Here is a 71,268-nt window from a genome sequence, read left to right on the forward strand (position 1 = left end):
TTGGTCATCATCCCAGGTCGTATGTCCTGCTTTTCCCGGTGCCAAGTAGACTTTAGCTGCATGCGCTGCGACAAGCACATAGATGCCGTCTGAGTCGGTCTTGCTGTGCCCTTACCAAAACCACCCCTAAACATAACCTGTCATTAATGCAATGTTGCCAAGTTTTACAATTGTGCCCTACCCAAAACCATTCCTAACCCTAACCTGTCAGTGGGCTATTGCAATGTTTGAGTGTTAAATTTGTACCTTGACCAAAACTTTCCCTAAACCTAACCTGTCACAGACATGTGCATGCTGCATGACCACTGCGCAGGCTTCAGAGATGACGATGATCTAAAGCAGCTTTTGGTCGGAACATTGGACTGTCGGGACAAAGGGTTTCATTTAATTGGTAAAAAGTTACCTGAGTGCTGTAGGATCAATGGGAAATGTTCGGAACATTGACGCATCGGACCAATGGGGCGTCGGAAAAACGAGCAGACCCCGTCCAGGGTGCAAGACAAACTCTACAGTGATTGTTTTTTTTTCAGTAAGAGAACTCCACACTTCAAATCCTTTTCTTTCTTCTTGTTATATTCCATGACAGACTAATGTTCCGACCACTGTGGTCTTCTCCTTACTGTAAAAAGCTCTGTACAGTGGAGCCTGTACCTGACTCTAGAACAGAATCCGTAAAGCCAAGTCTGAGTACAGAAGGAAGACTGAGTACCACCTGGGCAGCAACAACAGCTGGCAGGTGAAGCAGGGAATCCAGCATATTACCAGCTAGACCAATACTGGGGTAATGCGCTTTAATGCTAAAATATCCTTTTTAACCTGGGCATGTACTGTAATTTTAAGCACTGTAGTGATGACAATTTACTTACAAAATCAAATTCGCACGTTTTTTTTTCATGACAAGTTTGACATGCACAAGTCTAGTGATTGAAGTGATGACGTCACCAATGGAGTGGCTGTAACTGCCTCTCAAAAGGTTTCCTGTCACGTTCACTACATCACATCATAAAGGCCACTCTTCATTGACACACACCAGAACAGCTTCACACTTCAGAGAGACCAAACACAGAGAGAAAAACATGTCTGAAGACATTTATGCGAACGCTGATTTTTTAAACACTACAACACCATCTAATAGCAAAGCTGAAAACATATATACTAATGAAGTTCCTAAAGGATCTCAGCAGAGGACTGATAAGGGGGAATCCCAAGAGAACTCAGGAGGACATTACCGTAAGAATGCCTTATTTTCAACTTGAGACATTTATTACAGTAAATACCATATCCATATTGTTCAAATACCCTCTTGCACTGCTCCCCTCAGGTCGCTACAAACTGGCTGTGGTGTTGGTCTGTGTTCTCCTGTTTGCTGTTACCATCGCACTTTGCATCACAATTTGGAGGTACAAGAACCTTGCTGAAGAGAAAGATGAACTGCAGCTCCAATACAATAGCATCACACTAGACAGTGCCCAGGTAAGACAGACAACACCAACTTGAGTAGATAAAAATGTTACTTTTTAAAGGAACTGTCCACCCTTTTTTGATTTTCACATATTTGCAGTATTTCCCGGCATTATTCATGAATGTGCATATAATTTTCGTCTATGTGTTTCCATTGCCTAGTTTAACAGTATAGCCAAATTAAGCGTAGCAATGCAAGTCTATGGGGCAAACAAAACATCATCAAATGTAGCCTACTTATAAAGTACTTTAAAATTAATGTAAAATTCAGAGTGCAAAACAGCTATTTAATCGTAGCCTGTGATCATTTGTGGCTTGATGCTAATGCCTCCATTCACTTCCAGTGACTATACGTTTATTGTTAGTTAATGCTTTGCTTAAAAGTTCTATTCTATTCTATTAGAGAAATACCACTCTGACCCATCATGAATCCCTGCTAGAGACCAATGTTAGTGCTATGAATGAAGAAAGATAGATGAGATATGTGAGAATAGATGAGAAAGTTGTTATTCTATTCTGTTCTTTTCTATGCCTGTAAATCCCAGTTGGAGACCAACTTCAATGCCATGACTGTTGAGAGAGATGAACTACTGAAGAATCTCAGTGAGCAAGGTAGGCCTAGTTCATTGCCCAACAAATTGTTTGAGGTTATACCATACAAGTTGACAAAATGTCTAAAGGTGCCTATGGTGACTTTAAGACATTTTGTCAACTTGTGTATTTCACTTCATTGTATTTTCTATTGAAATGAAATGTTGTAGGTTAAATGTGGCAATCTGACTCACTGCATGTGGTTCCAGTATTGCACTAAGACCACATGATGGGGCAGTCGTGGCCTAATCATTAGGGAGGTGGTCTTAAGAACAGAGGGTTTGTTTGGAAAATCCCACCCTTATCTCTCCCTATACCTACATCCATGGCTGAAATTTCCTTGAGCAAAGCGCATGATCCCACATTACTCCAGGAAATGTAATAAACTTTTGGACAAAACACGTTTTGGATAAAAGTCTCAGCTAGTGTAATGTAATGCAATGATCCTTTGTTATTTTGTTCTATACCATATGACTGTACTAGGGGCAGACTCAGTAGAAGTTATGTAGTGCCACCCAGTGGACAAGCTGACTCACTGCATGAGGTTACATGCGAACAGCACGACACTAAGACCACTTCACATGATGATCCAGTAGCTGTAGTGGAGTCCTGAATCAGCATTAAAATGTAGTCTGAGCTTGTTGATCACCAACCTGTTACACACACAACTCCTCAGATATCAGGCATTTGGGAAGCATCAGGTCTGACAGTCCACTCTATTCTGTTGAAATTTGGCCAACACTGACATGGGTCGTTATGAATGTCCAATGAAGCAACATCTGGTACTGACAATATATTTGAAGCTTGAAAATCCACACAACACCGGAAGCAAATGTAATTCACTGCTGGGGACGGCTAATGATGATTCAGCTTGTTCCTGATTGGCTGACAAATCACCATGAAGTGCATCCTGTATGTCCTCCTATTTGTTTCACTGATTGGTTCTCAGCACATGGAGTCTGTGTTTGTCATATGGAATGCTGTGTAAATAAACATGACTTGTGTGCATAACCTTTTATACCATTCTCATCCTCAGAATCACATGACATGAAAACCATTAAACAACATGCAGGTAAGTGTGTTAGTATCTAAATATATCATCAGTATCACATGTGTTTCCCTAATTTCTACTAATTTTCATGGCGAATACCTTTGTGTGCACTTTTACCCACTTTTTAATTTGTTTTGATATGTTTAGAAGTTGCACAGTTCTCAAAAATAAATGAATAAAGAAGCACTCATCAGATTTCTTTTTGCTTTTTAATCACCTCACAAACGTTTCAGTAGCTTCAATGGCGAGATCTGAAATCTGATGAATGCTTCTTTATTTTGAGATTTGAGTTCATTCATAGACAAAGTTAAACACCAAGTGTACTTGCACAGTCAAATTGTGATTCAAATAAATAAGGTTAGATGTAGAAATTGACCTTCATTTCTACCTTGTCCACTAGTGGATGTGACCCTGGATCCTGATACAGCAGCATCCAGTCTCATCCTGTCTGCTGCTGGGAAACAAGTGAAGCATGGAGACACACGACAGAATCTTCCAGACACTCCAAAGAGGTTTATTAAGTACGGCATTGTTTTGGGAAGAGAGGGCTTCTCCTCTGGCAAATTCTACTATGAGGTTCAGGTTAAGGGGAAGACTGGGTGGTCTATAGGAGTGGCCAGGAAGGGACAGCTATACCTGAATCCTAAATATGGGCTCTGGACAATAGTGCTGACAAATGGGACCTATAAGGCTGCAGCTGATTCCCCTGTTCCCCTCTCCCTGAAGGGGACGCTCCAAAGGGTGGGGGTGTTTGTGGACTATGACGCAGGTCTGGTCTCCTTTTATGATGCAGATTGCTGGGATCTTATCTACTCATTTACCAATGTGTCACTCACTGAGAAAATCTATCCATACTTCAGTCCTGATACGAATGAGGGAGGTAAAAATTCAGCCCCTCTCATAATCTCCCCAGTCCATGTCTGCCCCATCAAGTAAATAGCACATCAAGTGTCACTTGAAGGGCTTGACATTGGCACCTGACAATCAGCCAAATGTTGGTAAAACTATATTTTCTGTCTCATAGCCATATTGGATGATATCACCATAGTCAATATTCTGTTGTTTTCTCCGTGTGCATCGACCAGATTTCAATCCTAGAGTGACATGTCTCAGGGCAAAACAGAGATAATCGGCTATACATTTTTTGGTGATTTTCTTTTCTTATTGTGCAATTGTCATGTGACATGTGATTCCCTTAGGATGCCAAGGGATCATTGTAAAGCGCAGTTTGAATATGTAGGCCTACTCTCAATATGCCCCTGCACCTACCTGCAGCCTGTTTTCATGTGTCTGGACACAACTGGTTGTATGATTTATTTTCATGTGGGAAGTTGTGGGAATTGCACTGATCTTTTTGCTTTAGTACTTAATTGTCTGAGCTTCGAATTACTGTATTATGATTATGACGATTATGTACTGTGATTATGACCTGTGCCAGAGGCGGAGCTATAGGGCAGTCAAGCAGGGGATTTGTCCCTTCGCTCTCCCATATTGTTAGCGGGGGGCCCTATTATGACCTTGTCAGACTCTATGGGGGGTGGGGGCTATCATTGCTTTGCCAAGGGGGCCCTGTGTGTAATTGTCTCCAATGGACCCTCACCCTCCATACTGCCACTCAGACGGTGAGAGGCCTATAGATGGCTGAGGAGCCAGATGAACCAAACCAGGCCAACCACCATCTTAGTCTGAGCCTGTTTTACAGATAATAAGGATAATAGCTGCACTAAGTCTGCCACTTCCACTACATCAAACAACATACGTAGGCTATAGACCTGACCTCTGACTGATCACCCTCTCACTCTTCAAGAACATCCAATACACCCCACAGAATCCCTGGCCAATCAGTCATCCTAATAGGAGTATGACGTAGGCTATATACACTTGGAAAGCATGGGGCTAAGAAGAATTGTATCTATTTTGGGGTGGTGTCGGGTGTTTGTTTTACAATCTCGTTAATATTTTGAGTTTTAAAGGCAAAATCCACTTTCATTCTCAAAACAGGGAACAGCATTTTACAGTAACTGTTCCACCTGCTTTTTGGTTTGGACTTGACTGGGAATTATTAAAGATTTGCATTCACTTTTTAATATCGCAATTTTACATTAGACTCGTCTTCCAAATCTCTCCCTCATCCCTCATTTACAAGCTTGGCATGCACAGACCTATTTCTGGTTATGTGGTTGTGACTTCCTTTTTTGAGGTTCACTACCCTTTTCACCATGAGCATAAAATAATAATAATAATACATTTTATTTTGAGCGCCTTCCAAGATACCCAAGGACACTTTACAATCAAAACAAATAGATAACAGTAGAGAAAGTATAACAAAGCTTCAATGAATTAACAATAGGAGAATAATTATAATGCTAAATAAAATAGAAATAAAAAATAAAATGCATGTTTTTAAATAAATAAAATAAGTAGAATGCATTTGAAAAAAAAAAAAATGAGAAAAAAAAATAAACTAATAAGTAAAGTGGAAGTGCCTGTCAGTGTAATTCAAAAGCAGAAGTGAAGAGGTGTGTCTTCAGCTTAGATTTAAAAAGTTGACAGAGTAGAAGAGTAGACAGAGTAGTGACGAAGAGGCCACTTCATTGACCCACCAGAACAGCTTCACACTCCACAGGGATCACAGACAGACCACAGGGACCACAGACACAAACATGTCTGAGGACGTTTATGGAAATGCAGATTCTTTTCACAATACAAAACCAGCAGGTAACACAGATGAAAACATATGTATGAATGACATTACTAAAGAATCTCAACTGCGGACCCCACATAGCTCTCGAGGACAAGACCGTAAGTGTGCAGGATTTTCAATCGGGGAGTTAGACAATAAATCTCATATAATGCTATGCTCAAATACTCTTGAACTCATTTGTCGTCATGTTCTCCCCAGGTCGCTACAAACTGGCTGTGGTGTTGGTCTGCATTCTCCTTTTGGCTATAACCATCACAATTTTGAAAACAAACGATTTACAGCTCAGGTGCAAGAGCCTTTTAGAGGAGAAAGACCAGCTACAGCACCAATACAACAACATCACAGCAGATAACGCACTGGTAAAGACACAGACAGACAACACACACTTAAGTCTGGAAAAAAAACAGACTCTAGCAGAAACAGACTTCTACAGTTTCTTTACTTTTTTGTCTACTTTTCATGTATTTGTGACATTTTTGCTTTTTTTTTTTTTTTTACTGTGAATTGTTGCTGTCTTTCTGAAAGTCAAATTCTGCTCAGACACATGTAAAGCCCCAGTTTGTTCTGTTCTGTTCTGTTCTGTTCTGTTCTGTTCTGTTCTGTTCTGTTCTCTTCTCTTCTCTTCTCTTCTATGCTAACAGTTGGAGGAGAGGAATGCCTTTCTAATCCATCATGAATCCCAGCTAGAGACAAACTTCAATGCTGTGACGGCTGAGAGAGATGAACTACAGCGACGTCTTGGTGAGATAGGTGAGTAGATGTCTTTCACTGCACTGCATTTTCTATATACATGTTACACACTGCTGTACTATTGTGGCAGACTCATCAGAAGTCCTGCAGTGCCACTCAGTGGACAAGTTGACTCACTGCATGATGTTACATGGGAAGAGCACAACACTAACACTATCAGACCACTTCACATGATGATCCAATAACTGTAGTGGAGTACTTCATAGAATCAGCATTAATATGTAGTCTGAGCTTGTTGATCACCATCCTGTTACACACACAACTCCTCAGCTATCAGGCATTTGGGAAGCATCAGCTCTGACAGTCCACTCTATTCTGTTGAAATATGGCCAACACTGACATGGGTCGTTGTAGAATATCCAATGAAGGAACATCTGGCATTGACAATTTTTTAGCCTGAAAATCTGCACACCATCGGAAGCAAAATTTTCATTACTGGGCTGACAAATCACCATGAAGTGCACCATGACTGATTTCACTGATTGGTTCTAGTACCTTACTAGCCTGTTGCATGCAGAGGTATTTGAAAAACATCCTCTTATTCTCTCAGCACATAGAGTCTGTGTTTGTCATATGGAATGCTGTGTAAATAAACGTGACTTGTGTGGATAACCTTTTCTACCATTCACATCCTCAGAATCACATCACATTAAACAACATGCAGGTAAGTGTGTAAATAATAATACCTTTAATTGTAACAGAACAGAAAACAACAAAATAAAGAACATTGGTTGATTCGAAAGAAGACTGGAAAAATTTAAGGATAAGTTATGCCGAGTGGCTGGTTGAGAATTCATGGAATAACGGTCAGAAAACAGCATAAAAATCATAGAAAAGGCATTAAATTCACAAGAATTTCTTAGACTAAAAAAGAAAAGACATAAAAGCACTAGATTCAGAGAACTGAAACAAGGCCCCTGGTGGCATTGGATTTGAGACTTTTGGGGGGCTGAAATCATCTAAATATATCATCACGAGTGTCAAGAATTAGCCTACAATAAATACAGGACATTTAGATAAATTATTATTAAGTTATTATTATTATTATTATTATTATTATTATTATTATTATTATTATTATTATTATTATTGCATGCTATTAAATATAAATATAATTGTGTGTTGGCCTATTCAATTTGAATAACTTTTATTTCTACCTCCTGCTAGTGGATGTGATCCTGGATCCTGACACAGCAGCATTGAGTCTCATCCTGTCTGCTGATGGGAAACAAGTGACGACTGGAGACACACGACAGAATCGTCCAGACAATCCAAAGAGGTTTAACAATTTCAGCAATGTGTTGGGAAGAGAGGGCTTCTCCTCTGGCAAATTCTACTATGAGGTTCAGGTTAAGGGGAAGACTAGGTGGACTATAGGAGTGGCCAAGGAGTCTGTTGACAGGAAGGGACAGCTGTACCTGAGTCCTAGATATGGGCTCTGGACAATATGGCTGAGAAATGGGACTTATGTGGCTCATGCTGATCCCTTTGTTCCCCTCTCCCTGAAGGGGACGCTCCAAACGGTGGGGGTGTTTGTGGACTATGATGCAGGTCTAGTCTCCTTTTATGAAGCATATTGCTGGGATCATATCTACTCATTTACCAATGTGTCATTCACTGAGAAAATCTATCCATTCTTCAGCCCCAATCTGAATAAGGAAGGTAAAAATTCTGCACCTCTCATAATCTCCCCAGTCCATGGCTGCCCAATAAAGTAAATAATATGAACTGTAAATATTTGTGGACAATTCCGTAAATGTTGAAATGACACACTGATTTGGGATGGATTTTTGTGCATTCTGCTTTAGTTGTCATGGCACATGGTATTTGGATTATACAGTAGGCCTACAATATTACAATATAACTTGCAGAACTAATAATGCAGAACTGTTTTCTTCAGTATTTTTTTTCAACAGGTGCAGGACAGATCTTTAAAGACATTTTATCTTACATTGCATTACTGTCAGTGATACTTTATAAGGCCTACTTGTTCCACAAAAAATGTACAGCTCCAGCAACACTGAACGGAACAACTCACTGAAATGAAATGATACTTTCACTTTTAATGAAGAGATAAGAAATGGCCCTAGATCTCATTGTCAAATGTGTTGTGTTGGCTTCCAATTCCATTTTTGTACTTGTGACTGTAACACAGCTAGACTTTTCTGACATGTACTCGTCTGCTTTTACTAATACGTAGGTAATACCTTTATATATACAAATTATAATATCTCCTTGTGTTGGCATTACATGTACTACAATAGATGCATTTTAAAAAGAATAAATGAATATGTTAGCAACTTTGGTGGAAATAGTTCTACTTGATAACACTTATGTATTTGCCAACTTGTGTCCAACTCCAACACCTATCACCAGACTGGTGTGGTCTGTTAACCACTTGATCCTCTCTGCTACTATAACATGGCTACACTGGTATTATAATTAGAACTCGTGTGTCTGGTTATCATAACATTTGCTGCAAAACCCTATTAAGACAGTATTCATATTTTCAGTACAGGCCCCTACCTATATACTTCAGAATCTACTGCAAAATGCACTCCTATGCATAGGTCAATATTACTGAAGCAGGCTGTACAGTTTCTCCAAAGCACATTTGTATGTGTGTGTGTGTGTGTGTGTGTGTGTGTGTGTGTGTGTGTGTGTGTGTGTGTGTGTGTGTGTGTCTCCATATCTTCTGAACTATGGTTATGTTGCTGCATTTGGCCTTCTTTGTTATGACGTTTTGGAAATCTGAATTCTGCCTTCTGCCACTAGATGTCATACATTAACGTTTTGTCATCAATTAACGATCTGCAGGTCTGTCAACGTCTAAAAGCCGTGTATAGGGAATTATAATGCACGTATCTGTCAACGTCTCAAAATTGCTTGGTTACACCTGTGTGTACGTTCACATGCATGTTTAATATGTTGGAGAAGACATGAGCTTTTCAAAAAGAACATTCCAATACTGATTGAAGTAGCCTGCTCTTACTTGGACCTGTATCTACCGCCAGATGGCAGCAGTTCAATCAGCTTGTGTTTTAGGTGTGATATGTCTCTTAGAATGGAAGTGGCCTTCTTTAGGCAGGTGCTGTGAAGGCCCTCCAGAGATGGAAGAGGGCAGCACGCTGTTCTCTGCTGCTTTTATGAGCCCCTAGAGCTCTGGCCTCTGTGCCACAGTGCATATGGGAACCACATACAAAAACAGTATGTCAGTTTGCTGTTCACTGAGCAGCGGTAGAAGGACACAAACATCTCACAAACACAAACAGCTCCTGACAGATGTTGTTTTCCTGAGTATTCTGAGGAAATAGTTACTGTGCCTTATCACCAGTGCAACGGTGTTGACGCCCCAGGTCAGGTCCTTCCTGATGTTAACTCCCAGAGAGCGGATGTATTGTACCACTTCTTGGCATGAAGTTACCTGCAGTTGAAGGCCTTTTCCAAGTATTTTAACACAGGAAATGCTGTGCTTCCTTTCTCGTGCTCATTAAAAGCTCTTGGCTTGTCTTGTATGCGCTATCTGCATTGGATTTAGAGAGTCTCATCAAGGCATTTTTTCCCATCTCCAAACTCCGCTCCTCTCGCAGCCTCACCACTGCAGAGACTCTCCTTCATGCTTTCATCACCTCCAGACTACTGCAATGCCTTACTCATTGGTCTCCAGGCAAATTCAATGCACATTACAATAAATCTAAAACTCTGTGTTATGTTATAGTATAGTGTGTATAGTGTAGTACTATGGTAGTTAACTTTTCAATGACTATTACAGTGTTCCACTGTTGGTACGGGGTGCATTATGGGGCTACTTACTTTACAACTGTTTTAACCATACTACTATTTTATCATTCTCTGCAGAAAAGTGTCCTTGGGTATCTTGAAATGCGCTCCAAATAAAATGTGTTTTTAGATGCGTCCCACGCATCTCTATAAGAGGCTTTGGTGTCCGTCCGTCCGTCCGTCCGTCCGTCCGTCCGTCCGCCCTCCCGTGATGCGTTTCCCTCCCGTGATGCGTTTCTGAATTGTGATTCCCTCCTGTGATTCCCTCTTGTGTCCACAAGGTGGCAGTCGCTCAGTTTTGGCCTGGAGCTCATGCGTGCAAACCAACCGTGCTCTTTGCCAGTGAGAAAAACATGGCGGCACTTCCTGTTGATTTTCACATGAAAGTTTTGCTTAATTTAAAGTCCCTAAGCGACTATAAATGTTGTGGCTTCCATATATTGATGTAAAAGTGCCCCACGAAGTAATGAAGCACAACAAAGTTACTCCACATTACCATTTGACCACTCGTTTTTCTATGCTAACAGGGTAGCTAATGTAGCATTGTAAATGATCCAGGGAGAAAGGGGGAAATGTGATTTCAGTCCGCCTGAGGCAACGATTTTCGTGGGGAAGATGACCTGCATCTCGGTGGCATTGAACCACGCCCCCGTGCCTTATTTGGCTCGCACAGCACGTGCGTCCTCAGTCCAATCGCAATGCTTTATTTTCCCCAGACGTTCAATCGCATTTAAGTGAAAGTGCCATGTATACACATCGCAAAATAACTCTTAATCCGATCTATTTAAATCGCATTTATTAAATCGGACTTAAAAACATCATGTACACGTAGCCAATGTCTCATTGATTAGTTTATGGAACTTACGGTTTGTCTGTTACGGTCCACGAAGACAATATCCACGTGAAAACGCAAACGCCTGCAAACCACTGTTTTGACAGAAATACAGTTCACCTGTCGCCTACTCTGTTTTCTTCCCAAAGCGGCATTTAAAAGTATTCCATGAAATCCAACATCAACGTCACTTCAAATAGGTGACAGCATCATGCTCACACATGAAATAACACTTCAGTGAGGGGGGGACATCACTGCTCTCATATTAAAGTGAAAAGAGAATTTCACATTTTAGTTTATTTAATGTAGGCCTATGCAAAATTGCAAATAGCCTATTCATTGAAATCTGTCCAGAAAGGGTTGTAATGTTTGCCTGTTTTTTATGTTTGTAATTAAAAAAAAAAAAAAATGTGATTAAAAAAAAAAAATAGCCTAACAAAAATAGAGATTTTATGTTAAAAAAAAATGTGATATGGGATGGACCGATGGCCCCCCTAAGCTAAATTCGCCTTAGGTCCCCACATTGCTAAATGTAGTGTAAGGGATTATTTTGAAAAGACAGTAACATGTAATCAGCAATGCATTACAGTTTTTCAGTAAATTGCCCAACACTGTTGAAATCCTATGGTACTTTTTCAAATCCAGGCTTATACAGTACATGGTAGGCTTATTGATAAATTGCCTTGACAGGTTATGAGGAGGCCAAGGGGGCGTTTGGGCAAAAAAGGTTCAGAACGGGCATAGACGGACGCATCTGTTGTCCGCCTGTCGGACTTGTTATTATTACCATAGATCTTTTTAAGATGTCAGTCCAAGTCAACACTGATGTGGTGGAGGAGAGAACCAAATGCTGTCGGATTTAAAGGCTGCAATGGCTTGTGTTTCACCACAGACCAATCTCATCCTGTCTGATGACGGGAAACAAGTGAAGCATGGAGACACAATCTCACTGACATTCCAAAAAGGTTTAATCCACCTGGCAATGTGTTGGGAAGAGAAGGGTTATCTTCAGGAATATTTTACAATGAGGTTAAGGGGGAGACTGTGGTGGTGGTGGTGTATGGGATAGTCCAGGGAGTCCAATAACAGGAAGGGGGTGATAACAGTGCATCTTAACTATAAATACTGGACAATGTGGTTATCAGAAGTCATGTTAATCACAGAGGTAAAAATCCAGCTCCTCTAGAGGTAAAAATCCAGCCCCTCTTATAACATCTCCACTCCGCTATAGAGGCCTTAGAGTACATCTTAGAGGACAGTCAAGAAGCAGACAATCATGCCAGAGAACATTTATGAAGATGAAGAGTCTTTCAACACCTCAAGACCCACTAACAAGGCTGAAACCATTTGTATGAATGAAGTTCCTAAAGGATCACAGCAGAGGACTGAGCATCGAGCAACCTCAGATAGTTCAGGAGGACATTACCGTAAGTATGCATTAGGCTAGTTCAATCTGGGACTTTCATGTTTACAGTATACCCCATTTTGTTCAAATGCTCTCTTGCACACATGTTCTCCTCAGGTCGCTACAAACTGGCTGTGGTGTTGGTCTGTGTTCTCCTCTTGGCTGTTACCGTTACACTTTGCATCACAATTCTGAAAACAAAAGATTTGCAGCTCAGGTACAAGAGCCTTGCTGAAGAGAAAGATCAACTGCCAACACATACCAACACGACAGCAGAGAGAGGACAGGTAAAGACAAAGACAAAGTTAACTCGATTGTGTTATATTTCTTTCCTGTGAATTGGTACTATGTTTCTGCAAGGGAAATTCCCCTAAGATACACATGTAAGATCTGAGATTGAAGGATGATGCAGAATGACACTGTACTCAAAGAACTATCCTAGAAACTCCCCCGCTGCAGGCTTCAAATATGTTTTCTTTGGTGTGGCCCCCATGGTGGTGTGTATTGGTGGATTTACAAAGACCAAATGCCATGCGAGTGGGCAGCTTTTGTTGTGGGATGTGGGTATTTAAGACAATCTCAGAATATGTCATTGAGTCATTCTTTAGCACACTACAGCACATGACTCCCACACACCATACTGTGTGCCAATGCTCTCTCTGGCTGTCTTGCTGTCTCTGTCTCTGTCTGTCTCTGTCTCTCTCCTAACTATTTTGGGGTTGTTTTTTTGCTAATATGTCTTTGTTTTGGCTTGTATTCATCCTGTATCACTTACAGAGTCTCCTTTTAATTCTAATGGTTAACTTGAATTTAGTCATTAAATTGTCATTTACCATTCATCAATATCCTCCCACACACTACTCTCTCTCTCCCCCCCCCTCTCTCTCTCTTATAAGATAGGCCTAATAGATGCTACACTATGACCTGTGTATTTATAGGCCTACTTTTTGTGTTATTTAATATATGCCTGCCGAGGATCCAGGGTGATCAAAACGTTGCTATTTTAATTTAGACTCACGTTTTTGGAGCTTATTCCGCAATATGCGGACCTCTTCTTGAACTGTCTGGCACTTTTGTCTGGTACCTGCAGCAAGTGACATTGGATGTGCGCACCCTACCCAAAACAACCGAAGGGAGCAGAATTAAGCACCTCCTTCCCCCATTTGGTTGGAGAAATAAGTGATATATAGTGGTTCTGGTAACACTTTATCTTAGTGGGGCTTTAATTACAGTGTACTTACACATTAGGTATAGTGGAATAACTGGTGTAATAACATGTAAGTACAACTGTAGTACATGTTATTGAATCATATATTTGATGTATTTACATACCATGATGACAATAATGACCAGAATGCCTTATGAAGTGGCTTTTTAGGCTAATACTTTGGTAAAGTGATTCTTCCAAGGAGGCAAAGGCCTGGATTGAGGCCCAAGGCACCCTTGGTATATTTACACAAAAATACACATTGTGAGTACGAACCAAGGCTGAACTGGAGGAAAGATAGGGCCCAGGCACTTTTGGCTTAAAGGGGCCCCTCATAATTAGCGGTGCAGAACTGAATCGCCAGTGGGTCCCGCACCCTTGTGGGCCCCTATTTTCAGAAATGTAAACAAACAAACAAAACAAAAAAACGAGGTTGCAGGGCCCACCGGGAAATGCCGGTATGCCAGATGGCCAGTCCAGCCCTGGTACGAACATGTACTACAGTTGTACTGATTTTAAAGAAATAATTCTATGTGTTATATTTGTGTTACCTTTAATGAGTCACAGCAGATAAAACTGGACAAGAGAGAAAAATTATTTTAGCATGTTTACATGTCACATTTTGTGACATGCTACTGGTGGAATGCAAATTTCTCTGTGGATAGGCCTGTCTCCAAAGCATTAGAGTTCACTTCTATTACTTTCTATGATCCATATCCCACTCTGTTTTATTCTAATCTACAATTCCAGTTGGACACCAAGTTCAGTGCTGAGAGAGATGAACTACAGAGGCGTCTTGGTGAACTAGGTGAGATCAGAATTCATTAACAGATTTTCTTCTGTTTGGGGAAAGTTATATTATTGACCATACAGCAGAGGTGGAAAGTAACCAAGTTGACTCAGTTAGGCTACAGGAAATGTGTACTGTGGTCAATTATTGACTAATAGATATTTTTGTAACTTGTGAATTTAGGTTAATTGCAATTTCTATAGAAATTAAATATTGTAGGTTATGCTATGTGGCAAACTCATCTGTGGTCCTGTTGTGCCACCCAGTGGACAAGCTGACTGACTACATGGGGTTCCAGCATTGTACTAAGACCACATGATGGGGCAGCCGTGGCCTTAAGGGTGGTTTATGCCTCGAGATCAGCGTCACTGCATCATGATGCAGTGAGCCGCGCAGTTAACGGAGTGAAGCCCCCCCCATCACGCAGGTACTCTGGGGCACCTCCCCGAAATTGTGTCTCGACGCAGGGAGCGACGGCGTGAAAGGGCGAAAATAGGTCTCTGATTGGTCCTCTCGACCAGCCTGCTCTGTCCTCGAGTCGAGAACAAGCGCTACTTCCTTGTTCTAACCTTCGTCGGTCTACGGACTGTGAGCTCTTCATTAAATAAGTTGCCCGTGCTTTGTTGTTTGATTTATTTACACGAACCAAAGACAACACATGCGCTTGCAAGTTACGACGCTGAAGTTATTTGGACAGTTGAACAGTGGTTCCGAGGTCGAGGAAACATTCCGCTTCGTCCTCGACAAATGAGCCACTTCTTTGTTCCAAACTACCACTGTGGCTGCCAGTGCGATCAAACATGCACGTGATATAAAGATTTAATGTTTCATTTTCATTCTCGTCGAGTCTGTGATGCTAAAAAACAACCGACACGTAGTTTACTCTTTGTATTGAAAGCAGTTTCAGCGCGGAATGACATCGCGCAGACCGTGCTTCAAAACAGGGCATAAACCAAAATTAACTGCATCATGGCTGCGACAAGCTCACTCTGTGGCACAAGTAGGAAGCATAACCCGCCCTTTAGGGAGGTGGTCTTAAGAACAGAGAGTTTGTTTGGAAAATCCCACCCTTACCTCTCCTACCTACAGCTCCATAATTGTCTGAAGTGCCCTTGAACAAGGCACCTGGCCCCACAATTCTCCAGGGACAGACAATAACTGTCAGTTGTTTTGGATAAAAGTGTCAGCTAGTGTAATGGAATGTAATAATCCTTCACTGCATTTAATATACATGTCATTATATCCTGTTGTTGAGAACTTACTGTTTGCTGCAGTGCCACTCAGTGGACAAGCTGACTCACTTCACTACAAACTGGTTGTGGATTTGGTCTGTGATCTCCGTTTGGCTGTTACAATTGGACTTTGCCTCACAGGTCTGAAAACAAAAGATTTACAGCTCAGGTACCAGAACCTTACTGAAGAGAAAGACCAACTACAGCTCCAATACAACAACATCACATCAGAGAAAGACCAGGTAGATGCAGACAACATCAACTTGATTGGGAAAAATATATTTTTTAGTGATAATTCTGTGTGATATTTTTGTACTTTTAATGTGAATCATAGCAGAGAGAATATAGGTCTTCACTAGAGGGGTAAATAATTTTGGCATGTTTACATGTCACATTTTGTGACATGCTACTGATGGAATAATGCACATTTATCTGTGGATGTCTCCAAATTATTAGATTAGGCCTACTTTCCATGATCCATATCCCACTCTGTTCTATTCTAATCTATAATTCCAGTTGGAGACCATGTTCAGTGCTGAGAGAGAGGAACTACAGAGGCGTCTTGGTGAACTAGGTGAGATCAGAATTTGTTAAATGATTTGTTCTGCTTGGGCAAAGTTATTTGCCGTTACCATTTCTAATGTGTGGGCAATTTGGTCTTGCAAAGGTGCCTATGGTGACTATGAGATATTTTGACAACTTGTGCATTTCACTTCACTGTATTTTCTATAGAAATGAAATATTGTAGGTTAAAGGGGTATGTCACTATTTTGGGGCTTAATAGTTCAAATCGTTGGCCAGGGTTTATAAAGATGGCAAAGTGTGTTATTTTTCATGTTAAGCGTTGTCTTGCTTTAAGATAAGTTAAAAGAGGGAGTATGTACAAGATACAAGATACAAGATATTTTATTGTCATATGTATATATATGAAACATATATATACAATGAAAAGCTTCCCTGCTCTGGTAGTCCCAAAAAAGGTAAAAAAAAAGAATGTTAAAAAGGCAAAAAAAGTAGGAAAAAAATATATATTTAAAAAGTTGAAAAAGTTGAAAGCTGCAAAAAATAAATAAAATATTGGCAGGTTGGAGAAAGGGGAGATGTAATGAGTGAATTCCTTCCAATGTCTGTGTTTTTGAATTTAACAGTCTGATACACTGAGGGAAGAAGCTGTCCCTGAGTCGGCTGGTGTGAGCACGTAAGCAACTGTATCTCCGGGCAGATGGTAGAAGGGTGAAGTGTGTGTAGCTGGGGTGGTGCGGATCAGCTATAATTCGTTTGGCCCTCCTCAGACACCGCTGATTGTAGAGATCCTGGATGTTGGGTAGATCTGCTTTGATTGTCCGTTGAGCAGATTTGATGACTCGCTGGAGGTCTCTCCTGTCTTGGGCAGTGGTGTTACCATACCAGGCTGTGAAATTACCAGTTAGTATGCTTTCTATTGTACAGCGATAGAAGTTGGCCAGTATCCTACTCTCCATTCCATATCTGTGCAGCCGTCTCAGAAAAAACAGTCGCTGTCTAGCCGTCTTAGTGATGCAATTGATGTGATGAGACCAGCTGAGATCCTCCTTGATGTTGACTCCTAGGAATTTATAGCTCTTAACCCTCTCCACTGCAGTATCAGCGATGTAAATTGGCTGGTGTGGCTGGTGTTGTGTCCTCCGGAAATCCACGATCAATTCCTTTGTTTTGCTGACATTCAGGAGTAGATTGTTATCCACACACCAGGTTGACAATGCCGCCACCTCAGCCCTGTAGGCTGACTCATCTCCATTTGTGATGCAGCCAATTACCGTAGTGTCGTCAGCAAACTTAATGATGGTATTGGAATTGTGAATGGCTCTGCAGTCATGTGTGAAAAGGGAATAGAGTAGGGGGCTGAGCACACATCCCTGGGGCGCGCCGGTGCTGAGGCAGAGTGTGGAGGAGGTGAACTTGCCCAGTCGCACTGCTTGAGGCCTATCGGTGAGAAAGTTTAGAATCCAGCTGCAGAGTGAAGGATTAAGATTTAGAGATTGCAACTTTAACACTAGTTTGGATGGAATAATTGTGTATGTAGCTAAGCTAGTGAAAGTCAATGGATCACTGTAGCATGTGTGATCCATTGACTCTCACTAGCTTAGATACTGACTCCCTCCTTAAAACAAGACAATGCCTAACATGAAAAATAAGACGCTCTACCGCCTTCATAAACCCAGGGCAACGTATTCAGTCCCGAAATAGTGGCATACCCCTTTAAATGTGGCAAACTCATCTGAGGTCCTGCAGTTCCACCTAGTGGACAATCTGACTCACTACATGTGGTTCCAGCATTGCACCACATGATGGGGCAGTTGTGGACCAGAGCCATACAGAGGGAGAGTTATGCGAATGGAGGACCAGGAAATAAATTGCAGCCCCGCCTTTCAACGAGATCGAGGTCGTGCCTAAAGCGGCTGTCTTTCCATACACTCAACATAGAACCACCACATAAAAAGTCAAAAATAAGGACTAACGAACTATACTGCGGGGTAATCACCACAAATATGTAAACTATCAACTGTCTCTGTAATGATAATCACAACCGTTTTACCATCTGTGATGTTTATCTGAAGATATTACTATGAATAGCGAGTCTTGTCATATTCCCTGCATTGCATCGCATTGCATTTGCTGTGTGCTACGCCCACTTCTAGGCACTAACATTCGCAACGCTAAGTTCCGAGACGCTAAAACAGCTAATTTTGCTAATGTGGAAGTCGGCCCTAGGACACAGTGGAGATTGCCCGACTCTCCCTCTGTATGGCTCTGTCGTGGCCTAATCAGGAGGTGGTCTTAAGAACAGAGGGTTTGTTTGAAAAATCCCACCCTTATCTCTCCCTACACACTCCATCAATGGCTGAAATGTCCTTGAGCAAGGCACCTGGCCCCACAATTCTCCAGGGACAGACAAAAGGCATGATCCCACATTACTCCGGGAAATGAAAATAACTTTTGGACAAAAGACGTTTTGGATAAAAACGTCAGCTAGTGTAATGTAATGCAATGATCCTTTGCTGTTTTTTTTCTATATATGCCATATTATACTCAGACTCATCAGAAATCCTGCAGTGCCACTCAGTGGACAAGCTGACTCACTGCATGGGGTTACTGGAACAGCACGACACTAAGACCACACATCACATGATGATCCAGTAGCTGTAGTGGAGTCCTTCATAGAATCAGCAATAAAATGTTGTCTGAGCTTGTTGATCACTAACATGTTACATACACAGCTCCTCAGGGAAGCATCAGCTCTAACAGTCCACTCTATTCTGTTGAAATATGGCCAACACTGACATGGGTCGTTATGAATGTCCAATGAAGCAACATCTGGTACTGACAATATATTTGTGAAGCCTGGAAATGTATGTATACACCCATTAGCAAATGTAATTCACTACTGGGGATGGCTAGTGACGATTCAGCTTGTTCCTGATTGGCTGACAAACCACCATGAAATCCACCCTGTTTGTCCTCCTGTTTCACTGATTGGTTCTAGTATTAGCCTACTGCATGATTTTAAGATAGTGTTATCTGACTTTTATACAGAGTGTGGTAACCTTTGCCATTCAGAGTTGGGGAGGTGGTCTTTCTGTTAAAACACATGACATGTGTTGGACAAAATTACACATTTAGGCTCTAAAATAACTGGTACAGATGTTAAATCGATCAGGCACATTTCTGATGAGTACACGACTACCTTAACCATAAAAATATTGGACGACTCATCTCACCCCCTTTTCTTGGAGTACTCCCCCCTACCCTCTGGCCTTAGATACAGGTTACCCTTCTTTAAGACAAGTAGAGGGTTAACATCTTTTGTTCCTAGAGGCATACAATCTTTAAAAAAGTTAAGTTCAGACAGAATGACTGTACTAATTGCATATAGGATTTATTTTTTTATTTTAATCTACTTTGTATGTTTTGTTTGTCTTTTTTAGTCTAGTCTGGTCTTTGTGTGCTATTGTAATTGTCTGTCCAAATGTTTATTGTACTCCCAAATGCAAGACAAATTCCCTTTGGGGCAATAAAGGAATATTCATTCATATTCATGCAGAGGTATTTGAAAAACATCCTCTTATTCTCTCAGCAAATGGAGTCTGTGTTTGTCATGTGGAATGCTGTGTTAATAAACATGACTTGTGTGGATAACCTTTTCTACCATTCTCATCCTCAGAACCACATGACATGAAAACAATTAAACAACATGCAGGTAAGTGTGTTAGTATCTAAATAAATCATAACCAGTATCACATGTGTTTCCCTATAAAACAGAATTACAACACAACGAAGGTTGAATGAGAATATTATGCAGGATTGCCTACTATATGACTATACAACTCAAACACTAATTTACATTGCAAGTACAAGTAAAAGTACAAGCACATTTGCCTCCTTATAAAAAATGCTTTGCTATGTTCAGGAGTTGCACAGTAAAACTTGTGATTCAAATAAATAATGTTAGATATAGAAATTGAACTTCATTTCTACCTTGCCCACTAGTGGATGTGACCCTGGATCCTGATACAGCACATCCCAAGCTCATTCTATCTGCTGATGGGAAACAAGTGAAGCATGGAGACACACGGCAGAATCTCCCAGATACCCCAAAGAGGTTTATTAAGTTCATCTTTGTTTTGGGAAGAGAGGGCTTCTCCTCTGGCAAATTCTACTTTGAGGTTCAGGTTAAGGGGAAGACTGGGTGGACTATAGGAGTGGCCAAGGAGTCTGTTGATAGGAAGGAACAGGTATACATGGACCCTACATATGGATTCTGGACAATATGGCTGAGAAATGGCACATATCAGGCTCTAGCTGGTCCCCCTGTTCCCCTCTCCCTGAAGGGGACGCTCCAAAGGGTGGGGGTGTTTGTGGACTATGACACAGGTCTGGTCTCCTTTTATAATGCATGTTGCGGGGATCATATCTACTCATTTACCAATGTCTCCTTTACTGAGAAAATGTATCCATATTTCAGCCCCGGTCTTAATGGGGGAGGTACAAATTCTTCCCCTCTTGTGATCTCCCCAGTCCATGTCTGCCCCATCAAGTAAATAGCACATCAAGTGTCACTTGTAGGGCTTGACACTGGCACCTGACAATCAGCCAAATGTTGGTAAAACTGTATTTTCAGTGTCGTTGGCATATTGGATGACATCACCTTAGTCAATATTCTGTTGTTTTCTCCTTGTGCATCAACCAGATTTCATTGCCAAGGGATCATTGTAAAGCGTAGTTTGAATATGTAGGCCTACTCTCAATATGCCCCTGGGCCTACCTGCAGCCTGTTTTCATGTGGACACAATTGGTTATATTTAAGTTGAAGAAGACACGTATTTGCACTCACTGATTTATTTTCATGTGGGAAGCTGTGTTAATAGCACTGATCTTTTTGCTTTAGTACTTAATCTTCTGTACTTCGAATTACTGTACTGTGATTTGCTACATTGATGATTGCTCAGACTTGTGCCATAAATGCCTGACTGTGTCAAATGCCTGGTGCCAGTGAGTTTGATACAAGTACAATACTTCCATCTTTGTTTGGGTCATCCACCATACCAGGTCACCCTTTCTGAGATATTCTTGTTTGCCCCATGTTGTACCAGTTTGAGTTTTCTGTTGCAGTATTCCTTCAAAGCAATAAACATTTTTCATCATTTTCAACATCGTTTTCTCGGGCTGTCATTGTCCTCTGGACTGTGCATTCACCCCAGTGAAATGTCAAATGAGGTCAAACAGAGCAAAAATAATTTGCATTGCTCAAGCACAAATAGGCCCGCCTCCCATCTGTGATTTTCCACACTTCAGTGTACTGACACTTTGGAGAAAATAATGAACACCAGACATCTTAACGCAGCAAAAGTTGTGCTTCCTCTTTTTTACTCATCTCCCGAATAGCTTGTTTAGCTCTTGCTTAGTTAGCTCTTGCTACTTTTACTTTTCTGAGGAGTGATGATTGGTGTTTTTCTAGTCGTTAACTTTGCGGTTTACATGACAGCCTAATGAAGGCATAGTATATAGGCCTATATGCTGTTATGCCTATACGATGAGAAGTTCACGAGCAGAATAAAGCGAATACAATACAAAAGCCCTATCAACTATTGTCCTGGCTACTCCCCTTCCCAGACCAATCTTCAATGGACCCTCACCCTCCATACTGCAACTAAGATGGTGAGAGGCTTTCAGATGGCTGAGGAGCCAGATCACTGACTTGTATAGTGAGCTAGATGAACCAAATGAGTCAGGCTAACCAACATCCTAATGTGAGGATGTTAATAACCTTGCAGAGCAGCTGCACTGAGTCTGCACTTCCACTACACTGAGTCTGAGTCCATCACTTCCACTACATCAAACAATATATTGACCCTGAACTCTGACTGATCACCCTCTCAAAACTCTTCAAGAATATATAATAGACATCACAGAATCCCTGCTGGCCAATCAGTCTTCCTAGTGTGTGACCTATATACACTTGGAAAGCATGGGGATAAGAATCGTATCTGCTTTAGGGGGGCATACAGTGCCCTCCATTATTATTGGCACCCCTGGTTGAGATGTGTTTTTTAGCTTCCAATTATTATTATTTTTCTCTAAATAATATGGGACCTTAATGGAAAAAAGAGAAAAATCCAACCTTCAATACAAGTGCATTTATTCAGTGGGGAAAAAATCCCACATAAAGAAATAATTATTTGACATCAAATGATGTGTGTCACGATTATTAGCACCCCTGTTGTTAATATTTTGTACAACCCCCTTTTGCCAACAAAACAGCACCTAATCTTCTCCTATAATGTTTCACAAGATGGGAAAAGACAGAAAGAGGGATCTTCAGCCATTCCTCTTTGCAGAATCTCTCTAAATCATCCAGAGACCTGGGTCCTCTCCTCTGTACTCTCCTCTTCAGCTCACCCCACAGGTTCTCAATGGGGTTGAGGTCTGGGGACTGAGATGGCCATGGGAGGAGCTTGATTTTGTGTCTGGTTAACCATTTCTGTGTAGATTTGGCCATATGTTTAGGGTCATTGTCTTGCTGAAAGACCCAGTGACGACCCATCTTCAGCTTTTTGGCAGAGGGCAACAGATTTTGATTTAAAATGTCCTGGTATTTCAAAGCATTCATGATGCCATGCACCCTAACAAGCTTCCCAGGGCCTTTGGAAGCGAAACAGCCCCACAGCATCACTGACCCACCCCCATACTTCACAGTGGGTATGAGGTGCTTTTCAGCATGCGCATCTTTCGTGGCACGCCAGACCCACTTAGAGTGTTTGTTGCCAAAAAGCTCAATCTTGGTCTCATCTGACCAAAGCACACGGTCCCAGTTGAAGCCCCAATACCGCTGGGCGAACTCCAGACGTTTGCGTTTATGATTGTGGGTGAGGAAAGGTTTTCTCCGTGCATGCCTCCCAAACAGCTTGTTGGCGTGTAGACAGCGCCTGATGGTTGATTTGGAGACTTTGTGACCCCAGGATGCTACCATTTGTTGTAATTCTGTAACAGTGAGCTTTGGAGATATTTTGATTTCTCTTACCATCCTCCTCACTGTGCGTGGTGGCAAAATAAACTTGGGTCCTAGTCCAGGCTTGTTTACCACTGTTCCAGTTGTTTTGAACTTCTTAATTATTCCTCTCACAGTAGATATGGGCAGCTGCAGTTGAGTGGCAATCTTCTTGTAGCCTCTGCCTGACCTGTGAAGGTCGACGCACATCTGCCTCACTTGTATGCTGTGTTCCTTTGTCTTTCCCATGTTTAAGAGTGGATAAGAGAAATGGCCTCGGTGTCACGTCATATTTATACCCCAGGGAAACAGGAAGTGATGAATTACTAATTAAATGTTCCTACATACTCTGGTAAACTTTGTAAACTACTGTAGAAATGACAGAAATGCTTCAATTATATTTATTTCCTGGGAATTGTTAAGGGTGCCAATAATTGTGGAACAGGTGATTTAATGAAAAATAATTATTTTTTAGTCAGGGATTTGAGTTGAAGGCTACATTTTCCTAAAATTTTCAGTGTGACAGCATTCTTCTGCAATAAACACTGAATTTATTTTAGGGCTTTTAACACATCTCAACCAGGGGTGCCAATAATTATGGAGGGCACTGTAGGTGATCTCGTTAATACAGTATTTGAATTTTAGGCAAAATCCACTTCAATTCCCAAATCAGACCAGGGAATAGTTTTACAGTCACTGAGTTCCACCTGCTCTTGGAATTTGGGTCGGACTTTGTTGGGAATTAATGAAAGATAGATTCTGTTTAACTTTAATTAATATTGCAATTATAAATTAGTCTCATGTTCAAAGTCTCTGGGCTGGAACATTTCATACCACATATGTTTCCCTCATTTACAAGTTTTGCATGCACAGACCTATTCCTGATAATGTGTCTGTGACTTCCTCTTTAGAGGTTCACTATCATTTTCACTATGAGCATATGGCAGAGGCCACTTCACTGACCCACCAGAACAGCTTCACACTCCACATGGACCAGATAACACGAGACAAACATGTCTGAGGATATTTGTGAAAATGCAGATTCTTTTCACATTACAAATGCAGCATATAACACAGATGAAAACATTTATATGATTGAAGTTACTGATCTCAACAGTGGACCCCACATAGCTCTGGAGGAGAACGTAAGTGTGCAGGATTTTCAGTCATGGACATGGATATTTAGAGTAAAGCCCATAACGTACTGTATGTTCAAATACACTTGAACTAATTTGTAGTCATGTTCTCCTCAGGTCGCTACAAACTGGTTGTGGTGTTGGTCTGCATTCTCCTCTTGGCTGTTACCATCGCACTTTGCATCACAAGTCTGAAAACAAAAGATTTACAGCTGCAGTACAAGAACCTTGCTGAGGAGAAAGCCCAGGTAGAAGCAGACAAAATAACTGTACTGTATATCTGTGATTTTAATTTATTTGCTGCTTGAAAACATAGCCTGCCTATTTTTGGACACCAGATGGAAATTAGCATTTGTGCTATAATCTGGCGCATTTACATATATGTTCTGTATGTAGGTATGTTCATTAATGTGCAATGCCCTGAAAAATAAATTAAGTAAAGTAAAGTAAGTAACTTGGTTAGAATTTTATTTTATTTTATGTTTGATATTTTTGCTATTTTTTTGTTTTAATATGCAAATATATCATCACCAGTATCACACGTGTTGCCCTGCAAAACAGCATTGCAATACAATGCAGGTTGAATTACAATGAAATGCAGGTTGAACTATAATATAATGATGACTATACAACTTAAAACACTTTAAAACACATACTTTGCATGAGAAGTGCATTTACCTACTTTTTAACCTGTTATAACACTGTGTTAAAAATGTGTTGTTACCATAATGGCAATGGCCGAGTTGTAGTGAATAACTTGAGTCCCTGTGTTATGTCATACTAGTAGAGTGGTACTATGGTAATTAACCTTTCAATGACAATTATAGCTTGCTTCAGATGGTGCGGTGTGCATTATGGGGCTAATTTGTTTTGGTTGTAGGAGTTGCACAGTCAAATTGATTGAAGTGAATAAGGTTATAGAAATTGACCTTCATTTATATCTTGTCAACTAGTGGATGTGACCCTGGATCCTGACACAGCAAACCCCCATCTCCCCGTCTGCTGATGCGAAACAAGTGAAGATTGGCGCATGGAAGAATCTCCCAGATACTCCAAAGAGGTTTAGTCATGCTGCCAGTGTGTTGGGAAGAGAGGGCTTCTCCTCTGGAAAATTCTACTATGAGGTTCAGGTTAAGGGGAAGACTAAGTGGGATATAGGAGTGGTCAAGGAGTCCATTAACAGAAAGGGAGACATAACACTGAGTCCTACATATGGATACTGGACAGTAGGGCTTAAAGATGGGACCTATGGGGCTCTAGCTAGGCCATCTGTCCCCCTCTCCCTGAAGGGGAAGCTCCAAAGTGTGGGGGTGTTTGTGGACTATGGTGCAGGTCTGGTCTCCTTTTATGATACAGATTGCTGGAATCAAATCTACTCATTTACCAATGTCTCCTTTACTGAGAACATCTATCCATTCTTCAGCCCCGATAATAATGATGACGGTACAAATTCAGCCCCTCTCACAATCACCCCAGTCAATGCCTGACTGATCAAGTAAAAGTGCATGTCACGTTGGGGTGGGTGGGTTTGTTCTCTAATTCTATATTAGAAATGACATTGCTCTATGTGTGCTTTATATTAGGTGACGGGCATGAGAGATTCTTATTATATGAGGATTATTATGAGGACTGCAGATTGCTGGACTCATATCTACTCATTTATCCATGTCTAATTTACTGAGGTATCCACGCTTTGAACGCTCTCGTACTCCCCACCCATAGCCTCAGCAGTCTTCGTATATACTCAGCCGCATAGCTCTCACCGTCTGTGTACTCTATATCTGCCTCATAATCAATGATCCAGTGAATGACAGTGTGGGATGATTGGGAGAATTTCTGTCCACAGTTTGTTTAAACTTGTTATTATGCTCAATTTTGTTAATAGTGCTGGCATATGTTATACGGTTTTCATCTGAAATCATTGGTTTAGGACTAATTTAGCTTAATGTCTTAAGTGTGTTCTATATGTGGGTGGGAGACGTGACACCTTGTTTTTTCGTAACATTGGTTAAAAACCTACAAAACTGTTATTTTCCTTTAAAAAACAAATGTCAATGAAAGAAGATGTGGTACATGATGTTTCATATTAGTCTTAGATGAGAAGAAACATTTTTGTTAAGATTCATGTAAAGGTTTATATGTCAAATTTCCTGCGGTGTGACCGTAACATTAATGAAACAATATATAATAATATATATATAAATTAACCAACAACATTTTGAATAATGTATGAAGCATTTGGCATGATTGCATAAATCTTAACTTTAGATTAAGATATGTGAATGTGGAAAAAACTCAAGACAGTAATATTAACTACAAGTTCAATTTCGTAACACAAATTGCGTCCTGTGGGGTGACATGTATGTCAATGTTTGTGAATGGGCTGCTGCAAGGCCAACTACAAGGGTCTTAAAGACTGGCTCCTAGCCAGTCAGTACCTCAGTTATTGGAGAGTGCTGTGGAAGTTTAAGGTGACTCTTAACCTCTTAATATGTCTTTATATTGCAATCTTTCTGTCACACAATGCTTAGGTTCATTTTATGGTGTCCTGTGGTGTGACTGCTCTTATAGGAGGAAAAAAAGTTTTTTTCATTAATGAAAACACATATTAAGATTAAACACAATATCATTATCAAGTTATCATGAGCTCAGATGTTAGTCATATATACAAAAGGATTAAAATGGCCATAATGCAGTGAATTCCCTGTAGTTTGACTCCATTTTCCTGCGGTGTGACATGCCTATGCTATGTGCTGATGCAGGACACATTTTCCCAAAAATGGCAAAAATAAGGTGAAATTCCACAGACCACTAAGTGCTTTATTTTTTTCTATTTTTTTTCCAATTTTTATCCATCATTTTTTTCAGGAATTTGAAAAACTTTTTTTTTTTTGCGTTACGCCCTTAAATGTCAACCACCCATGTATCAACCTACTGAAAGTAATGTGTTTGTAAGTCATATTTTTTTTCATCATTACTGCCGAATTGAATGAATTGTTCATTTTCAGTGTATGAAATGTTGAATTGCTGTATAGGCTCCATAAAGCCAAGTGTGTCATCTCATTTAAGTGGAGGCTACAGTGCAGTAAATGACTGAGAGAGTCCATTTTTGAGTTTCATTGTAAATGTCCAGTTTTACAGCTACAATCTAGCTGATCTTGTCTGATATTCAATGATTCTACACTGCTTTGGTACTGAGGACAAATCAAGTTGTTTAAGTGGAGTTACTACTGAGGTGCTTTTGTTGTGTAAGGTCGGTGTCAACCTGCACGTGTGCTGTAATGTTGTGGGATAAAGTCACGAGTTGTGGCCGATGGACTGACACTAGCCTAGCCAGCAGAGTAGGCCCCTACCTAATGTTTCCTAATGTCCTACCTAATGTCAGTTGCATTGACAGTGCAACTTTTCCTATCCGTCATTGCGAAAATAGTAGGGTAAAGTCTATGTGTGACAACAAGCAGGAACGACACACACACCATATATGATTATATGATTTCCTGAAAGTTGTCCCTATTGGTGCTTCCTCATACAGAATTATTAGGTGAAACTTGTATGAATAAAGTACAAAATGGACATGGCATTCACAGACAATGTGTATGATGAAAATTCTGACTGAAGTAGGCCTACTTAAGTAAAGGTGGGGTTGCAGGTTAACCATTTCAAGAAAATGTACTATTATGACATCACGTTGGGGGTTCCGCAGGCTCATAGGAGTCTATGTAGAACCTTAGAATACTGGGGGAGTTCCCCCAACGTGATGTCATACCTGCAACCCCACCTTTAATATGGATTAATAGAGGACTCATCTTTTATAGCGATAAAATGTAACTCACCTTTACCACTGAGCACCAAAACACAATTTAGAAAAATAGCCTAATGCTACATGAAGGGTCCACATTATTGAAGCCTCGCTACGGTTCATATGATATAAGCCCAATTTATCTCATTATAGTGTAATCACTACAGCAGTGGTCTCTAATAATTTCACCCCAAGAGCCAAATTATGTTGCATATGTTTTTTTTTTTTTTTAAGATAATTTTTAGCTCTGCTTTGACCTACCCTGCCCAACATTCTCCCCAATGACCATGACTTAGAGGAAGATGACGGCCTACATCAGCCTGCTCCATGGCAGTCAAGAATCTAGGTGAGGCAGGATCTCATCCGACGAAGATTTACCCTATAGGAACAGTAGCAACTTACAATCTTTGTAAATAACATTGATTCTCTTTAAACTAAACCTGCCTTTGAGAACCAGGTATGGACTAGGACAATAAATCCAATATTACATTACATTACATTACATTGCACTTAGCTGACGCTTTCATTTTGTTCAAAGCGACTTACAACTATTATTTTTCAGGGTATTGGTTACAGTCCCTGGAGCAATGTGGGGTTAGGTGCCTTGCTCAAGGGCACTTCAGCCATGGATGGAGGTGTAGGGAGAGGTCAGGGGGGATTCGAACCGGCAACCCCTAGATTGAAAGACCAACTCTCTAACCACTAGGCCACGGCTGCCTAATAGGCCTCAATCAATATGTGTATCATTAAAATGTTTATTTTATTATTCTTTGTTTTTATTCAAACTTTGCTGTGACTATTTTTTTTCTTTCCCCACCTCTAAAAGTTGCTCCTCCACTCTGGGTATTGTGAGTCCTTTCAGGATTTGCCTGCAGTGTAACCATCTCTTCTGACCTTCCGGGTAGGTCACATCAGGCAAAAGGCCTCGTCCTGAAAGGGACATGAGACATCCAGGCTGTAACAATATCTAAAAGAAACTTCTAAAGGATAATGTGTTAAAGAAAACAATTCACATAATAACACCAGTCAGATGTGAAATGCAGTGGTTGCAACTTACCACTTGAGAACTTACTGTACTTCTTTGCAGACTCTGAGTTGGGCCCAGGGACTGGTGGACAGAATAATTATAAAATAGCCACAGCAATACACGGACAATTTGCCATATTAATATCCCCTTCACTTTCCAAGCCAAAGCTATCCGCTTGCAGGCCTACTGCAGTTCTTAATGTGGGGGTAGACTTTGTTCTTGCTGAAAGCTGATTGGGTCATGACACAGACATGCCAGTAAAGTGCAGTGTCAATAGACTGTAGGCTATAACAGAGCCTAGCTAGAGGTAAACTTCAGTTCAGTTCAGTGTGTGCGCGCGCGTTTCAGTGTTGTAAGACAGTGAGGAGAAACGACCTCTTTATTACCTATACAGCAAGTCATCGATGAACACGCCACAAGTTTCATCCACTGAGTGCCCCCTGACGCGTAGGCTGAGACAGAGTGGTCGTGTTTAGCATGGCAGTCCTCAGTCTCACCTCTCCTTCCACGGATCTCTCCTCAATAAGCAAAAGCATATTTTTTCGAGGGGCTCAAGGTGTATGGCACTGACCCACCCCACTCCCAAGCCCCGGTCTTCCTTGGCTCCCGGCTTGTAGTTTTATCCGCCCACTTCGCGGCGAAGCTCGCCCACAGCCGACACCGATTGGGCGACACTCGCCCACCCCTCTTCTTCTTTACACAGTGGTCAATCACCCCAGGGACTTCACCGTCAAATGTTCTAGGAGTTCTTTCCTCCCTGAAACCTCCAATTCTTGCTTGCTGATTTTTTTTTAACCGTTTTTCCTCCATCTTTCTGGTGTCGTTTTTGCCGTAGGCAAACCGTTGGTCTTTGGTCTTGTGTAAGTTTTCCCCCAACACAGAACATTCTTCTATGAAAATCCTTATAAAAGTGTTAAGTGTAAGAGATGGCATTGTTCTAACAAAAATGTTGAGAGATTTAGTTTTTCCCTAATCTACATGATGTGACAAAACCAGGAGACGTCACTGTCAGCTTTATTGAGCCAATAGCAGAAATTGTTTTCATATGACTTAGACTATAGGCCTAATGACACCAGAGGGAGTGTTCTTTTCTTACATAACATTAATGTGACAACTTCAAATATGAACAACCGTATATCGGGCCATCAGTGAATTCCTTAAGAGAAAAACAGAAAAAAATCAACTGTAAGCCTCGTGGTGCCGTTACGAATAGCCTCGTTTCTCGTGGTTGGGTGACGAAAGGGGGAATTGACAATTGGGGTAGTTTGGTTCTGGGGGGAAGAATAATGCGGACGGACGTCAACAATCAAGTGTGAGTGAAGGCTAACTGGAAACGACGGTAATCAAACATTTCAAACAAGTGTTAAGTTTAGGGTTAAGGTTAGGGTTAAGGTTAGGGAAAATGTCTGAGGAAGGGAGAGATGGCATGAAACCACGAAAACGAGGCTATATCGTAATGGCACCACTGTTACGACCCCCTGTGCTCCCCCTCCAGGCCATTCCTTGCCAGTGCACGGGTAGGGATAGGTGTGGCTCTACTACAGGTCTCCTCTGCCAGAGCACAGGTGGGGTGGGCAGTAGTGTAGTCTACGTAGAACGCGGGTATACGGAGTATACCCACTTCTAAATTTCTGGGGCCTCATTTATCATCCGTTCGTAGAATGTCTTCTAAATTGTGTCTTACGAGTGAAATTTAGAATGTTCGCAAGTACAAAAAAATTGGGATTTATCAAAAATTGGCTGCTCCTACGCACACGTCTGCATGATAAATCCCACACCTTCCCAATCGCTGTGCACGCGCGCATTCGGGGTAATTTGCATCCCGAAACACCTCCAAGTAACCATATATGGTGTTAAAATATATTCAAATGCCATGTTAATTCGAAGGCGCCACCCTGTTTGGAAACACATGAACACACGCGGACAAACGCGCCAGTCGAAGCGCTGGCGGGAAATGCGGTGATAGAAACATTTCCGCGGCAGAAGTGGAGATGCTTTCGACAGGAGGACAGTGTTTCAAAGTAAGTAAAAGAAGGAGACACACATGGACGAAAAAACTGTAAAATAGCACACTGTCATACGCCATTGTCATTCAAAGCAAACCTTGCACGGTCAATATTATTAGCAATTTCGTGTTTCTTCCACTCGCACACATGTTCTGAGGTGTGCGTAGATTTAGGCACATTTCTACGTTCAAGTACATGTTCATAAATCCCACACTTTGCTCAGGAATGATCGCACGCACGCTTTACGCACAGATCTGTGCCTAAGAACGCTTGATAAATGAGGCCCCTGGGATTTCAGTATACCCACTTAAAATTGATTGATCCATTGTTTTGAATAGCACAAGTATATACAGTATACCCACTTGCTCAATGCTCAAATATACAGTATACCCACCATAAAAAAGTAGACTACACCACTGGGGGTGGGGCCTGATTAGTCTAATTGAGTGCACCTGGGGCCTCATTTATCATCGGGTCGTAGAATGTCTTCTAAATTGTGTCTTACGAGTGAAATTTAGAATGTACGCAAGTACAGAAAAAACGGGATTTATCAAACGTGCGTTGGCTGCTCCTACGCACACCTCTGCATGATAAATCCCACACCTTCCAAATCACTGTGCACGCGCGCATTTGGGGTAATTTGCATCCCGAAACGCCTCCAAGTAGCCATATATGGCATTAAAATATATTCAAATGACATGTTAATTCGAAGGCACCACCCTGTTTGGACACACATGAACACACACGGACACACGCGCCAGTCGAAGCACTGGCGGGAAGAGCGGAGATAGAAACATTTCCGCGGCAGAAGTGGAGGTGCTTTCGGCAGGAGGAGGACAGTGTTTCAAAATAAGTAAAAGAAGGAGACACACATGGACGAAAACACTGTAAAATAGCACACTGTCATACTCCATCGTCATTCAAAGCAAACTGTACCTTGCACGGTCAATATTATTTGCAATTTCATGTTTCTTCCACTCGCACGCATGGTCTGAGGTGTGCGTAGATTTAGGCACATTTCTACGTTTAAGTACATGTCCACTCTTTGCTCAGGAATGATCGCACGCACGCTTTACGCACAGATCTGTGCCTAAGAACGCTTGATAAATGAGGCCCCTGGACTCTGGTGGTGGGTATTTAAGAAGCTAGCTTCAGATCCTTTGTTAGGCACTTTTGGGTAGGGACTGGAGGCATTTGGTTTGGCTTTGTAGGTCTGGTTTATTTAGGTTTTGGTTAGGCACATAGGGTTTTCGTACAGGTTACTTTGAATCTCTCGCTTACTTTTGCTCTTGCTTTCTCTCACTCTCCTGCTCTCTGTTGCTCTCTCTTCTCTTGTTTTTAGGAACTGACTGATTACTGACACATACTTTGCATGCACAAATGCTTGGCATCATCCAACCCCTAGACATTTGGCCATTGATGACATTTGAAAATAAATATTTGAAAACTGTATTTTGGTTGTAATGTCCCTCTTTTATGTTTCGACCCTTGTAATGAGCCAGGGTCGTAACAACCACAAGGCATACAGTTGATTTTTTCGCGAGACTGGGCTCATATGAAATAAACCCCTCCACCCCAACATTGCGATAACATGCACACGACACATAACTTCCACAGTACATTCCCAAACACAGCTTGAAGTCATTAACAGTAACAATAACACACTCCCACACACTCCCAGGAAGTAACAGGCACACAGCCCTGTTACAGTAGGCTATGAAGTTGTGTGAATCCGTCCCTCGCTATGTGGGATAGGAGTGGCTAAGGAGTCAATTTACAGGAAGAGGGTAACACTGGCTCTAAATATGGATAGGTCTTTGAATCTCCAGTCTGCATAGAGCACATCTTAGAGGCCACTCAGACAGTCAAGAAGCAGAAAATCATGCCAGAGAACGAAGAGTCTTTCAACACCTCAAGACCCGCTAACAAGGCTGAAACTATTTCTATGAATGAAGTTCCTAAAGGATCACAGCAGAGGACTGAGCATGGCAAAATCACAGATAGCTCTGCAGGACATTACCGTAAGTATGCATTACTGTATGTTCAATCTGGGACTTTCATGTTTACAGTATTCCACATGTTGTTCAAATGCTCTCTTGCACACATGCTCTCCTCAGGTCGCTACAAACTGGCTGTGGTGTTGGTCTGTGTTCTCCTCTTGGCTGTTACCGTCACACTTGGCATCACAATTCTGAGCACAAAAGATTTGCAGCTCAGGTACAAGAACCTTGCTGAAGAGAAAGATCAACTGCAGCTCAAATATACCAACATGACAGCTGAGACATCACAGGTAAAGATACTTGGATACTGGACTGGATTTTTTTTTTTTTTAAATTAAAGTAAAATGAGTGAAAAAAAAACTCTTGCGCCCATGACGATCCAACCCTTTTTTTTTTTACCCTGAACCCATATGCTTACACTAACAGTGTTTGCATATCTAATCAGTTATGACTGTGCATGCAGAAATCAAGGCCGTCCGTCTTTATTAGGTTACTTGGGTTACTTGGGTTCGTCCTTCGTCCCACCTGGCTAGAACATCTACTCACACATACAGACTCACAATGGGGCAATAAGACACCACACAATACAGCCTTCGAGCCTTCCTAACTTCATGCGGGGCCTGCTACACACAATCACACACAGAGTGATATTCAGTAAGGGCCACCAGCGTCTCATCTAGAACTACACCAAGCAGATCCAGCAGCATGGCTTCTAGAATCAAGTTTAGGTTAGGGCCTATATTAACAATAACAATTCAATACAATATGTATTTATATAGCGGAATATTGCAACTAACCAATTGGGAAACACACACACACACACACACACACACACACACACACACACACACACACACACACACACACACACACACACACACACACACACACACACACACACACACACACATTAATATTCCTAGAAAAATATCACTCAGAGAGTGTTCCTAACATAGCATCTTAATTCCATAACATCAAGACCTAGCCCAGGCTACTAGTGCAGTGTAATTTTACTTATCTGAAAAGCCGTTGCAAGGGACAAGACACTGGTAGCTCTTCGCCAAAAAGGAACTCCTTCCCACCATCCACCTATAATATTAAGCAAATTAATCTATGATTCTTATGATCCCAAGACTGAGTTTCCTTTACCTAGAGCAGGGGTGGGCAATTATTTTGGACCAAGGGCCACATTGGGTGGAGAATATTGACCAAAGGGTCAGATCTTGCAGGCAATTTGCCCAGTATCAATAATAATAATAATAGTGTATGGTGACATAACTCATCAGCTTTGCCATTCCTGTGCATATGTAAATGTATTTCGATATAGCCCATGTAACTTTAAATTCACAAGACCACTGTTTTATGAGTCATTTTAAGAATGTTGAGTGACCATATGAATTTGGATTAAAAAAATGTATGTCTTGTAAATGCTCTGTTGGCCGCATGAAATGGCTCAGCGCGCCGCATGTGGCCCCCGGCCTGATTTTGCCCACCTCTGACCTAGAGGGAATATTGGGCCTACAGAACTCAAATGATCTTATACACTTTAATTATGTCAAAATAAAACCATTGGCATTTTGGCTGGATCACGCCATGACACCTTCCAATCTGACACAGTTTTAGGTTAATTATCTAATCTCCATGCCATTCTGTCCATAACACAAATTAAGTGAAATAGGCTGCTATAGTTATTTAGTGACCCAAACAAGTTCTCACATATACATACACTAACACATGCAAAAGAATGGAAGCGAAATGACTTCATTTGAACACACAAACTCCCCAAAACAACCAGATATATGAAAATAGAAAGAAAATGCAACACAGTTATTGTCTCCTATGAAACTTGGGTCAACATCATTATTATTATTATCATTATTTCATAGTTTGCAACTCATATACCTCAGTTTCTGAAAGGGAAATGCCCCTAAGATACATGAGTAAGATCTGAGATGGAGGAATGATGCAGAATAACACTGTAGCCGTTATCTCAAAGATCTGTCCTAGAGAAACTCCAAGTATCTGCGTTCCCTCCTACAGGACGCCTCAGACTGGGAGTTAAGAGTGGATTTGAAAAAGAAATTAGCCTTTCCACAACAGACTGCCGTGACCTCGCTCCGTCCTGATATGGTGATGTTTAGACCATATTACTGTAGTTGAGGAACTCACTGCGCCGTGGGAAGACAGGCTTGTACCAACAGAAGGCAGCAAAATACCAGGGGCCTCATTTATCAAGCGTTCTTAGGCACAGATCTGTGCGTAAAGCGTGCGTGCGATCATTCCTGAGCAAAGTGTGGGATTTATGAACATGTACTTGAACGTAGAAATGTGCCTAAATCTACGCACACCTCAGACCATGCGTGCGAGTCGAAGAAGCACGAAATTGCAAATAATATTGACCGTGCAAGGTACAGTTTGCTTTGAATGACAATGGAGTATGACAGTGTGCTATTTTTTACAGTGTTTTCCTTCATGTGTGTCTCCTTCTTTTACTTATTTTGAAACATGGTCCTCCTCCTGTCGAGAGAACCTCCACTTCACAGAAATGGTTCTATCTCCACACTTCCCGCCAGCGCTTCGACTGGCAGTGCGGTAAAGTTAGTTTGATATTGGACATTCATTTGACATTCAAAATAAAAACTTGATGGATCTGAAAAATAAGTCTTGTGGTACATGAGGGACTTCTGTCCCTATGTTAAAAATATGGTTTGATGACTCAAGGTCAAAAGGTCAAGGAGCCTAATTAGTTTATATCAACATATTAAGTATTTTTATTATTTGTAGAATTACTTGAGTGCTAAATCTAAAAAACAAGTCTTGTGGTAAATGAGGTATATTTATCTCTGTTTTATAAAATTGGTGTGGTGATCAGAGGTCAAAAGGTCAAGGAGCCTAATTCATTTACAACACATTTTTTATGATTTTAATTTTTTCTGAATTGACAGAATGAAGAATGACAAATTGAACCCTTGTGGCATATCAGGGACACATGCCTCTGTGTTACAAAACTGGTTAACCGACTCAAGGTCAAAAGGTCGCGGAGCCTAATTCATTTATATCACTCATTTTTGTAATATTATTATTAAAATACCAACCAATGTGTTGAATCTGTAAAACAAGTCTTGTGGCAAATGAGGGACATGTCTGTGTGATAGACCTGGTGTGGTGAGCCAAGGTCAAAAGGTCAAGGAGCCTAATTCATTTATACCACCATTTTAAATATTTTTTATTATTTATAGAATTATTTGAGTGCTAAATCTAAAAAACAAGTCTTGTGGTAAATGAGGTATATGTATCTCTGTTTTATAAAACTGGTGTGGTAATCAGAGGTCAAAAGGTCAAGGAGCCTAATTCATTTAAAACACATTTTTTATGATTTTATTTTTTTCTGAATTGACAGAATGAAGAATGACAAAATGAACTCTTGTGGCATATGAGGCACACATGCCTCTGTATTACAAAACTGGTCAACAGACTCAAGGTCAAAAGGTCGCGGAGCCTAATTCATTTATATCACTCATTTTTGTAATATTAATATTAAAATACCAACCAATGTGATGAATCTGTAAAACAAGTCTTGTGGCAAATGAGGGACATTTATGTCTGTGTGGTAGACCTGGTGTGGTGAGCCAAGGTCAAAAGGTCAAGGAGCCTAATTCATTTATACCACCATTTTAAATATTTTTATTATTTATAGAATTATTTGAGTGCTAAATCTAAAAAACAAGTCTTGTGGTAAATGAGGTATATTTATCTCTGTTTTATAAAACTGGTGTGGTGATCAGAGGTCAAAAGGTCAAGGAGCCTAATTCATTTACAACACATTTTTTACGATTTTATTTTTTTCTGAATTGACAGAATGAAGAATGACAAAATGAACTCTTGTGGCATATGAGGCACACATGCCTCTGTGTTACAAAACTGGTTAACAGACTCAAGGTCAAAAGGTCGCGGAGCCTAATTCATTTATATCACTCATTTTTGTAATATTATTATTAAAATACCCACCAAAGTGATTCATCTGTAAAACAAGTCTTGTGGAAAATGATGGACATTTATGTCTGTGTGATAGACCTGGTGTGATGAGCCAAGGTCAAAAGGTCAAGGAGCCTAATTCATTTATACCACCATTTTAAATATTTTTATTATTTATAGAATTATTTGAGTGCTAAATCTAAAAAACAAGTCTTGTGGTAAATGAGGTATATGTATCTCTGTTTTATAAAACTGGTGTGGTGATCAGAGGTCAAAAGGTCAAGGAGCCTAATTCATTTACAACACATTTTTTATGATTTTATTTTTTTCTGAATTGACAGAATGAAGAATGACAAAATGAACTCTTGTGGCATATGAGGCACACATGCCTCTGTGTTACAAAACTGGTTAACAGACTCAAGGTCAAAAGGTCGCGGAGCCTAATTCATTTATATCACTCATTTTTGTAATATTATTATTAAAATACCCACCAAAGTGATTCATCTGTAAAACAAGTCTTGTGGCAAATGATGGACATTTATGTCTGTGTGATAGACCTGGTGTGATGAGCCAAGGTCAAAAGGTCAAGGAGCCTAATTCATTTATTCCACCATTTTAAATATTTTGATTATTTATAGAATTACTTGAGTGCTAAATCTAAAAAACAAGTCTTGTGGTAAATGAGGTATATGTATCTCTGTTTTATAAAACTGGTGTGGTGATCAGAGGTCAAAAGGTCAAGGAGCCTAATTCATTTACAACACATTTTTTATGATTTTATTTTTTTCTGAATTGACAGAATGAAGAATGACAAAATGAACTCTTGTGGCATATGAGGCAAACATGCCTCTGTGTTACAAAACTGCTTAACCGACTCAAGGTGAAAAGGTCGCTGAGCTTAATTCATTTATATCACTCTTTTTTGTAATATTATTATTAAAACCAATGTGATGAATCTGTAAAACAAGTCTTGTGGCAAATGATGGACATTTATGTCTGTGTGATAGACCTGGTGTGGTGAGCCAAGGTCAAAAGGTCAAGGAGCCTAATTCATTTATACCACCATTTTAAATATTTTTATTATTTATAGATTTATTTGAGTGCTAAGTTGGGAAAAAATGAAATAATAAAAATTGTGTTGTAAATGAATTAGGCCCCTTGATTTTTTTTATCTTGGATCACCAAAACAGTTTTATAAAACAGAGATGAATATACCTCATTTACCACAAGACTTGTTTTTTAGATTTAGCACTCAAATAATTGTATAAATAATAAAAATATTTAAAATGGTGGTATAAATGAATTAGGCTCACATGACTTGTTTTACAGATTCATCACATTGGTTGGTATTTTAATAATAATATTACAAAAAAGAGTGATATAAATGAATTAAGCTCCGCGACCTTTTGACCTTGAGTCTGTTAACCAGTTTTGTAACACAGAAGCATGTGTGCCTCATATGCCACAAGCGTTCATTTTGTCATTCTTCATTCTGTCAATTCAGAAAAAAATAAAATCATAAAAAATGTGTTGTAAATGAATTAGGCTTCTTGACCTTTTGACCTCTGATCACCACACCAGTTTTATAAAACAGAGATAAATATACCTCATTTACCGCAAGACTTGTTTTTTAGATTTAGCACTCAAGTAATTCTATAAATAATCAAAATATTTAAAATGGTGGAATAAATGAATTAGGCTCCTTGACCTTTTGACCTTGGCTCACCACACCAGGTCTACCACACAGACATAAATGTCCCTCATTTGCCACAAGACTTGTTTTACAGATTCAACACATTGGTTGGTATTTTAATAATAATATTACAAAAATGAGTGATATAAATGAATTAGGCTCCGCGACCTTTTGACCTTGAGTCGGTTAACCAGTTTTGTAACACAGAGGCATGTGTGCATCATATGCCACAAGAGTTCATTTTGTCATTCTTCATTCTGTCAATTCAGAAAAAAATAAAATCATAAAAAATGTGTTGTAAATGAATTAGGCTCCTTGACCTTTTGACCTCTGATCACCACAGCAGTTTTATAAAACAGAGATACATATACCTCATTTACCACAAGACTTGTTTTTTAGATTTAGCACTCAAATAATTCTATAAATAATAAAAATATTTAAAATGGTGGTATAAATGAATTAGGCTCCTTGACCTTTTGACCTTGGCTCATCACACCAGGTCTATCACACATACATAAATGTCCATCATTTGCCACAAGACTTGTTTTACAGATGAATCACTTTGGTGGGTATTTTAATAATAATATTACAAAAATGAGTGATATAAATGAATTAGGCTCCGCGACCTTTTGACCTTGAGTCTGTTAACCAGTTTTGTAACACAGAGGCATGTGTGCCTCATATGCCACAAGAGTTCATTTTGTCATTCTTCATTCTGTCAATTCAGAAAAAAATAAAATCATAAAAAATGTGTTGTAAATGAATTAGGCTCCTTGACCTTTTGACCTCTGATCACCACACCAGTTTTATAAAACAGAGATACATATACCTCATTTACCACAAGACTTGTTTTTTAGATTTAGCACTCAAATAATTCTATAAATAATAAAAAATATTTAAAATGGTGGTATAAATGAATTAGGCTCCTTGACCTTTTGACCTTGGCTCACCACACCAGGTCTATCACACAGACATAAATGTCCCTCATTTGCCACAAGACTTGTTTTACAGATTCAACACATTGGTTGGTATTTTAATAATAATATTACAAAAATGAGTGATATAAATGAATTAGGCTCCGCGACCTTTTGACCTTGAGTCGGTTAACCAGTTTTGTAACACAGAGGCATGTGTCCCTGATATGCCACAAGGGTTCAATTTGTCATTCTTCATTCTGTCAATTCAGAAAAAATTAAAATCATAAAAAATGTGTTGTAAATGAATTAGGCTCCTTGACCTTTTGACCTCTGATCACCACACCAATTTTATAAAACAGAGATAAATATACCTCATTTACCACAAGACTTGTTTTTTAGATTTAGCACTCAAGTAATTCTACAAATAATAAAAATACTTAATATGTTGATATAAACTAATTAGGCTCCTTGACCTTTTGACCTTGAGTCATCAAACCATATTTTTAACATAGGGACAGAAGTCCCTCATGTACCACAAGACTTATTTTTCAGATCCATCAAGTTTTTATTTTGAATGTCAAATGAATGTCCAATATCAAACTAACTTTACCGCACTTCGACTGGCGCGTGTGTCCGCGTGTGTTCATGTGTGTCCGAACAGGGTGGCGCCTTCGAATTAACATGGCATTTGAATATATTTTAATACCATATATGGTTACTTGGAGGCGTTTCGGGATGCTAATTACCCCGAATGCGCGCGTGCACAGTGATTTGGAAGGTGTGGGATTTATCATGCAGACATGTGCGTAGGAGCAGCCAATGCACGTTTGATAAATCACGATTTTTCTGTAGGCTACTTGCGAACATTCTAAATTTCACTCCTAAGACACAATTTAGAAGACATTCTACGAACTAATGATAAATGAGGACGGCACGCCAGCATTTTTCCTATTGAAGTAGGGTGCGGAGGCTTCCCAGCTACATCAGTGCATTATTTCTTCCAGAAGCTTGGCCTGGAACCAAAGCAACTGAAGAAGGCTATTTAGGAAATACTGTAGGCCAGGTGGCTGAGACTAGCACAAGATGGCTGCGATTAAGGAGATCCCAGAGTTGGAATCCTTCTGCAGGCGAAGGCTAACCTCTGCTGCCCCACTCAGGTGAAGCGTACACGTTGAGGGGCGAAACGCTAGTGAATCTGAGCAACCTGCTGACAAATTGCAACTGCTAACCAATTGCAGGTTAACTTGAATTTGGTCATTAAATTGTCCATTTACTGTTCATTCTTATCTCATGTGTCATGCCATTCACATGTCCTTCGTTATTATTACTTCTGTCTAGAATTAACCACTGCCTTCCCTCATTGGTTGGAGAAATAAGTGTAAAGTGGTTCTTTACATATGTATTCTATTCTTTTCTATTTTGTTATTTTCTTTTCTATTCTATTCCACACAATCCCATTCTTTTCTTTTAAACAGTTGGATGAGAGAAGTGCCATTCTAATCCATCATGAATCCCAGCTAGAGACCAACTTCAAGGCAGTGACAGCTGAGAGAGATCAACTGCAGAAACGTCTTCGTAGCATAGGTGAGACGATGTCTTTCACTTCACTGCATTTTCTATACAAATGTCATACTGTTGTACTATTGTGGCAGACTCATCTGAAGTCCTGCAGTGCCACTCAGTGGACAAGCTGACGCACTACACTACAATCTGGTTGAGGTTTTGGTCTGTGTTCTAATTTTTGGCGGTTACCATTGGACTTTGCATCACAGGTCGCAGCACAAGAGATTTACAGCTAAGTTACAAGAGCCTTGCTGAAGAGAAAAATCAACTACAACTTCAATACAACATCACCACAGCAGAGAAAGTCCAGGTAGATGCAGACATGAACTTGATTAGAAGAAAAATATTCTGTGGGATTTTTTTTGTTACTTTTAATATGCATCACAGCAGAGAAAGTACAGGTAAAGACTCCAAACAGCAACTTGGCAAGAGGGAAAATATAATTTTAGCATGTTAATTTTGTGACATGGCACTGGTGGGATGCACATTTCTCTGTGAATACATCTCCAATGCATTAGTTAAGCAATAAGCCACGAGAGGCCGTGGGTTATGCTCGAAAAAGAAAAACACACATCGCAGAAAACAGAAAACACACTTTGCTACAAAAACTCAGCAAGAGGCGATAAACACAGCAGGAATGAAATGTCTTTGCAATCACACTGATACCCCAACCACAGATGCGCTGGGTCTAACTTAAACGCGCATAGAATCTTCAGGTGGAAGGTGTAGGTTTACGCTCGATTGACCACAGCTATCAGCCAATCAGAATCGAGAACCGGACCGCACAGTGTTAGATAACCGGGTGAATAGACCAAGCGTGACGCGATTGAAGCGACAGAGAATCACTTCTGTGCAATAAGAGCGATACGAGCAATTGAAGCGACTAGATTATATCCGTTACAAGCAGAAGGCAAAGCATTCCAACATTCTCATTGGCTGGGGTCACTGACCTCTATACAGTCATTGGCTGTCGCAGCTGATCGCCGAACCACTTCATAGCTCATTAGCATAAAATAGACAGGAGTTCAACTACAAACTGTCGCTCTCGTCGTGCGAATCGCCTCTTGTCTCTACAATCGCTCTTGTCGCGCGACTCAATACAAAGTCAATTACTTCCGTCGCTCGCCTCGCTTGGTCTATTCGCCCGGTAATTCTATTTTGTATTCTATTCTATTCAGTGATCCATATCCCACTCTGTTCTATTCTAATCTACCATTCCAGTTGGAGACCAAGTTCAGTGCTGAGAGAGATGAACTACAGAGGCGTCTTTGTGAACGAGGTGAGATCAGAATTCAAACAATATTTGTTATGTTTATGGGCAAAGTTATAGTCCTTACCATTTCTAATGTGTGGTGTGGCATCACGAGAGGCTGCGCCTTGGAGGGCCGATATACTCCACGTAAATGGCTCCAAACGCAAATAGCTTTGGCTCCATCTGGTGGTGGAGTTGGGAACTTCACCCCTCAACACACCATGCTGCAACACAGCTGAGGCCGATGAGGGCCTAATGAGCTAGAAGGCTTTTTGTGAGCTAGAACCTCTCAGTATGTGTGGGGCATAGAGCTTGAAAGTCCCGCCCCTTAGTTCCGCGTTTCACGGGACCTAAGCTAACCATCTAACAACATGGTAGCGAGTAAATATCTTCTGATCTCAGTCATGATATGCGCTGGGCTACAAATATGCGGTTTAAGAGGCTAGATAAAGATTATTCATGCAGAAGTATCAATGTTTTGTTCCGAGGCCGTCGGCATGAAAAATGTGAAGAAACACAGCTTTTTAAAAAGTTTGGGGGTTCGTACGAAAAATTAAGCAAAAATATCAGAAACAACATATATGGAGCTCGTGGCACAACTCGAAGGGGATCGAAATATCATTTTAATACCGCCATTGGAATACATGCTACGATTTTCGGCTAAAAACGTTGTTGAGGTCCCATGAAATCGGGGGAAGTGACGTCACTTTCAAGCTCCATTGGAGAGAACTCATGGCTCAATTCGAAACAGGAAGGCAGCTGTCCTTCCAGTGAGCTAACTGGACATCGAGTCATGAAGTGTGGATCGAAACGAAAAATTGCTTTATTTCCTCCCTCGGCAGTTGACTGCATTTGTGGGCCTAACGGGAATATTTGAGGTCAGCATCAGATGCTGACTTCGCTGCCTTGGTACCCAACATGCTGTGCGCCACCTCCCTCTCAACCGGAAACCTGAAAAAACAAACATGGCTACTACCCAAGCTACTACCTTATCATACTATTTATTCTGACACTTATGTATGTAGATATTGAAAATCGAATGGATAAATCAACATTGTAATATCTAAATATGCGGTCGCTAGATCTATTTATAGCCTATTTCACGATTCCGCAGTCTGACGATCATTCACCGTTCAAATAGCATGCGTAAGCTAAGCGCTAACGTGATGAACATAACTCCTGCCATAGAATCGCCGTAACATCAAATGCGCAAGGCAGCGCACTCGTTAGTGCCGTTCGTAACGGCTGCCTCATCAGCTTCACCTATCTGATCAGTGACCTGTTTATGTAGGAGGAGAGTCATCGAGTCACTGCCTCCCGTTTCGAATTGAGCCCATGTTTGCACATTCTCTCCCAAGAAGTGAGTTCCTTGGGAGGACTAACTTGCTGAACAATTCCTCAAAGCCAAACAGACTATTTGTGAATATGATTTCCCATGGACTTTTGTGTTGACTTTTCACCATTGGATTGCTGTACCTGCTACTTCTTCCTGGAACGACAGTAAGATTGAAGATTTCAGTTGACTTTGAAGAGGATACTTCGGAAGAGGAAAATTTGCCATTGAGTGACTGTTAAAGAGCCGTGGGCCTATGTTTGATTATTGAGAAGAAGCCTCATTTGATTTTTTGAACTTTGAAAACCACTTTTTGTTAAGTCCTCAAAATAACATTAAATCATACTTTATTTGAAACTTGTGTCCTTGCACTGATTGAAATACCCTGCTTAAAATGAGTCAACCTCTCATGATGTCACAGTGGGCAATTTGGTATTGACCAATAGCAGAGGTGGAAAGTAACCAATTACTTTGGCTCAGTTACAGGTACTGTGTATTTCAGTCAATTATTGACTATTAGGCACTTTGAGAACCTTGTATTTCTCTTCATTGTATTTTCTCTATGAAATGAAATATTGCAGGTTATAATATGTGGCAAACTCATCAGAAGTCCTGTAGTGTCACTCAGTGGACAAACTGACTCACTGCATGGGGTTATGGATCTTAAGCACATACCTGCCGAATTTCACGCTTGTATCATAATTTGCATAATTTTTCTTGTAGCTGCTCCACTAATGCGAACAGCATTGCACTAAGGAGTAGATTCTGAATCATCAAAACATCCTTGCCAGAGGATGGTCACACAACCTCACATTATGACCCGACTAAACCCCTAGTTAAAGAATGTCTGAACTTAGCAGAGACTGTACTTCCTCAGAGTTTTACGGGCTAACCATCTACCCCAAAGTCTACTGGTGGCCTTCTACCGGAGCTCCATAGAGAGCATCCTAACATACTGCCTATGTGTGTGGTATTCCAGCTGCACAACAGCGGACAGAAGAGCTCTTCAGAGGGTGATCAGCACAGCACAGAAGATCATCAGCTGTCCCCTGCCCTCTTTGGAGGAGTTGTTCTCTTGTCGCTGTCTGAAGAAAGCCAAGCAAATCATCAGAAACCCCTATCATCCTGGACATAAACTGTTTGATCTGCTGCCATCAGGCAGGCGTTACAGGCAAAGGTGTAGGTTTGGCTCGAAAAGTGGTGGGGACATTTCAATGGCAAATTGTCAGGGTATGCTGTTTTCGCATTGTATTTGTGAAAAAGTGGTGGGGACAAGCTAGGTTTACCTCAAAAGTGGTATGGACATGTCCCCACCATCCCCCCCCAAAATTACGCCCATGGTTACAGGGCTGTGGGTACAAAAAACTAACAGGCTAAAAGACAGTTTTTATCCAAAAGCAATCTGCACACTTAATTTTGCACAGCTGACTTTTTAAAATCTTAATTCTTTTTTTTATATACACTACTGTTCAAAAGTTTGGGGTCACCTTCATTTTTCCAGTTATTTGTATGCAATTCAAGTCACAGACATCTTTTAAATAGCTTGAAATGGAATAATGGAAAGTACTGAACAGCCACAAGTGAACAAATGTTTGTTTACCCATAAGAGTGAAATCTAACCAAGCTTTTTCACCCATTTATTACATAGAAATACATGTTTTAGTCCATTTTTCTACAGACATGTCTTTGGTTTATCAGAGAATGCATGGAACAATTGGAAAGCTCAGTGTCTGCCCTTTCCAATGGTAGGTGTATGACATTTGTTGAGTTGCCACCTCGTCCACAAATTCAAGTCAAAGTAGCTGCATGATTTTCTAGCCATCAGAATGAACCTACTTATGAAAGCACGATCCATTGTCTCAGTCATGTTTTAGTGTACAAGCCAGTGCCATACATTGTTGTAAAGTGTAGATTCTCCTCTTTCAAATGATATGTATATCATCCGGCATTGTATGGATCGACAGGAGCAGACGTCAACTTTTGCATGCATGGGGCTCATAGAGTTCATTGGGCAATTCTGGACCTCATCTCACCCCGGGAATGAATTTGTAGAACCGCAACTTGCTATTATTAATGCCAAAGGTGTCACTTCGATTAGTACACCTGACTAGACACTATATCAGTAAAGGTACACTTTGATTAGTCAAAAGTTAGTGATACATTTTGGTCTATTTTATGCATCGTATATCCATTCAACAGTTACTTTTTCCAATATCAAAATTGCTTATTTGTTGCATGCATTCATTACAGGGAACAATAACTCTATACACTGAACACGCTAAACTGTCAGAAAGAAGTATTGTGGGAGGAAAGTGTGGTGACCCCAAACTTTTGACCGGTAGTGTATATAGTTTTTTTTGTTTGTTGATTTTTCAAGCACCGTGAGCATCTGCACTTTACCAATTTCGTTGTACCTGTACTGTACAATGACAATAAAGTTTCACTCATTCATTCATTCATTCATTCATTCATTCCTTATTGATCAACTGATAATCAACTCTATTTTGTTGAAATATGGTCAATCAACACTGCCATGGGCCGTTATTGTTAGGGTCGGGTTGGGACTGAGTCCCTGGTCACTGGCCTAATGCAGTGAACACCCACTAGGCAAAACAGAGAAATTAGTCAAATGCAGAGGACTGACAACAAGGATCAAGTTCAAAAAGGTTTAATTTGGCAAAGTCCAGGAAAAATCCACAGCATGCAAAAAGATGTCATTCAAGGCAATCAATCCAAATCCAAAAAATAAAGTAAAATCCAAACGCACAGAGGATCCAAATAATTCCGAACAAAAAGCTTCAGTGGCCAGTTCCAGGAAAACGTTCAACCAAAGTAGATTTCAAAGTCCAAATATCCAAGGCGAAGATTCAAGAAAACAAAAAGTAATTCCAAAGATTTGTTCAGTGACTCACCCTCAACCCGCACAAAGACTCAGTGACAAGAACAAAACACAGGGCGGAATAAATAACCAAGGTAATTGGCAATTAAGAATTGGAGGGAAAGTTAACCAAAAACAGGTGGGGCAAAAATCACATGACCATCAAAACAAAGAAGCACATGGCTGTCAAAACAAACACAAATCAAGCTGTCAAAACAAACATGGAAAGGATGCAAGAGTGACCCCTAGTGGCCAAGCAAAGTCACAAAACCTAACAGTTATAGAATGTCCAATGAAAGAACATCTGGCACGGACAATATACAGTATTTTCGAAGCCTAGAACGCCTATACACCACTGGAAGCAAATGTAACTCACTACTGGGGACGGCTAAAGATGATTCAGCTTGTTCCGAATTGGCTGATAAATCACCATAAAGTGCATCCTGTATGTCCTCCTATTTGTTTCACTGACTGGTTATAGTACCACCCTATTGACCCCTTTACTGTTTGTAAACAGATATGACGTAATTTGGCTGCGTGCACATCGTTGGAACAGAATCAACCATGCAACGTTCATTTGTACAGAAACACGACAGGTGTTTTTTTCCGAAATAAGATAACGGATGGTCACGCTAACTTCAGATATGCAGTGGGCACCACACACTGGCATTCCTGATGTCCTAAGTCCAGTCAGTAGTTTAATGTCTTGCAACAAAAAACATCTCCTATGCTTCTGGAACAGTATTTTACCTCTCAAAATAGCATAACAAGTGTACTTTTCAGAATTTCCATTTTTTATCAACGTACACCCTTCAGGACAGCAGGTTTTCTCTCTTTAGGGTCTGCACTGTCAGTTTTACATACAGCCTCCCCTCTCTGTCGCCCCCAATCTCAGAAAAAGAACCGAAACCACCGATAACCACTCCATTGGAGTAGGGTTTGTTCCAAGTTCTAGTCACGTCATCCAGGCAGTCCTTAAACGGTGGGACTGAAGCCTTGGGTGCCGGTGCGAGCGGGGGCAGGAAATTACCGTCGAGCCTGTTGCTAGCCCGGACCAGTGGCGATTGTGGCGCATTGGCAGGTTTCCAGGAATAATTTTCCCGCTGACGTTTGCTGTTCGGCAGACGTTGGCTCCTCGCAGACCGAAGTGGCGACGGAGGCAGGGGGGGGTGACTTGGGTGAAGGGGAGAAGCGATTCGCCGTCCCCGCACTCCATATTAGTCTCTCCTTCTGTGAAGGAGCAGTCCTCCACATCAGCAACCGACCCGGGGGCGGGGGGCAGTAGGCTCCCGTGACCCGTTGTCTCGTCACCAGACCAGCTAAGCAGTTGTGCCTCGTAGTCCTCGCTCATCACCAGCTCGGAGAGTAGGGGGTCCGAGTGTGGTTGGGGCTCCAGTGTTAGCCCAAAGCATTCAAAGCGCTGCTGTAGTGTTCTCAGCGAGAACCGAGAACAGTCCGTGCATCCCCATGGGTTCTCCAGGGCCTTGCGGGCATGCTGGAGACCCAGGCAGTTAACACAGGCCGGGTGGTGGTCCTTGGAGTCGATGAACTGACCGCAATCATTCGGGCATGGGCGCCGTTTTGGGCGCGATGCGGAGTGCATGACGAGTCCGTCCAAAAAATACAAATATATATCCAAATATTGTTATCATAGGGGTAGCAAGCTGTCCGAACGAAAAACGGTATGAAGAAAAGTGAAGCAGGCAGGTGGCGAGCCTTGGCGGCCAAATGCTAGCAGTTGTCTTAGCAGGGAGGTTCGCAAGCTAATGCGGCGAATACTCAACCCACAAAAAAAAAGATTCTTTTTCTTTCTTTCTTTTTCTTTTTCCTCTCAATATCTCAACGCTAAATGGCAAGAAAAGGTCTTCTTGCCAGCAAACTAGCTGTTGAGTCGGGGTATAGTCAAGAAAGTTGCGGCGTGGTACTCTTCCGAAGGCTTGTAGGCGAGTCTTGAAGAGCTAAAATGTGAAGATGAGCGAGCTGTCGAGGTTTATGTAGGAGGCGGGCGCCTATGAGGGACAGCTCAACTCAGCCAATAGGCGTGCTTAAAAAGGCTTCAACTTGAAGTTCAAGATCGGTCGCGCGAGGGCGCTAAACCCCATAGAGTCACAGTCTGTGTCGAACGATTTGACCGAAAGAGAACTACAGTAGAGCTAGTATACAGTTAGGGCCAGAAATATTTGGACAGCAACACAATTCTCATCCTTTTCCACCCTATACCCCACCACAATGAATTTGAAATAAAACAAACAAGATGTGCATTAACTGTAGACTCTTAGCGTTAATGTGAGGGTGTTAAAATCCAAATCGCATTAACAGGAAGGATATAGCAACATTTTTTGTGTGTGGTGCCCACTTTTCAAGGGATCAAAAGTAATTGGACAGTAGGCTGCTCAGCTATTCTCCAGTCAGATGTGTGTTATTCCCTTACTACACCATCACCAAGATGTCAACAAAAGGTCCTAGAGTTCATTTAAAGTGTTTCATTTGCATTTCCATATATTTTTACGGAATCTCCATGAGATCCTAAGTCCACCTGTCACTATCAGTGATGCAAGCCATCATAAGGTTGAAAAAAATCAAAAGAAACCCATTTGAGAGATGGGGAAACATTGAATGTGATCAATTCAAGAGTTCAGAATATTGGAAAAAAGACATTTCAGAGCAACACCAAATTACCTGGCAGACATGGAAAGCAAATGCTGTGAATGACAGACATTATTCTGTATGTGGTGAACAAAAACCCATCTCCCAGCAGTTGGCCAGATGTAGAACAGTGTCCAAGAGGATGGTGGATACATGTCCAAGGCAACAATCAAGAAAAAGATCAAGAACATTCATGAACACTTCACCATAGGAAATACAGAGGGTTCACTAAAAGATGTAAATAATTGATTTCATCAGAAATAGCAATACCAGATTCGGCTTTGCCAAACAACGTCTAAAAAAGACTTTATAGGTCTTGAGCTACAGTACATCCTTTGGACAGAGGAGACAAAAATAATCGTGTACAAGAGTAATGGGAAGAAAAGAGTATAGAGAAGGAAAGGAACTGCTCATGATTCAAAGCATACCACCCAATCAGTGAATCATGGTGGTGGCAGTGTCATGGTATGGGCATGCATATCTGTCAATACGATTTTCCCCTTGTATTTATTGATGATGATGACTACCGACAAAAGCCACAGAATGAATTCTGAAGATTTTCAGGCTATATTATCATGTCATATTAAACCTAATGGTTCTGACCTCATTGGACAATGCTTCACAGTGCAGATGGACAATGACCCAAAGCTTCATGGGAAAGCCACTAAGCCATTTCTACCCCAAAAAAGTGGAATATTATGCAATGGCCCAGTCAATCACCTCACCTGAGTACCATTGAGCAAGCATTTCACTTGCTGGAGGCAAAACTGAAGGGAAAATACCCTAAGAATAAGCAGGAACTGAAGACTGTTGTAATAGAGAGCTCACTATAGCATCACCAGGGATAAAACCCAGTGTCTATTGATGTCTATGGATTGCAAATTACAGGCTGTAACTGACTGGAAAGTATTTGCAACCAAATAATTCAAAATTGAACGTTTGATGTATAAATACTAGACTGTCCAATTACTTTTGGTCCCTTAAAAATTGGGAGGCACTGATAGAAAATGTCATAATTCCCTCACATTTCACCCGATTTGGACGCAAACACCCTCATATTAAAGCTGAAAGTCTGCTGTTAATGTACATCTCATTTGTTTCATCTCAAATCCATTGAGATGGTGTACAGCGCCAAAAAGAGGAAAATTGTGCAGATGTCCAAATATTTATGGCCCTAACTGTACATACAAATCTCTCTCTCTTTCTCTACCTCTCTCTCTCTCTCTCTGTATGTGTGTGTGAGTATGCGTATGCAGGCCCGCCGACAGGGGGGGACAAAAGGGCTTTTTGTCCCGGGCCCAGGGATAGGGGGGCCCAGAACTGGGCCCTCATTAAGTTTGTGATTAATGGTTCCATTTCATTTCAAAATAAGTTGGTCTTTGAGAGAGGGAGAATGCGCTATATTTGCATTAAATCAATTATGCAGATATTTTGCCTTTCTTGTCCTTAAAAAGGGATCAAGAACTCGCACCTCCCCCATCCCCAGTGCACAAATGGTTTGGTCGGTCATTACGAGAAAGAAAAAAACGTCTTCAACTTAACGCGGCTCGTGCCAATTTGCCAAGGTGTCTGAAGACGCAGTCGTTCAAACCAGGAGGGCAGAAAATGAAGGAAAGGAGAAAATAGAGGAAGACACCAGAAGCCCCAGGAATTCAGTAAAATATTCTTCAGATGACGCAGGTACTAATAACAGGCAGAGGACACAAAAAAAGCAAGTTTCCCTTCATAAACAGACACGCACTGCACTGCAGTATTCATGTTTAAAAGGAGATCAGTCACACTGATAAACACAATAGAAAACGGTCATCGGATCATTTTACTACAGCTTAGTAAAATTGTGTTTCAAATCTGACCACCAGTGACCTTAGCTAAGAATATTGTAGTGTTTTGTGTAATAAATGACAGCGGGAACAAGCGTGAGTTTCAGCATTTAGTTAACGTTCTTCAAGAGCATAAACAAATCAGAGTCTCCTAGCAACATACAGTATATGGAGACAAATCCTGTATCAGAATAAGAGTTCAGGACACAACATTTCCCCTTTTCTTTAAAAGAGAAGTAACCCATACACGTCTCAGACTACTGGAGAATGTCAAGTATCACTCAAGTAACCTGAGACATGTTTCACTAACTTATTCTTGGTAAGTATTAGGAGAGAATGAAATACTTCAGGAATAACAGCATGGTAATGAAAACTAACCATTACGATTAAGAACATCACTTGAATGTTAACACCATTGCATAGGTAAACTTAAGTAAAGTGAATTGGCATGAGTAACTTAACTGAATCTTTTAATTCACTGGAGGTAACCTGGAAGGTAAGTAAAGGTTAATAACAAAATGCATAACAGTAGGCAGTCCACATTTAAGTGTCCACATTTAAGTGACATAGTCTTTCAGCCAGGTAGGCTAGCGGATTTCTCGCATGGGCCTGGGTTCTGGGGCATGATTGTTTGAATCAGTGTCCTCGTCCACAGGCTGTGGATTTGGTGTGGTGTCATGGAACTTGGTGAGGTGGGAGGCGTTCCATGTATTACCATTGCTCAGCTTGTATGTGCTCTCACCAACTTTTTCACTGATGGTAAAAGGATCGCTGAACTTCCTATGACCCTTAGGCACATGTAGTGGATTTTTCACATGCACTCTGTCCCCTTTTTGAAAAGCAGGAGGCTTGGCGCCACGCTTGGCGTCGGTGTAGGCCTTCATTTTCGCCTGGCGCTGGCTAACTCTGTGACGGATGTCAGCGTCCTTGGGAGCAGGCGGAGGAGAGGACGGAGGAGGTAACACAGACAGCTTTGTGCGCATGGGACGACCACAGAGGAGCTGGAAAGGTGAAGTCCCAGTTGTGGCGTGGGGTGTAGCGCGGTAGACGTGTAAAAAGTCTGTGACAACTGGCTTCCATGGCTTGTGCTGTTGTATGGCCAGCTGGATTGTTTGCTTGAGCACACGGTTGAATCTCTCAATTTGCCCATTGGCAGCAGGGTAGTAGAGAGAGGAGCGGTTGTGTGTAATATTTCTCTCTTGCAGGAAAGCGGCGAATGCAGCAGAGGTAAATTGAACACCGTTGTCTGTCACAATGCTCAGGGGGTTGCCATGGCGACTGAACACCGTGGACAGGAAAGTGAGAACAGTGTCAGTGGTAATGTTCGATGTGAATGAAACCTCTGGCCACTTGCTATAGTAGTCAGTGAGTGTAATTGCATACCTGCAGGCTGGGGAAGCAATTTCAAATGGACCAACAATGTCCATCGCAACTTTCTGCCATAAACCGTCTGGCAGAGGCACTGGTTGCAGCGGAGCTGGACGTGGCTTTGCTGTTTTGTCATTCAGCGGGCACAATTCACAGCCACGGAGGGCATTGAGTACCTCCATGTCCATACTTGGCCACCAGCACAATTCACGTAGGCGTTGCTTTGTCCGTAGCACCCCTTGGTGGGACTCGTGTGCAATGGAGATCAGGTCTTGTCGTAATGCAGTAGGTACAACCAGGCGAAACTGGTTGCGAAACACGAACTGGTCCTTGACGCAGAACTCATTGCGGAGCTTGTAGTATTGCAGGAGGTCAGGGTCGAGACCTTTGGGTTTGGCAGGCCATCCACGCGATATCTGGAGCCGGAGTTTGGTGATCTCGGGGCACGAGGAGCAGGCAGAGTCGAGGTCAGCAGCGGACAGTGTAGTACGAGCATCAGAGAGGAGAGCAACCATCTCAGGGTCAGTGTCGTCCTCAGAGTCGGAGGATGCAGCAGGTAGAGGAAGGCGGGGCATGCAGTCAGCTGGAGCGTTTTCGGCACCTGGGCGGTAGATGATGTCGTAGTTGTAGCACATCAGACGCGCAGACCATCTTGACACACGGAGACCGGCGCGGCCGACCCCTTTGGTAGTAAGTAGAGTCGTCAACGCCTGGTGGTCTGTTCGCAGGGTAAAGCGGCGTCCCCAGAGGTAAGTACGCCATCGCTCGACAGCCCACACACATGCAAGGGCTTCCTTTTCAACTGTGGCATATTTGCGTTCAGCAGCAGACAGAGTTCGGGACGCATACGCCACAGTCCTTTCGACGTCGTCTGGGCCCACTTGTGAAAGCACACCTCCTAGGCCGTAGTCGGAGGCGTCTGTAGACACGATTGTAGGCAGAGTAGGGTCAAACAAAGCTAGAGCCTGACTGCCAATCAGCATTCTCTTGACAGTGTCGAAGCTAGCTTGTGCCTCAGCAGTCCATTGAAAAGCACTGTCAGGCCCTCTCAGGCATGCTCGCATTGGTTCCACCACAGTGGCATGGTTCTGCAGGAACTTGGAGTGCCATGAGAGCAGTCCGAGGAAGGAGCGCAGAGTTGAGGCGTCGGTAGGTGCAGGTGCGTCAGCGATGGCCTGAATGCTCTCAGGGTCAGGGTGTAGTCCATCCACTGACACGACGTGTCCCAGGAACGGCAATTTGGGCTGGCGGAAGCGGCACTTGTCGTTGTTCAGTTGTAGGCCAGCAGTTTTCAGCCGTTGCAGCACAGCAGCTAAAGCCTTGTCGTGAGCAGGCATGTCGCATCCATGAATGACGATGTCATCGAGATAGCACTGCACCCCCGGAAGGCCATCCAGAATAACGCTCATCATTTTCTGGAAAGCGGCAGGAGCTGAAGCAAGCCCGTATGGCAAACGGCAGTAGCGGAACAGGCCTTCATGGGTAATAAAGGCAGTTAGGTCACGGCTCTGTTCATGTAGTGGCATCTGGTGGTACGCACTAGCCAGGTCAATTGTAGAGAAGATGGCAGCACCCTTTAAGCTGGACAGCAGATCATCCATGTGAGGCAGTGGGTGTGCGTCAATGATCACCGCCTTGTTTGGTTCACGCAGATCAGTGCACATGCGTATTTTGCCTGACTTTTTTTGTATGACAACAATTGGTGACACCCAGGGTGAAGCATCAATGCGCTCAATTACGCCTGCTGCCAGTAGGTTGCGCAGTTCCACTGTCACGGCATCTCGAACAGACAGAGGCAGGCGGCGGAGCTTTTGGCGCACTGGTTTGACGGTGTCATCAATTTTCACCAGGTGAACAAAGTTCTTTGCACAGCCGACGATGGGTGGAGTAGGTGTAGGTGTAGGTGTGGCAGTGGCACATTCCAGCACAGGCGCAGGGGCAGTAGGAGGCAGGACTCTGTTGTGCTGGATGCGCACCTGTAGTGACGCCATGAGGTCTCGCCCAAGCAGTGGAGTTCCGTTTGTCACAATGTAGAATGTGCATGCAACTGTGCGGCCATGTAGGGACACATTCGCGGACATGCAGCCAAGAACAGGGATGTGTGTTTTTGAATAAGACACAAGCCTGACTTTGGGCTGAGTCAGCTGAACATGGTTGAAGTGGCGCACATAGAGGCTTTGTGGCAGAATGGAGACAGAAGACCCAGAGTCTACGACTAAGTCAACTGTGCATGGCTGTGACTGTTCGGTTGCAATCTCCACAGTGCATGTAATTTTAGCAGTTGGGTTGGCAGAATTTTCTGTGTAAAGCACCAAGACCTCAGGAAGCTCTACTTCACGCACCTCCTGTGTATTTGGCTGAGCAGAGCGGCAAACTTTGGCAAAGTGTCCAATCTTTTTGCATTGTCAGGCATGCAAACTGGTCAGGGGTGAAAAAGGTGACAAGAGTGCGGCGCGGCGCGGCGCGGCATGGCACGGCACGGCTTAATGCAGTGCACACACGCGTAGGCAGGTGCATGTGTGTGGTGTGTGCAGTGGATGGCCATAACTGTCTCAAACTAGGGGGGAGAAGATTTAGCTAAAAACGTCCTTAAATTGTGAATTTTGAACATACTCCAGCGGCCAAGGGACAGTGAATATGAGAACTGCCAACCAACTTTGTTACTCCATGATTTAGTTGTCTGATGGGGGGTTGGGTGGGTGGATAGATAAATGGCTAGAATAGGTTTTTAAATTACATCTTGATAGAGCAGTGGTTCTCATAGTAAGTTTCCCCAACAACTGACCTAATCAAAACCCTTAGTAGGCCTATTGAAAAATAAAATGAACTAATGCCCCCCAATGGCAACTAAGAACCCCCTCCTCTCAGCAGTCTCCTTCTTAACACCCCTTCAGCACTTGCTTGGTTGTGATCTCATTTGCATATTTAATCATACTTTTTAAACTTGCAATACAAAAAACAAACACTGTCATAGTTTGAATTAGCTACTGAAATTTTACTCAAACTGCTCAAATTTTAGACCATTCACCTAGTATCTGTTATCTCCCTGTGGAAAATGAGTCGGGAGGAAAGCTCCAACTTTGACCTTGAAAAAAAAAGTATGTTCCACTAAATATAAATCGGTATTTTTAATAGGTCATGATATAGCCTACTAGGGATTACACTTGGAATGATTATGCCTACTGTTGTAATTGTCCCGTGTCAAACGCTAGACGGACTGGCCTAGGCTTCTCTCTCCTCCTCTCCCTCTCTTGCGCAGAAACGGCCTGCAGTGACTGATGCACGATGTCCATGCGCTTCTTCACCTGGTTTATTACCTGGTAGCTACTTTAGCCTTTTCCCCCTGTAGCGCACTCAGTCGTTAAAACTCTACTACCGGTTGGATTCACTCGCGCAAAAATCAGATGTCAATTGCATCGCCTATAATTCGTATAGGCCTGCCGGTAGCTGAACAATACAGCGAACGGAAAATGAAATATTCTACTGTTGACGTGCATGGACATGTCAAACAATTAACCGAAACAGCATACGAGGAACACACGACGTGTAACCAAGCTTCCATTAACGGAGCTCTTTTCAGAAGAAATGCTTTTTCAGGAAGGCAGGGAAGCTGCTGAGTCAAATTATCAGGGAAAACAACTAAACCAACTGTCGCTATTACATCCACTCACTTCTCATCGAAATGCTAGCGTCCCGTTTTTGTTGTCATACAGGAAAAGGCCTGCAGAATCATGATCTTAAAAGGCAATTGTGCTAACATTACGCCGAAATTAATATTAGAGCAGTTAGACCATTTGATCATGAGAGGTGTGGGGTGCCTGTTCGATAACCATGCAGACTTCCACAGTTAAGTCCAAAGACAACACATTTCTGCATTTGGGTAGGAGGAAATAGTCGGACACAACTCTCTCACACACCTCTCTGGGAAACGTTATCTGTGACAGATCGTCTGGACATTGTCATATTGATTGAGAAAGTAACTCGCCAGCCCAGACGACTGAAGACGACCCCGGTTTAGCGCTGCTTTCCAAAGTATGAAGGGCGGGACTTAGATTGAGCTCGTTCTTGTTATTGGCTCTGCCGACAAATACAAATACTGTGATTGGTCAAACGTCATTGTCGATTGTAGCATCTCTCCTGTCATTACAACAGAGTGACATTTTCTGCGGTAGGCCTACACTTTTCTCCTCGCTCGAGAACCCCCCCCCCTAAAATTTTCTCCTCGGATCTGCACGATTCACAGAAATGACCCATTTTTATTTCAAAACAGCGAATTTCGCCGAAAGGTGGCAAGTTTGCATGCCTGCATTGTTTACATGTAGCTGTGATCGCAGGGCAGTTGGGTGCATTGGCTAAATGAGCATTGGAGCCGCAGCGGTAGCAGGTTGCTTGTTTACGTTTAGCAGAGCCGTTGGCGCCTGCAGCATTCGACTGGCGCCCTCTCCCCTTGCGTTGGGAAGTTTGCTGCACGGCTTGCACGGGGACCGTACGGGCACCGCTGATGCTCTTGGCATGGTCCACTTCAATTTTCGATTCAATTTGTGTAGCTATTGTGATAGCTTTGTCCAAAGTAAAGTCAGCATCTAAGCCTAACAACAGTCTCTCACGAATTCTTGGGTTGCACACATGTTCAATCAATTGGTCGCGAATATGTTCATCTGCCTTCGCGCCAAAATCGCAAGTTGAAGCAAGGTCTCGCAACGCAGCAACATACTGTAGGATCGATTCATGAGAAGCCTGAGCCCGTTTACGGAATGCATGGCGCTCTGCAACTGTGTTAGTCTTTGGATTAAAGTACTTTTCCAATGCAGCCAAAGCAGTGTCATATGTAATACCTGTGTCCGGTAGAGAGTAAAAGATTCTCTGTCCCTCTGAGCCGAGGCAGTGTAGCAGAATTGCCCTCTTCCTTGCAACCGGCCATTCCTCACCAATCGCATTGATCACGAGCAGGTAGTTTTCGAAGATTTTCTTCCACGTTTTAAAAGGCATTGCAGGCTCACCCGGGCATTGTAAGAAGAAGGTCGGGAAGGGAACGTTAGCAGCCGTCATCTTTGCAGAAAAAGCAGTTGAATCTCGTCGCCAATTTTGTAGTGTTTTGTGTAATAAATGACAGCGGGAACAAGCGTGAGTTTCAGCATTTAGTTAACGTTCTTCAAGAGCATAAACAAATCAGAGTCTCCTAGCAACATACAGTATATGGAGACAAATCCTGTATCAGAATAAGAGTTCAGGACACAACAAATATGCACATTAGCCCGGGATCATACCGTGATGAGAAGTTGCGTCGCGCGCAGGGAGAGGGCAAGGGAGAACTTTTAAAACAGCGCTATTAATATGCAACGCTATAAACGCTTAGCGCGTAGGCTATAAATCCCGCTTAGCGCAAATGCTAACACATGATCAACCTGTTAACTTTGTGGGGAGAAATACAGTGTAGATTCGTTTTGTATAAAGGCCTACATTTCTGCAACTTGACTTGTTCCCGTGTTTGGCTATTCCTGGTGTGGGAAGACTGATGAGGGAGCACAGTACAAGACCTATGTTCCACTGACGTCTTTGGTGTGATACTCACTTGTTCACTGTCATCACACGTCACTTGAAGTCAGTTTAGCAAACGGGAGCTGATTCAGTCAGGCACGTTTGGATGTGCAAGCCTTCAAATTGCCAAAGTAAATTACAGTAACACTTGTGTTATTATTGACAATGTCCCTATTTTACCCATGCCTGCAATCAACTTAGGGGCCGCTGTTGAGAGAGTGCAGCCCATTCATTCTGAATAGAGTCTGCACTCATCCGTTGGCGCCCCTCGAGTGCAGTACTACCTGGAAGAGTGGAGTCCCTCGTAATACCCTTAAAACATCTTCGGTGTGTTTGAGTCAACGATGTGCATGCATTCAATGAGGACGTCAACTCTGAACGGGTTAATTGCAAGCCGAGCCATTTTAAAAACATCCTCTTATTCCCTCAGCACATGGAGTCTGTGTTTGCCATATGGAGTGCTGTGTATATAAATGTGATTTGTGTGGATAACCGTTTCTACCATTCTCATCCTCAGAACCACATGACATGAAAACCATTAAACAACATGCAGGTAAGTGTGTTATCTAAAAATATAATCAGTATCACATGTTTTCCCCTGTAAAACAGAATTACAATAAAATTCAGGTATAACTATAATATGACACCTACACACTTTAAACTCTAAATTACATGGCAAGTAGGCTACTTTGTGTACATTTACCAACTTTTTTATTTGTTTTGATATGATTAGGAGTTGAACAAACTGAAATAATACATGTAAAATACATATGAATAAGCTTAGATCTAGAAATCAACCTTCATTTCTACCCTGTACACTAGTGGATGTGATCCTGGATCATGACACAGCACATCCCAGACTCATCCTGTCTGCTGATGGGAAACAAGTGAGACATGGGGACACACGACAGAGACTTCCAGACACTCCAAAGAGGTTTAATAAGACTATCATGGTGCTGGGAAGAGAGGGGTTCTCCGCTGGCAAATTCTACTATGAGGTTCGGGTTAAGGGGAAGACTGGATGGTCTGTAGGAGTGGCCAATGAGTCCATTGTCAGAAAGGGACCGATAACACTGAGGCCTACGGAGGGATACTGGACACTATGGCTGAGAAATGACTCCTATGAGGCTAGAAGTGACCCCCCAGTTCCCCTCTCACTAAATGGGACGCTCCAAAGGGTGGGGGTGTTTGTGGACTATGACGCAGGTCTGGTCTCCTTTTATGATGCAGATTGCTGGGATCATATCTACTCATATACCAATGTCTCCTTTACTGAGAAAATCTATCCATTCTTCATCCCCAATCTGAATGATGGAGGTAAAAATTCAGTCCCTCTCATAATCTCCCCAGTCCACGTCTGCCGAAATGACACAATGTCCAGTTATTAAACTCATCCAAATGAAATCAATGGAGAGCACGTGGACTCAATTTTACCTGCCATGGCATTCAATGTGTTAAAAGGATGTTTTTACCCCATGTGTTCAGTGCCGAATGGTAAAAATACGTCTTTACATTTCCCTCCTTAAATGTCAAAACTAGACACTTCAATGCATATTATGTGTGATTCTGGAAACACTGTGAGATAGATGACAATCAAAAACCCATGACGTCATCTGGACATTTTAATTACAATGCCAATGGCCCCTATCAACATGAGAACAATTTTGATAATGTTGAATTTGATTGTTGTATACTTATTGTCATTTCTCATCAGGCATCAGTTTCTAGAGGATGGCAGTAATGCTCGATAGATTGTAAACCGCTATAAAACAAAGAAGAGCCAGTCTCTGTCTCATCAAAGCCTGTCTACACTCTCTGGTCTCATGGAAGGTCCACACGTCATCCACACGTCATGGTTGGTGGCGTCGCCAATCTGATTGTCATGTTGCGTTTTTGTCAGACGAGTCTGCATTTTGTTTGTCACTAATTACATTACACCTTCCTTCTCTTACTTTTGCACTGCTTCCCTTTTGCTTAGAGGGGCTTAGAGGATTTAGTGGCATACCAAAGTAAGGCTATAGACCAAGTGCGGTCACGTGCTGCTAGTCTTAGTCATGCTAGGCTACTAGGCTACTACGGCCATGTTTGTAATGTTGAACTGTGCCAGAGCTCATACTTGTAACTTAGTTTTTTGCATGGCCAATGACTAAATAATCTCATCTGTAGGTACAATATTCAAATATGAGCAGAAGCTCTGTATGTTTCCCATTTTGTTAAAAAGATCATATAATTTGTATGATGTTCAGAGGTACTTTTAAAGAATCAATTTTCTCTGCTCAATGCAGTGTACCCCAGCAAAATGACTTCTTAATGCTTTAGGTTGCTGTTCCAGTATTTCAAAAGTAATAGACACAGCCTTTAATATCAATTAAATATTTTATCTGTTCTGTATCGCATCGCATCACATCATATCAAATTGTGCTGCATCGCATGGTATTTTCATTGAGTCGCACCATATCGTACTGCATCGCAGTAGGTAGGAGAATCATATCGTATCACTGTTAATTTGCTGAATCATGAATGTATCGAATCGTAGGCATGTGTATCGAGATGCATATCGTATCCCTTAGATGAAGATTCCCATCCCTACTGGATATGCAAGTAAAAGTTTCACAAAAGCCTCAATATCTGTTTCTTGTCGATCTTGCTGGATACCCACCTTGGGGCCGAGGACGAGGGTGCTACAGGAGGCGATGACAGTGACAGGACAGTAAAGAAAAGTAAAGAGTCGACATGAGTGGAAGAAATATGGAGAAAAATGTACTGTGGCTAAAACCATGCCCAGGGAATCCATTTCATGCTAGCTGCTCCCTGTGTCCAGCAAAAAAATCTTTTGATTCATGAAGGTAAAACGGCTTCAGATGACCATGCCAAGTCAAAAAATAGCTAAATCGAATCCAGAGGGTGCATCAAACGTCCCTTGAAAATCCCATTCTGCTCTGGCAGTATTGTTGCTTTGCACCACCATAATATCCTTGCAGATTTCTACCAAATTTGATCCATGTTAAAGGGCACAATAGCCTTGAAATTGTGAATTGCAGTCAATCAACTTCTTTTTTTTAGCTGAATCAGTGCAAAGTGTGTTTTGAGGCTGGTTTGAGCAAAACTACCCGTATTGTCCCGAATATAAGACGTGGTTTTTGTTATAAAAATAGTACACTAAAAAGGGGGGTCGTCATATTTCTGTGCGCTAGACTAAAAAGCGTCCTTTTTTTTAACTTAACCTGAAAGCGGCCATTATGCTTCACAACAATGCCACAAAAATCAATAATGGATAGGTTAAGAGATTGTTTTGTCCATATAAAATTTGCAGATTTCGTGATGACTGTTGCACCGCACGTCTATCAACTGTCAATGTCAACGCGTTGCGGCCGACAGTGCAAGGGGAACACAGCGGTAAATCGCAGCTCGTCTCTGCCTTTATTTTTGTTCGGTTTTACAGTCTCATCAAGACCTTTGGTTGTTCCCTCTGGTCACCCGACAACACCACTTGAAACTAAAGAAATGAAGGGTGATTTGACGAACAACCTGTAGGCTAAGTTTTGGATGCTGTCATCAATGGTCATCTGTGTGCGCAAGAGAGCGGCACCTTTTGACAAGCGGTGCCTATTGGACGATAGGCCTATGCCTCACAACGAGACAACACAGAATAATGGTTAGGGCAAGATATTGCCTCGTTCATATAAAATCACTAAGAGTTTTACCCTTGGTACGAAATGAATACCAATCGGACTTCTAATGTCAACGTGGTAGCCTACTAGCAGCGCATGGGTTTCAAATGCAATGCGTCAATCTGCTTTTGGTCACGTTCAGTTTCTATAGTCTACAGTTTCTACAGTCAGGAAAACTTTGGATGCATAAAATGAACGGCGATTTGGTGAGACGGCTGCTGGTTAGATATTGCTGTCAACTAAGCATTTCGCGAAATCTGTGCATTGCACAATAGGTAGCCTATCTCTACTGGACTGTTTACCTGGCTGGCGCAGACTAATGCTCTGAGTGTAGTAGGGTATGTTGCGTCGCACTTAGACCAGGTGGGTCCAGGCGGCTGTAGCCTACTGGCGCTTGATGGTAAAGTGAGCAAAGAAAGGAAAAGGGTATGAGTAGCCATCTGTGGTCTTTATTCATGAAAATTTCATGAAAAATATATTGTGAAAATTGTTCTATGTAAAAGCCTCAGATTTGCCAACAAATTAAAAACTGCATTTTGAAAGAAGTTTCCAATGTGATAAAAAAATTTAGTCTTAGTAACTTTTTTCCCCAAAATATGAGCCTGAAAATGGGGGGTCGTCTTATATTCAGGATCATCTTATATTCGGGCTAATACGGTAATAAGGGAAGTAATTTGGCAGAATGCTCCAGTTGCCTTTCCACTCCCCAGAACAAGAAACCAAAGAATGGCTAAAAGATGACTACATGGGGGTTCAAACATGGTTAAATGGTTAGTGCACAGGGGCTACAACCCTGTCAAAGAAAGGCTGTAAAAAACATACATTAGTAATAGGGATTTCAAATCTGGGACAGTTGAAAGGATTTTTCTGCTAACTAGTTTTGATTAAAATAGTCTAAAAACACATTTTTCACGGATCTTGTGAAAATCACCCATTCACTGCCATTCAAAATTGCAAGCATATTGTGCCACCCTTTAACATTGACCACATTTATTTAAATTTTTGCAAGGGTGTTATGTTAGTACAAAGGAACAATCCTGCAAAAGCAGAGCAGAATTTTCAAACGTTGGAGCATTTGATGCACCCCAATCCAGAGCTCACATCAATCTTAGGCAATTGTGTCCTTTATGGTCCCAAAATCCTCATAGGACGAATGAAATGAAATCCAAAGTCTTATCTGCCTTCTCCAGTTTGTATGTGCCTATGTGACGGAGGTCATCTTGCACCTGTTCGTCCCCCTCGGGGCTGCGAACGTGCAACCTCGTCAACTACATTGGTTCGGCAATGAGAGGCACAGTACGATACCGCTGGACTTAAGGACCAGTCCCCCAGCCCAACGGCATCGATTCTGTATGAGGCTTTGGGAGGGAGGTTTACAGTACTAACGTTCCACGCCAACCCTGCTAGTAAGTCTCCGTTACACCTAGTTATATCAGTTAGATTACATATCTATTACACATCCACTACAACATATCCTAGATTACATATAAATTACACATCCACTACTACATATCCTAGACTAGATTACATATCTATTTGTATAGCCAAGAGCAGCAGTGAGCAGAGGCACAATCAGCTCTAAGCAATCAGGTAAGCTGTTTGACATTACAACTTTGTTACATCGATGTAGGCTATTCTTAGACAGTGATACATTAGAATATTTGTTTTTATTCCACCTAAGCAATCAAGCAGAACTTATTTTTCCCCTTTTACCTGTACCCACTACTGCCTCCATGTGTCCAAAATAAAAACTGTTGGTAAAAACCAAATTAATGAATATCTGCTATAATATGTAAAGAAATTAACTGAACGAACAACAATCAAAATTGTCCTTTTTTCTAATTAGAGCAATACAATTTCAGTGTTAATGACGATTTGTGTCGTGGATTACAGGTAGATCTGTGAAGGGCGCTGCTGCTTAGGCCTACAAGCAAAAAGGTCGATTAGATTTTTTTTTCCCCAGACACAGGTGGAAATCCTAGTTGTGACTAGTTCCTAGTTGTGAAAAAAAATGTTTAAAATGCCAGCATTCTACACCAACAATTCGAAACCAGCGCTGGCATTCAATGTGGTAAGAGAACTTCCTCAATCTCATATTAGAAATTCCAAGTCAAGGGCTAAACTCAATAGTTTTGTTTTTTTTAACTAAAATTGTGCATACACTTACTTAATACATGGATTCTGACTGTTTATACACAGGTGAGTGCGCACGCAGCCAGGGAATGCTAGTCGACTAGATGTTTATCATTGGAAGTCCCATTGGAGCCCTGCACAGTGTATGAAAAGAACCTATTTGTCTTGTCGGCTGGAGGTTTCATCCACTTGCTTGCATGTTGTACTGCAGGTGACACTGTTTAGAAGAAAATACTTTCATGTCGCTGGTAATGCTTTGGCATGCCTAAATAACGTTGTATTGCCGAGGTAGTCAATTAGCGGCCCGGGGGCCAAATCTGGCCCGCGAGATGCAGAAAATAGCAACTGGCAATTGTATACATTACATTTCATGAGAGAAATGCCAGGAGATGCAGCAGTCGGCATATTATCATTGCTTATCTGCCTACGCAACTGAATCCTCTTTTCTGATTGGCTGATGGGGTTGCAACTAATTCTCTATAACCTGTCAGGCGTCAAACGTGCGACTAAGTTAAGTTGCTAATTCTAAAGTGCAGGTTGCTATGGTCAAAAGCCAGTCGCTAGTTCTATCGCATTTGTTTATCAAGTGAAGAGTCAGTCGTTAATTCTATAGCATTTGGCTGTCAAGCCAAGAGCCAGTCGTCAGTTCTATCGCATTTGGTTGTCAAGCCTGTCGCTCTAAAAGTTCTACTACATGCATCTGATAGAGGCGAGCCTGATTAAGTGCGCACTAAATTATTCTGCAGTTGACATAATTCATAGGTTACACATTTACAGATAGGCCCAGCAATAGATGACAAAAATACCCTGTAGCCTACCGAAATTCTAAGCACCTGCCTCGCCATCAATTGTAGGCTATCGAAACGAGTCACCTCGTCATCTGCTCCCCATGGTTTTTAAAATGTAGGCTAGCCTATTTCCCGCTGCCTTCCCTTTGTTATTGATCTGAACACATCCTTTTTTTAAAATTAGGCTACTCTCCTCTTGTGGGGAAGGAACACGAGTGAAAGGGGAAAGGGGAGAGTTATTAAAAATGACCCTAGCGTGGGGAATCTCTCTCTCGCCCGCACAGCAAAATTCTATCTTGATAGAACATGCTTCCTACAACTTTACAGACAAGAATAGATTTAAAAAGTACCCCACCATAACGGCAGGTAAGCGGGATAACGGCCTTCGAGGTCGACCGGTTATAGAAATGAATGGCTCGCTGCGCGCGTCGCCAAAGTTCAAAGCCGCCGCCTCGCCATTAATTTCGTATAACCGGTCACCTCGTCGGCCGTTATCCCTTACATAGAACATGTACTTATTTCTGATATAAAAGAAAAAATACAAAAACTTTTTTACAATTAAAAAACTATGGCCATGGCGGCCCGCGATGCCCTCGTCAGAAAAAAAAAATCGGCCCGCGTCCAAACCTAATAGCCTTGAGTGTGAGCTATTTCACTGGCCTGGGCCTGGGTTTAAATCAGAGAGTGTTGTGTGTACATTTACATTAGGGTTGGTAACTGGTTTTCTGATTCTGCGTTTTAGTATTTACAGTACATTATGCTGACAAGAACATATCCACTAGACTCAACATATCATATAACTTTATTACTGCAATACCTGTTTTAAATAAATGAATGCATTGGCAACATGATGTGGAAAATGTGTCTTACTTGATGTTTGGCAACATGTGTCCAACTCCAAAATGTAATTACCAGATTGCTGTAGTCTGTAAACCAATTATCATCCCGTCTGCTACTATAACACTGTCTGCAATACCAGTAAAGAGTTACAACTGTAACATCTGTCTCTGATCATGATTTTTTTTTTAAATTGCTGTAATTGACTTAAGTATATAATTTGAAATATGAGCTGAATTCAGTGCTCTACTCTCTCTACTGACAGCTTGAGAAGCAAGACCCTCTCTACTTTCGTAGCAGGTGGAATAAGTAGAAGGGCTGTGTCTTGTCAGGCTAACTGACAGGTCTGTGGTAGTCACTTCTGGACCAACACTTTTATTGATAGTGTGAAAAATCGGGATATTTTGTGAGAAAATACCAAATTGATAAGACAGTGGTAAAGAAGTCAGAAATGGGGAGTTTCCCGTGAAAACAGGGAGGGTTGACAGTTACAGTATGTTCCAAGGCCATGTGAGGCCCCCTTTGTGCCAGAGGACTAGGAGTGAAGATATCAACGCACACAAGTTAAAGTGTTCAGAATGTGTTACTACGCCTTCCATTACAGGGTCTTGTCTAGATAGGAAATCGCCAAGCTTCATTTTGCATGACTACTTTTGGATTGATTAACTAGTCATGCATTGGGTCACTTCTAACTTAAGGCATCCAATGCTCCCCAAGGCAAAGCTAAGCCAAGCTAATGGTAAAGAGTTTGTGCCGCACACGTTGCTGACAGGGGCCGTGTCCGAAGACGATGCAGGTCGGGAGGAACTCATCCCAGGTAAGAGAAGAACACACTTTTTTATTGAAATAAAGTGGACTGTTCCTTTAACATGGAGAGACAAGACTGCATCAATTTCCACACAAGTGTCACAGTGTGAATACCTCTGGAGGCTTGGTACAGGTGTTGGTGAGGGTCCACCACTGCCTAAGGTACTGTAGGGGCCATCAAGTTTTTCATGCTCCTCCTCTACACCTCCACCCACTACGGGACACAAGTGGACACAAGAAGAGGCAGACATAGCTGGTTACTATGCGGACAAGAAAATGGTATAACTTCATTATTCAGTGATATTTGATCACTGATACCTTTGAAGAACCTTTGTCATCATGCCATTGAATGAATAAAAAGAGAAAAAAAAGAGCTTAAAAGAAGAACATTTCCAAAAGGAGTGTGTTGGAGAAAAGGCTGCGAGGAAACTTGCACCCATGATTTAAACCAGGTCAAATTCTCATCCTTGCTGGCTGATTTATTCAGTGACCATCAAACCTCAAATACGATAACAGTGAATTTTAAAGGTTTGAACTGCCATAAGACCACTCATTTACGGCAGGAAAGAAAGGTTATTTTAGTTTTTGTTCGAAAATGGCTAAGAGACTACAACATGCACCTAATGTATTTGACCTGAACCGAGCATATGTGTGATCTAGGAGGGAATGCGAGCTGGATTGGAAAATAGGTTTGATCAGTCCATTAGAGCCCGGTCGAAACTTTTGACCTTCTCAGCTCCATGAGCTGCCCGGAAGGGGCGGACACTTAGGTACCCCATAGGCCTATACTGGCAGCCAAGGATATGGGTCATAACCCACTATATGTGTATTCTCTCTGCTCCCTCTTTCACAACCACAGTCTAGGTCTGTGTCTAGTCAATGCCTCACTGGGATATAATCGACCATAATAGTTATAACGTTGAGAGATGCAATATATTACTAATATAGTTCTTTGTTTAGATTATTTTAATGATTGAATTTTCCAATTTATTATACATGTATTTTGCTATACTTTTGCTATGCTCACCTGCTGCGGCCCCCTCAGCTGCATCTGGAGGCTCCCGTCCCACTCTGAAAACCACTAGTGTAATGCATGCTTTGGACACAGTCAGTCATAAAAAAACATGCAGGAAGTAAAATCAGGAATTATTTTCAAAACAATCACAAAATAAGTAGGCATACCATTTGAAAAATTGTTAAAAATAACAAAACAAAAAAACTTACCATGAACAGAACCACATGTCCTCTGTCAACTTCCTGATATAAATCTAAAAATAGGTTTCACATCTCCGCCTGCAAAACAGACAATGCTTCCACCACAAGGCTCAGCGCCTGGAAGTATGTGATGGCATTACAAGCAGACAAGATTGTCGACATAAGAAACAATTGGAACTGGTTCACAATTGATTAAACATAAACAATACAAATCGATATGAAAAGCAGAGTTAACAATTAGTTATAGTTCTAATCTCTGGGCCAGACCAGATGCCAATCACGGGTTACTGTTCAGACTATTGAACTAAGGACGTAAGTACGGTACTTACTGAAAACTAGGCTGTATGACAGTCTATAAATACTACTCTGTAAAACGATACCAACCTCAAGGACAGTACACACGCACCAAGAAATTTCTCCTTTTTTAACTCACCCATAATGTTGTGCGCATTGCAAAATTTTGAACAAGTGCTCTTACCCTGCTAATTAAATCCTCACACTTCACCTTACTGGTGCAATGCGCAATTAATGAGGATTGGCCAACAGGCTGGTCCTATTGAGTCATGACACTTCCCACTCTACAATGACCGGTGTTTCCATTATATTGTCCAACCCCTGTACTTTCCAAAATTCATGTTGCCCATTCACAACTGTTACCTTTACTTACCAATACTTTCCACCTCCACCAAATTCTAAATATTGCTTTTGACTGGGAAAATTGCACTTTCATCAACACATGAAAAGGTGGATCTTCTCCATGTCCACCAATTTGGAATTTCCAGAAATATACATTTTAGCTGCATAACTTACTGTACTTTGATCATGCTAAATATTAATTTATTAATTTATACATATTTATGAAGAGAGAAAATGTGGCAATAGGCAGACCAATTTCAATTGTGCAGTACAGCACCAGGCCACTTTATTAGAATAGTGAGAAAAAGTTTATTTATTTCCATAATTCCATCAATAATGTTAAACTGTCATGTATTATAGATTCATGGCCCAGTTTTTTTTAATTATTCCAATCATTCAATTGTTTGTTTTTACATATTTTGGCATTCCAGCTCAAAAAACCCATGAATTGGTGAATTCGCAACATAAGGTCACATCAAATCAGTTGAAATTTGGTACTATCTACATATCATGCAACGTTCAATACTTGGTTGGTACTCTCTCGGTCTTAATAACTGCCATGATGTGTTTAATATTGAAGTCAATGGCAGAAACAGTACATGGGAGTTATGGAAGCCCAGATATCCTTGATGCTTTGCTGTCAGCTGTTCTTGTTTGTTGACCTGGTGACCCACACTTCACTCTTCAATATAACCTGTAGATTTCCATGCCACATTTTGGCGCTAACTCACCAGTTTAATTCTAAATCAACAGAAATGAAACACCATTGAAAATGAATGGGGTTTTATTTCTGGTAAGTTAGAATTAAACTGGTGAGTGACAGTTTCACATTATTGATGGTATTATGGAAATAAATCAACTTTTTCATGCTATTCTAATAAAGTGGCCTGGAGCTGTATACGGTAGTTGCGACTTGCGATACCCATTCTGCCCCTCAACCCTGAATTTGATCAGTGTGTTAAGGAGAGCAAATGACAACTTAAATGGCCAATGTTCATCCATATGCACACAGCACCTTTCAAATAAGCTGATCCACACTTTCAATTTGACCCACCCTTGGAGGTGCCATGAGGTGGTGGAGCTCAACATCGCTCAAGCATGTCCCCCAAATGTTTGTGTCTTCCAAAGACACCATCGATATTAACACCAGATGCTGTGTTCAGCCTCTTGGCATGTCACAACCCTGGGAGCTGCAGTCCTGCTGGGACGGCATCATTTTTCAGAGGTTACCGCCACCGTGTACAGGATCATGTGCAATCACCTTCTTGTCAGCCATTGATGGCAGCAATATACCAGCTAAACACAGCGTCATCTGACTTGAGGTATTTGTACTTATACAAGGGAGTAAGTGGTCAATACAGTAGGCCTAGGCCTAGTGTTCATATCACTGACCTGGGTATAAATCAAGGGTTCATATCAATGAAATAAGGGTTCTTTCCAATATCCTGCGTCTCGTCAACCGTGAGGCAACAAGCACAAGGTGAGGACGGGAGTCAGAATATTTATAAAAAAAAAATAAAAAATAAAAAAAAAACAGAGACAGTCTAGTACACCAAGAGATGTGGAGGAGGCTGCAGAGGAGGGTTAACCAAGCAGTAGCGATACCTCTTTGCATTATGTAGCAAATTGATGACAGTTTTTATATTATTTTGCATCGTTTTTATGTTCAGCACATTCCCATATGTTAACACATTTTCAATTGAGACATTTCATTATTATTTGGAATATGTAGTATAATTTTAGTGACATTTTTAGTTGACGCTTTGTCTTTTTGAGCAGCGCATGACCAACAACTTAGATCCTCCTGTTTACACATAGCCAGGTGTGTTTGAAGTGAAATTTCCCTTCATTTGCGGCTTTCCTTTACACACAAACTGAGATTTCAGTTCGGTGGCTTCAGTTTCACTTTCCATGTAAATTAAGAGTTTAGAACTGGAGACTTTAATGGCTTTGTCCTTCCCTCCACTTTTCCGCACACAGTTAACGTCCTTAATAAGGACAGCCCTCCACAGCATACAGTATTGAAGCAGATTCATCAATGGTTCACTAATATTTTGGAAAATGGAGGGAAGAAAATGTCCTTTAATCAAAAGGACTTGCTGTATTAGAACTAGTTTACCATTTTATGTCTATGTCTATACTGTCTATGTCCTTACCTAGATTAGTCTATGTCTGTATGGGAAAGCAAGAAATGTAATTTCAAATTCTTTGTATGACCAGTGCATGTAAAAGAAATTGACAATAAAACCTACTTGACTTGACTTGATTTTATAATTAGCCCTAAACTCAAAATGTAGACAATATAACAAGGACACCCTCACAAAAACTGAACATGTCAAGCATCATAATTAGGAGGCATTTGACAAGCATTGTTAAACAGGCATTGCTAGTTTCCTTAGCAACTTACTTGGTATGAACTACAAATAAGCAACACAACCAATAGTTCAATAATGCAGTTATTTTTGTAAAGCAAAGTTCCGAATTGCTTTGGGAAGCAGGTCACCCTTGTTCGCGACTTTTTGGTGATATGGGGGGGGGGGGGGGGGATGGGTTTCATGCATAGTTCAAGCAATATCAAATGCCATTATAGGACAACTTTTTTTTATCTTGTCAATGTGCAGTCATATAAAACAAATTTGGTATATTAAAAAATGGAAACAGTCAGTTATTGTCAATAATTCTGTTCCACAATCATGCCTCATGATCGCCAATCAGCGCTGTGCACGATAAATAAATAAAATCACCTGATTAAGATTAACATTTGCCAGGATTTGAACCCCCAAGCACCAGCCACCAAAAGCAGCATTCTCTCTCTGTGAGCAGATGCACTAAGCACTCACCTACAGAAGCACAACCACCATTAATCCAAAGATTCAATAGGATCCAAATCAAATTAATATAT

The 71,268-nt window shown here is 41.4% G+C and overlaps 3 protein-coding genes across 3 annotated transcripts; all 3 read left to right on the forward strand.

The window, feature by feature from the left end:
- Window positions 1-1,106: 1,106 nt before the first annotated feature.
- LOC134438015 (uncharacterized) lies at window positions 1,107-8,497 on the forward strand. Its single transcript, XM_063187604.1, has 8 exons — window positions 1,107-1,473; window positions 2,007-2,073; window positions 3,089-3,124; window positions 3,504-3,983; window positions 6,006-6,166; window positions 6,449-6,557; window positions 7,195-7,221; window positions 7,725-8,497. The coding sequence occupies exons 1-8, from the start codon at window positions 1,159-1,161 to the stop codon at window positions 8,273-8,275; spliced, it is 1,746 nt and encodes a 581-aa protein (XP_063043674.1). The 5' UTR covers window positions 1,107-1,158; the 3' UTR covers window positions 8,276-8,497.
- A 7,831-nt stretch (window positions 8,498-16,328) lies between these two features.
- On the forward strand, window positions 16,329-20,881 carry LOC134438016 (E3 ubiquitin-protein ligase TRIM39-like). Its single transcript, XM_063187605.1, has 3 exons — window positions 16,329-16,377; window positions 20,005-20,040; window positions 20,331-20,881. The coding sequence occupies exons 1-3, from the start codon at window positions 16,329-16,331 to the stop codon at window positions 20,879-20,881; spliced, it is 636 nt and encodes a 211-aa protein (XP_063043675.1).
- Window positions 20,882-24,341: 3,460 nt separating this feature from the next.
- LOC134438017 (nuclear factor 7, ovary-like) lies at window positions 24,342-59,869 on the forward strand. The gene is made up of 9 exons (XM_063187607.1): window positions 24,342-24,473; window positions 25,445-25,907; window positions 33,126-33,317; window positions 33,414-33,586; window positions 41,357-41,465; window positions 41,654-41,754; window positions 42,666-42,723; window positions 58,797-58,832; window positions 59,102-59,869. Exons 1-9 carry the CDS (start codon window positions 24,342-24,344, stop codon window positions 59,665-59,667), a joined length of 1,830 nt encoding a protein of 609 aa, XP_063043677.1. The 3' UTR covers window positions 59,668-59,869.
- The last annotated feature ends 11,399 nt before the right edge of the window (window positions 59,870-71,268 follow it).

The sequence above is a fragment of the Engraulis encrasicolus genome, chromosome 21, assembly GCF_034702125.1.
Source record: "Engraulis encrasicolus isolate BLACKSEA-1 chromosome 21, IST_EnEncr_1.0, whole genome shotgun sequence".
Classification (NCBI taxonomy): domain Eukaryota; kingdom Metazoa; phylum Chordata; class Actinopteri; order Clupeiformes; family Engraulidae; genus Engraulis; species Engraulis encrasicolus.

Excerpts from the sequence above, each read along its gene's own strand:
- LOC134438015 (XM_063187604.1), top strand. The coding sequence starts at position 1,159 with ATGAAGTTCCTAAAGGATCTCAGCAGAGGACTGATAAGGGGGAATCCC. Across the intron at positions 1,474-2,006 it reads TCACACTAGACAGTGCCCAG|TTGGAGACCAACTTCAATGC; the intron begins GTAAGACAGACA and ends TGTAAATCCCAG. Across the intron at positions 3,984-6,005 it reads TCCTGATACGAATGAGGGAG|GTCGCTACAAACTGGCTGTG; the intron begins GTAAAAATTCAG and ends TGTTCTCCCCAG.
- LOC134438016 (XM_063187605.1), top strand. The coding sequence starts at position 16,329 with ATGTTCAGTGCTGAGAGAGAGGAACTACAGAGGCGTCTTGGTGAACTA. Across the intron at positions 16,378-20,004 it reads GAGGCGTCTTGGTGAACTAG|AACCACATGACATGAAAACA; the intron begins GTGAGATCAGAA and ends TCTCATCCTCAG. Across the intron at positions 20,041-20,330 it reads AACAATTAAACAACATGCAG|TGGATGTGACCCTGGATCCT; the intron begins GTAAGTGTGTTA and ends CTTGCCCACTAG.
- LOC134438017 (XM_063187607.1), top strand. The coding sequence starts at position 24,342 with ATGTCTGAGGATATTTGTGAAAATGCAGATTCTTTTCACATTACAAAT. Across the intron at positions 33,318-33,413 it reads TAGCTCTGCAGGACATTACC|GTCGCTACAAACTGGCTGTG; the intron begins GTAAGTATGCAT and ends TGCTCTCCTCAG. Across the intron at positions 41,466-41,653 it reads GAAACGTCTTCGTAGCATAG|GTCGCAGCACAAGAGATTTA; the intron begins GTGAGACGATGT and ends TTTGCATCACAG.